Here is a 72,089-nt window from a genome sequence, read left to right as displayed (position 1 = left end):
CGTTCTAACACCACAAAGGTCTGAGTGTACATAATTGAAGGGAAAGAAGGAACACTGGGAGGGCCCTTGAGTTGTTAGCACCGCTAGGGGGGGGGGGAGGGGGGGGGCAAACATACTTTTACTACGTGTAGAGAATATATTTTACCCAGGAAGAAACTCTTCCCCCTACACCATCTGCAGCATTGCCCATGCACCTACCAGTTTACATCCAGCTATGGTTATATATTTTTGCCCTTGACATGAGTGTATCTGCAACCATATGCAGATGGCAAGATCCCTACCACGTTTTTTGGGTCACATGTTTATCGTGTTTGATCTAATTAGGCAGTCAAAGATATCCTGAACCGACCACAACATCCATAGGTAAATTTATAGCATGCCAATGCAAATTTACTTATGTGTACATCAATTCTCAATTGTAAACTGATGTTATTTTACAATTGTAAAATAAGGTGTTCGCACACTTGATAAATATATCTGTGTAAATACCTTTGAGCATCGAGCCCACTGTGTGACACTAGATGGAACTAATCACATTCTGTATCTAAAGACAATCTAATATTCTTTTTAACCCCTTCGCCGCGGGGCTAATTCCCCTGCGGTGTGGGGGGCCGCGCGCAGTGCCACGGTGCTCGTGACGAGCTCTGCTCGTCACGCTGCACGGTGGCGCTGTGCTCATGACGAGCTGAGCTTGTCATGACCACGCCCGTTTGTATAGAAGGCTCAGCACAGCGGGGGAATTACCTCCGCGTGGGAGCGCTGCTGCGGTCATGACGATCTCAGCTTGTCATGAGCACAGCGCCACTGTGCCTCATGACGAGCTGAGCTCATCATGAGCACGCAAGGTGTTAAATGTATATAGATTGTGTTTTATGTGCACATTGTCATCCTTATTTTTCAATAACTTTCTACAATTTTTGGAAAGTTTCAATCATCAAACATTGGCAAATCACGTCCACAAACTCATATGAAAAAACGTGAAAAATTACAATGGCGGCGTTTTTGCAGGATGATAAATACCTAAGTGGGTAATTTAAAGGTTGGTGAAAATTGAACACCTCCCATAATTTGTCAGAGGTCCTGCTGCACTCTCCTCAAAGTATCCCTACCACATTTAGAGGATGTAACAACTTGGTCTTTGACAGCGGAGTATCAGGTGGGTTTGACATCTAAAATTCTTTGCTAATGGCTCCTTTCTCACCCAGCCACTGGCTGTTGTGTGTTGGAAGGCCTGCTCTATATAGAGATGAGCTTACAATGCTGATTTTTCTTGCCAGGGTCTACGATTTGAGGCATGGTGGCCGAGGTCAGACAATTCTTAAGATATCCCTCATAGGAAATGAGAAAAACCCCTAAGGGTTAAGGCATTATTTCTGTTTTTCAAAAGTAAACCTCCACTTTGGGTAGGTATTTCTGAAAAACAAAAAAATGGCAGCTGGTCATCATGATGTGGCTGCCTACCTAGCACTACATTTCCTCCAAAAGCGTTCCCACTGTGTGAGAGCGGGAGTACTTTCAGCGAACTCTGAGCTTGGCAGGTAGTCAATTACATGGCCGGCAGAGGCGGGACCACTACCACCCTAGTACTTTGATGGCCCATATGTCTAAGGGTAAATGAGGTCTCAACGTAATATACTGCAGAATACTTTAATTTATACTTGTAAGAGCAAACTTTAATTAAAAAAATCTTAGACCTGCAACTGTTGTGCTAAACATATTAACAAAGTAAACTGGTGATATTTTTTATGAAGCCCAAATGCCAGGGACATTTTGCATCTGTGCTCTACGAAAAACAAGCACTTTGTTGAATGACATGATTATGCAACAATTCCACAGAACGTGTTATTTTGCAGTTTGATTTGCTGTATGAATTAATATATTGCTTTTCTGGATCTATTAAATGCATGAAATTGTAATATAATAAGTATACTGCATTACAAGTCACACATACCCATCTTGAACAGATGGCGCATCCTATTATTTTTTTACAAGCATATTTCAGAGATGAATTTGTACTCAGCAATGTGGAATGCTATGTGGCATTTGGACATTTCTCAATTTTAAGTTGACAAGCATTGGCAAGGTCAATAGGTCTGCCTCTGCCATGCTGGAACATTTGTTCAAGGTTTTAAGAAATGTTACTGCAAGGAAATGCCATGAAAGTAACATAAACCAGACTACCACTTAAATTTGACCACCAAGTGCTTGGAATAAAAATTTTAAATTTGAAAAAGCATTCCCTGATGTGGCTGTTTTACAAGTGAAGTATTCTTTGAAAAAAGTCTTTCAGTTGTTTCATGCATTTTACCATTACGTTTTTATTACTGTGAGTAGAAGAAATCACCACCCAATCAAGCCTTGAAGTTGCAGACATCTACAATGTCATAACGTCTTTTAAACACTTTATAAATGCAACTTAAAAAGCAGACTGGAAATACGTTGCTGTGCATCTGCACACCCGAAATACAAGCCAAAATAAATAGCCAGAGGCAGATTTACGAGAAAGTGCTTCAGCGCGGCAACGCAAGCCCCTTGGCTGCACCACGATGCAGCACTTTCAGAGTACAGGGATGCAACATATTTACAACAATATGCCACATCCCTGTGCTTCCCCCTGCGCTGGCTCTCAAACTGCAGCCATGCACCAGAGCAGGCACCCTTGCACAATGGTGCAAGGATACCTGCGTCACGAGGAGATTGGTTTATGAGGGAAGGGGCACCTTTCCCCACAAAAACAATCACCACAGGCATTTTCCTCTTTCAATGCGTGCTGTAGAATGCAGCACGCATTGAAAGAGGAAAAAAAGAGGAGAAATGAAAACATTTCTCCTCGTTACACCTCGCTACGCCTCCCCTGGGGAGGTGTAGCATCGACACACATTTCCAGATTTACGATTCCTCGTAAATCTGGAAATGTGTCTGGTTCCATGGGTGTTGCGTGGGAACACCCACAGCAACACCCATGGAATGCCCCTTTCACGCAAAGTGCTGCGTGTAAAGGGGCCATATTTACAAGGACAGGAAAAGCTACGCAGGTTGGCTTTTCCTGTCTTTGTAACTATGGAGCAGTAAAATGCGCCACCAGTGCATCACAAAAAGTGATGTACTGGTGGCGCAGGGGGCTTGTAAATCTGCCCCAGCCTTTTTTTAGGATAATATGCAAAAATACAATATTAAAAGCGCATGTTGAAACAGCTTCGTCATTGTAGTGAAAGGAACTATTCTTAAGCGGATGTGAACAATGTGCACAAGCTCTGTGTATTCACAAAAACTTAAGATCCAATGGGTGTAGTGGGCTGACGAATTGCCTCAAGCTGAATGTTGTAGTGGGAGGAACCAAAATGTAAATGACAATTCATCAGCCTAATGGGTGAAGCCTACTAACTAAAAGCTCCTTTATCTGAGAGGCTAACACTTTTTATATGATTTTGTCAAATAATAAAAATGGAAAGATTACAGGGGAACAATCTCTAACAAGATGCTCTTAATACTTGCAGAAGAAAACATGGGTCCCAGCTGTATAGTACAGTGGGGTGACAACCATTACAACTCGGGCTTTACACCGTGCTACCATTACGACGCAGCCATCACAACGCAAATCGTTACAGTAGTCACAAGTAGGAGAGGCTGCAGTAATAGTCCCCACTGATACGCTCATTCGCGTGTTCCCCCTCTTGAGGCCAAGCTGCAGCCCTGGTTGATGTTAACAGTCACGTGTAATTAGTGTAGTGATCCGCCGCCTGAGCCCGGCTACAGCCCTGGCTGATGTTAGCAGGCGCGTGTTATTTGGTTTAATGTGATAGTTCAGTAACAGCGGGCATGAGAGGCTGCAATAATTGTCCCCGCAGACATGCTCATTCGCGTTTGCCCCTGCTTGAGGGCCAGCGGCGACCGTCTAACAATTAGAATTGTGTGAGTCTTGAAAGATTGTTTCCTGCTGTTCTTATTTTTTTATGACCCACACGGACGCTCTTCGGCCCGAGTGCTTTTCATACGCACCCAGGCCAAGCCACACACTGCGTTCGGCCCTTTCAGACGCACCCAGACCAAGGCACACACTGCATTTGGCACCCCCAGAATGTGTGAGACAATGGGCAGTCCCCCAAGGGAGTCAAGCGAATGGTTACTTACCACGCTGGTGAATGCCTTTGTCATGCCCCCGGCACACGGCCACAGCAGACGATTTGATTAATGTATGACCCAGATGGCATGAAGGGGCGGAACGTACCACACGCCCCCAGCTTTTGTCACACCCCCAGCACACGCCCACAGCAGTTTGTCACGCCCCCCAGCACACGCCCACAGCAGAACCCCGACACGCCCACAAGGGACTACTTTGCTGGCACGGTTCTTTTACCTTTTAAATGTATATGGTGGCCGTCTGCATAACCTATGTCCTTCTGCTGCAACTGCCCTTTCCAACGCTGTATTGGGTGTTGTGATTGGTGCTGTGGTTACTGAGATTACCCGCCTCAAAGGTTTGGACTCTCTCTTTATAATATTAGTATGGATGGATTAATCATTTGTCGGAAGCTAGACGTTATATGGCACTCATTTGAATCTCCTGAAATTATAGTTTGCCCTGAAGAAGGGCATACTTGCCCAAAATGCATTGGTAGTACTCTTGAAATATTGTATCAATGGGAACAAGAACCTGCAGCGTCTCGGAGTAAAGCCTATTGGCACTGGTTGAACTGTGGAGATAACAAGGTATGGTTTAAAACAGGATTACCAGTAAAAACATCAGATTAAAATATATGGGTTTAACTTCACTTTACTTCTGTAACTCTTGCATTCATTTCCATCTTTCTCCCAGCAGAATGTTTCATTGCACTCTGCTCTTCTCGACCACACCAGTCACATTCCATCTGCTGTAATCCGTAACTTTAAATTAGGCAAGGAGGGCATCCTCTCTACCTGCATTTTTTCTGAAAGCTGGGTTTTCTGAAGCATATCTCCCATTAAGGGCATCACTCTAGATTTCATAATCTTTACTTTCAACTTTTTCCATTTGCAAATACTTTGGAAGTGCTCAAAAGGCAACAGGATCAATCTCAGACAGCATAAGGAGGACCGTGCTGTCAAAGAGCAGTAATGGAAGCCCAGTGCCATTCTAAAGTCCATGACATCCTGTGGTTGAAGGTCAAGGGCTTCAAATATTGGTTGGATGGCATTGGGCCATCCCAACCACCCTTCATTCACTATCATAGAAAGGTATGTTGTGTTTTCCAAAGTTCTACAATAGCAGGGTCACCCAATTCTCAGTAGGTTTGATGTTATGATATTGTTAGTAAAAATATAATCTGACATATATATTGCGTAGTAATTGGGTGTAGTTTGTTATTAACACGAAGGGATTAATATTTTTGTAAAGGATATTTTGGACACAATATTTATGTCACTCGATATTTTGTTTATGGTATTCTGGTACCACACCTCGCAGTGCTTGCCTATGTGGTGTTCATAAAAGAGCAGCAGTGTGCTAAAAAGCTTTTCACAATAGGGGTGAGGATGTGGTTTGAGTCTTGATGCATGCTGGGACTTCAGAATGTCTGCCTCGGATGGTCTCCTTCACTCTCGGAAGATCTGGCTGTCTGTGGCACCTATGGAAGGGGGAGCGGTATTACTGGGTGCAACGCAGGCACATGGCAGTAAACTACGGGATATCAGGTAACAAGTGAGGCTCATTCTATATACACTCATACTGCATTCAATACATTGATTTGCAGAATTAATGTAGATTTCTGAAGTGCACCATACAGTAGCTGAGTGCAAGGGGACCCCTTTCCTTATAGGGGCCCATAACCTGTCAGAGGAGCCTCATTTAGCCAAAGACAAATGACTGACTATCTGTGCGATATAAGGCTCTCAGGAGCCCCTCTTTACATTCTGCAAGGGATGCCTTTAATTTGTGTTACACTAATGGCCCTATATTCCTCTTCAGCTGCAATCAAGTTTAAAAACCCCTTTATTCTGTTCAGTAGTTGCTCCATATTCAGTATCCTATATAAATCAATCCAACACTGTGCACTTTCTCATTAATGCTGACCGACCTATTCCCAATACCAGCTTCTCTGGTTATCCGAGCATCAGTGTGCACTTCCCATGTTATGTCCACTGTTTTACTTTGGTATTAGCACCTCTAGCCTACAATACCATCCAGGCCCCAATCTACCTTAGCCTATCACCTCTGCATCATGCTTGTAGGCCGGCACGTCAATAAAGAGGGCATGGGATGAGTTGTTTCGATGGGAGGACTGAAGATGGATTTTGTGTACTTTCCCTGCTGTTGGTGAACAACTTGCTGGTGTCTCTTCTGTGATTGCAGCTGTAATCCTGCTGCTGTCCCTGCCTTTGTACTGCTGTTTAGGTCGAGCCTAGCAGCAGCACACCTGTGCTGCTCACTCTGCGAGGCATGCTGTATTAGAGTATGCACTGGAAGCCGCTCCCACTCTCTGCCCGCATTTGTCATTGGCTTGTGGCATTGTTTATCATCAATGCTGGCTTCTAATTTGTGAATAGGCTTGTTAGTCCCTCCTTGGTACCACCTTGTTTGTATTTGTTTCCGCCCAAAACGAATGAACTTTTTACTTGGCTTCTTACATGGTTTGCATTATAAGTGGTTGAGCACTATTTTGTTTAATGACACTTCTGATTCCTTTGAACTTTAATACTGAGTGCGGCGCCCCCTTCAGGGACACCACACTCAGTTTAATTTCTTTTTTAAACTATAATAATGAGCGCAGTGCCCACTTCAGGGACACTGCGCTCAGTTTTGTTTTTTTACTTTAATAGTGAGAACGGCGCTTGCTTCACAATACACCGTGCTCTGCAACACAATAGGCATTGCTTTTGCAAAACTTTGAACTATTGGTATTGTAAATGACAATGCCTTTTAATATTATAAAAGGCATTGCAATTTACAATGCCAATAGTTCAAAAGCTCGCAATTGTGAGACCTATTGCATTGTAAATGCTTATTTTACTTTTGTTGCAGCTGCATGGTGACATCTGTGTCAGTGCTGTGGCTCCTGCTGTGCTTGCAGCTCTTGTTGCTGCGTTGTGTAAGTTGTTGCTAGTGTATTGTGAAGTCTGTTGATGCAATTATTGTGGTTCTGCTGATGGAAACTGTTGTTGCTGTTCTGGCTCTAGGCAATAGCTGGAAATGAACTAGAAAGAATATATACAATGGCTAATTTGGATAAAATCCAGAAAGGAATAAAGATAGAAAGAAGGACAGGTAGAAAACAAGAAGGATGATCACACTAAACAAAAAAGGAAAAGAATCCAAATGATTTTTATTTGGAAGCATGAAGTCAAATCAATGTTGGCTCGCTGTTCTCTTGTAGGCCTTACAAGACGAAGCACTGAAAAGCCAATAGGTATGGCTTGCATTTTGAAGTCTGTGAAAAAGCCTACTGCAGTAAAAAAAAATAGAAACGTTAGACCCGAGGACTCTTTGTATTGTAGTTACTTCTGGGGAATTTGTCCTTGCTGGTCTCAAACCTCCCTTGGACCCCCTGTTCCCATTTTTTGTCTTATGATTCATTGGAATATGTCACTTGCACCGAGTGCTTCATTTGAGCAAGTTGTTGCCGGTGGGTCGCAACACACTCTTTTGTCCCTATGGCACGGTTAAATGTTCTGCAGGACGTAGTCCCACCATAAAACATGCACCCAAATTCTGTTTACCTGTCCTCGGCGAAGCTTCCGTTTGCAGCCATGGTTGTGCTGAACACCGGCAGATGTGTATGATAGAGCATGTTATCTTTCATCCATCTCTATGAATTCATCCTGGAAAAATGATTTGTGACATTAATTTACAAACATGACAAATGTGTGTTAAGTTACCACGTTTAAGAAAAAATAATAAATGAAGTTTGATTTAGAAACTGCATTGTAAAAGCATGCAGTATGTTTGACGTAGGTTTGTGATTACATTTAACTGCAAATAAGCTAATGTAAAGTTCAATAAATATCTTGATATATGTCTTCTTAATGCACAAATGAACATAATAACCATAAAAGAGAAAACTCTATAAAAGAATAAAAATGTTATGTGTTAAGAAAATGATCATTAACATTAGAATGTGTAATGTGAGCACTGACATTGATGAGAAAACAGTTTCCAAAATACTTTGTATTATGTAAAGGTTTATTTTAAATGTACTTTCTAATCCTGAATGATGTATAGCGTATAACGTGAAAAGAGACTTGCAAGTTAACATGCAAAATAATAATGAAGTGTTAAAGGGTTTTTGTAGTAAGGGTACTTCATACTTATATGTAGATGCAAATCATTCATCTGCCTAATTGGAGAACTAATGCATTGTATTCAATAATGTAAGATTCATATTTTAGCACAAATTCCTCGTCCACAGGCTGTGTGTCATGAAGGCCTCAAAACTTCCATTACTTTCCTATCATGAACTCATGAACTGAATAGTCTGAAGCCTTATGGAACGTTTTGTAAAGTTTCTACTTATGTTCTAACACTCTATAATTCATTTCACGTTTGTAGTTTACATGACTAGACTTGCAAACTTCCTAGAGCACATGCTTTGGAAAGAACTGACAAAGGGAGAAAACATGAACTCACCTATTTCCTAAATGAAACAACCAATCACACAACAAAGTACAGTGGTCCTAAGGAAAATGCGAAATATTGGATTACTTAATTCTTCCGGATTTGTATATTTTTATCTCCTGCATCTTCTCATCCTACTGAAACTCACCAATGGGACAGAGTGGTCCGACAAATTTGATGATGTCAAGGGGTGTAAACCAGAAATCAATTAAGTATAATTGCCCAAACTCTGGTCAGGGGCAGTTTCTATTCTTATCCACCTCTCCTCTGTCCATCTTGCTGTACAGAGACTGACAATTTGAACTTCCAGAAACAACGCAAACTGTGAAGAAATACTACTTTTGCTGCCAGCTGTTATGCTTGATTAATAGAATCCTTCCTGCTGCAAGGTTTAGGACAACAGCTGTGGCATTGATGCTGCAGGTCAAACAGTAACCGATAATCCTGTCCATGAACTGGAACTGGTAATTTGGTGATTTAATGAACTTTCATCCATAGGGTTTGTATGAGAGATAATTGCTTTCTATACACTCACTTTCTTAGGATATAATCTCCTTCGGCTGAGGAAGATGGCTCCCTTCAGATTGAATCTCACAGGTTGTGAATGCTTATTAAATCTTTCAAATTCTTAAAATTAGATTTGCATGCTAATCATTTTAAATTTTATAAAGATACAATTTGACATAAACTACTCTGCTGATTCTGTTTCATTATTTGTTGTGGCCAATTTATCTGCTTCAAAAATGAATGAATGTTAACAATTATCTTATTCCAGGTCCCATACGATAATTGTTCATCCCCTAATTATTATGGTCCCTTTCAGCACAGAACAAGATCCATCGGAGGACCTAATTAGATGCGTGTGGTATCTGAGGTTCTTCTGAGCTAAATATTAGACAATTAAAATATTTTATGAGGCCCAACACATTTACGCTACAACATATGTGTAAGTATCACTAGGGTACACTTCCTGTAGCTGCCGAGTGCTGGGTGTATCTGCCTATTCTGTGCCCCCATCTGATGATGTTGTCTGAGTCCATCCCAGAGACAGTGGTCAGTGAGATGAGAGGTGATACTGCTACTACGTCTCCTAATAAAATAGCATTTTAGATATTGTGCATCACAGCCTGAATTGCCTGAAGGGGCGCTAAATGCCAAGCTATGGGGAAGCAACTAAAATGTATCCACCTCAGCAGGATGAAATCCTAAGTCTGAGGGGTTGAAACTGAGGACCTGTTCAGCTATTTTACTACCTGATCATCACCTGCTTTCAAACAGAGTGAAACGGTAATCATAAAAATGTTGCTATTAATATGAAATTGTCTGATTAGTGGAATGTTGATAAAAGTGGCCAAATCTAGTAGGAGTTCAGTATTGAACCAAAGATAGACATTGGGTTTCCTGGGTATATCCAGCTAGGCAAGTGAATATCTAAGACTAGACGGAAGATAATAGTAGTCAGTTTGAATCAGTCTTTTAACAAATAATTCATTCATATCTGCCTGAAGCATCTCCAATAACTGAGATCATGTTACTAATGTGAACCCTCTGTTCATTTGTTAATTTTGGAACCTTTCATGAAATTCAATATGCTCAGACAGTGTTAAGTTTGTGCCGGTGGTTGCAGGCGAAGGACACTGGTAATTAATTTGAGCGTCTGAGGCTTTTGCTTCATCATAAGACTTTGATCTACAGCAAGAGAGAGAGGCAGAAAAACAGTGAAAGAAGAAGAAAGAGAGATATAGGAACACAGTGATAAACAGAGAGAGGGGGTTTAAAAAACAAGCATTTGCAATGCAATCAGTCTCACATTTGGGACCTATATGTATTTAGCTATGCAGCACATTAGCTTGGGTGGTGAAACATCTACTGTTCTTTAACATGGAGAAAAGTGAGAACCAAACTGCATGGCACACCAGGTATGGAATAATAATAATAATACAGAATTTTATAAAGCGCGAACAGCTACCTCGCGAGGAGGTGTCCCGGCGCTACAAGAACAAGATATTTTGACCAGGAGGGCTGGGGTGTTGGCGTCTAGCGTGGTTGAGCGAAAAGCCAGGTTTTCAGCATACGCTTGAAGCATACCTCGGAGGGAGCCTGTTGAAGAGCAGGGGGCAGGGTGTTCCAAAGTGTCGCCACATTGGCCGAAAAAGTCCGTCCTCCCAGCCGAGCTCTTTTTGCTCTAGGAACTGCAATCTGAACACGTTGTTGGATCGGAGGGAGCGAGCTTAGGTGTATCTTGGCAGTCGGGCTTTCAGATAGTTTGGGCAGGTGCCATACAGAGATCTGAAGGCCAGTGTAAGTGCCTTAAATTTTATTCTGCTTGCTACTGGTAACCAATGTAGTGAGAGAAGATGCGGAGAGACCGAGTGCTTGAAAGGGATCCGTATTAATAGTCTCGCAGCCGCATTTTGGACCAGTTGTAGTCGCTGTATAAGGTACTTTGGTAAGCCCAGATACAGGCTGGTAGCGTAATCCAGCCTAGATGTCACTGTCAACACACGGATAGAAATATTGTCTTTCAGTGGGAAATGGTATAGTCCAAAGCTCTGCTTTTTATATAAAATCAGGGCCTTCCATGGTCATATCACTGAAAATAAAAGGTTTGAAAAAAATATTATTGTCTTAGGGGGCTTGTGGAAGCCAATTTCTATGGACTGGAATCTAGAGAATGCTAAAGTGATTCTGGTATTTTACTGACTTCTGTTGGTCGTTTTCTATCAAGAAAGTTAAATAGAGGCAGTTGCCAGAAAAATAGAAAAAAGAAAGTCCCTCAGCAGAAAGCAATTCTGTTATTTTACTAACCTCTGCTAGTCATTTTCTATCAAGACAGTTAAACAGAGGCAGTTGAACAGCAAAAGAAAGTCCCTAAATGGAAGCACTGCATATAGCCAAGGATCACAAGATCACAAGGACTCTAGTGCGCATCAACTAAAGAATAAGTATTTCAAATTTTTCATTTGTCTTGTATTTTAATTCAACCATATATTATAACTTATTTCATTTTAAATTCAAATGAATATAGTGTAATTCATTACAACATATACATGTAAACGACATACAGTTAATGCCATTGACAATACATTTTTTGCTCAATAGTTTAAACACAACACAGTTTTAGTTCACAACCCAATGCATTTCGGGGTTTGAACCCCTTCGTCAGGGGCCTATAAAAGAAAAGAAGGAAAAGGAAAAGAGAAGCCTAATTAGTTTCGATGCTAAAGAAAATGTAAATAGCTATTCAACTGGTGGATATTTTATTCTTACCGAACTGACTGGTTGGTATATGAGTCATAGGTGGTTAAAAAATTTCTTTGTCGATTCTGAAAAACATTTTTAATTCTACCATGAAATTTATAGACTTAACAGCTTATAGGAAGCAATGTGAGGTAATATATGTCACCATGTTACCTTTATTTCTGGATAACGAAAGCTACAGCCTGCGGAAAATTATGTGGAAAATTAGGACGCTGTCCATTTATAACTGTCAACAACAAACCAACAAGGTTTGACATGAGTTGAAATGACGCTCACCTGTTAGCCATGAGCGTTAAGGTTGTGACGCTGAAATAATCTAGTAAGAAAAAAATAATACAAAACAGAAGGTCAAGGCCATATAAGCCCACTATCTCTAAGCGTGCGATTTAGTGGTTGCAGTATACAAGTTATCGTAAAGGTTAAAATTTACCTGCGAGCCTTGTGTTATTTTCAATAGGATCTCGCTAAAAGTCCGCGTTTTTCAGCTCTGCATAAGATAATAGGGAAATACAATGTCCGTTTTAGTGCTCGATAATAGCGAAACAGCTATCCTCGTGAAGCAATCTCCTTAATAGATGTGCTTACCGGAAACCTGGAGCGAAGTCGCATTGTACCGGCGTCTGCCTTCGCGTTGTGTGTAAACTGACTCTAGTGCGTTATTTATGTTGGTGCGCTGAACCCGATGCGGCCACAAAGGACAGACTAAAGATCATATGTAAAACCCGAATGCCAAAAATAAAAGTCGGACTATATCACATGTTTGTAAGACACCATATTGCAAGACCTAAAGGACGGACTTGGATTTGTATATAGAACCCGATTACGGGAAAGGGAATATCGGCCGAATAAGGATTCCTGCTCATTGGCGCCATGTTGGATGTATGATCTTTAGTCCGTCCTTTGTGGCCGCATCGGGTTCAGCGCACCAACATAAATAACGCACTAAAAACTAGAGTCAGTTTACACACAACGCGAAGGCAGACGCCGGTACAATGCGACTTCGCTCCAGGTTTCCGGTAAGCACATCTATTAAGGAGATTGCTTCACGAGGATAGCTGTTTCGCTATTATCGAGCACTAAAACGGACATTGTATTTCCCTATTATCTTATGCAGAGCTGAAAAACGCGGACTTTTAGCGAGATCCTATTGAAAATAACACAAGGCTCGCAGGTAAATTTTAACCTTTACGATAACTTGTATACTGCAACCACTAAATCGCACGCTTAGAGATAGTGGGCTTATATGGCCTTGACCTTCTGTTTTGTATTATTTTTTTCTTACTAGATTATTTCAGCGTCACAACCTTAACGCTCATGGCTAACAGGTGAGCGTCATTTCAACTCATGTCAAACCTTGTTGGTTTGTTGTTGACAGTTATAAATGGACAGCGTCCTAATTTTCCACATAATTTTCCGCAGGCTGTAGCTTTCGTTATCCAGAAATAAAGGTAACATGGTGACATATATTACCTCACATTGCTTCCTATAAGCTGTTAAGTCTATAAATTTCATGGTAGAATTAAAAATGTTTTTCAGAATCGACAAAGAAATTTTTTAACCACCTATGACTCATATACCAACCAGTCAGTTCGGTAAGAATAAAATATCCACCAGTTGAATAGCTATTTACATTTTCTTTAGCATCGAAACTAATTAGGCTTCTCTTTTCCTTTTCCTTCTTTTCTTTTATAGGCCCCTGACGAAGGGGTTCAAACCCCGAAATGCATTGGGTTGTGAACTAAAACTGTGTTGTGTTTAAACTATTGAGCAAAAAATGTATTGTCAATGGCATTAACTGTATGTCGTTTACATGTATATGTTGTAATGAATTACACTATATTCATTTGAATTTAAAATGAAATAAGTTATAATATATGGTTGAATTAAAATACAAGACAAATGAAAAATTTGAAATACTTATTCTTTAGTTGATGCGCACTAGAGTCCTTGTGATCTTGTGATCCTTGGCTATATGCAGTGTTCTTGGGTGTAGGCAGGCACCAATTTAGTGCAGCACACATACCGGAAAAAGTGATTACCTAATTGGATTATTAGAGTGCAATACCACCAACCATTCAATTATTGCCTAAATGGAAGCAGACAAGTCCTAATGCTGATCTCCAGAGCCCACAAAGTACATACACATATAAGTATATACTAAACCATATAAGTATATACTAAAGTATATACAAGAGGTCTCGAAAGCTCAACATAAATAACCTGCAAAAGTGAGGTAATAGAAAACACAAGAAGTAATCAAGAAGAGACAGCTTTGGGATTCAGCAACCCCCTGTGACGTCCTGCACCTGTGGTGGTCTCCTTGGTAAGCGGTTGTAACCCCACATTTGCTATTATTATCATTATTTTTTGTTAACAACCTACGCACTGCTAATGTCATTGATGGAAGTGGGATGGATAAGTGGTGGAGGTGGCAGCAGACCCCTAAGACACATTTTGTACAATTGCACTTATTCTGTTTACAAATTAAGCCCTGTCTGCCTCATCAGTCCTATTGCACCCTAGACCTCTAGAAGGACCAGCAATGTAAGGGAAAGATCATTTGTACCACAGTCAGAACAACAACCTGCCTTTACAACACAGTCCCTACCCCGACTGCAATGTTGCCATGTGTTCCTTTAACCTACAAGTTGTTCCAACAACTTGCTTTAGGCGCCATGTTGTTGGACTGGTGTTGGATTTTAAGTCCAACGCCTTCCCTACTGTTGTGTAGACTGGAGTTGGAATAGTAAGAGGCTATTTCACGTTTCAGAATGCATGAGACTGTTTGGTTTTCCTCATTGTTAAGGCAATTCTAGACAGCCTTGTAGTGTGCCTTCAACAGGGTACACTAGATTGCCAGATAGGGCAAGGGGGGGACACAAAGTTATTTTTACCCTTGCAGTGTAAATCCTTGCACTGACACCGCTACAAAGGGTTACCCCATGGTCATCTACGCCTATGTAACCCCCGCAGACACCAACGCCTGCCTCCCTTACTGATACATTTCATGACTATTGAAGTGATGTAAATATATAATTTACCGTCTTAATTTCTATGCAGGTAAGTACTTAATCAATAATAACTCAAATCGGAAAGAAAAAACAGAGTCCGTGGTGTTAGAGTTCTTAGGGGTTTTATTCCTTAAAAAGGAATGGTCAAGACCTGGTAATGCTTTAGTTTTCTCCCCAAGGCCTACCCCTGGGACACGTTTGTTCTCTTCATCTTCTATTTCTGCCCATGCAATCTTTTTGTCTCCCACCTCCCATTCTTTTTCCTTTAGTTTCTCGTAGATGCCCGTGGGCAGCAGTACCTTTAACATTTTCATGATATCTTCATATGTGTAATCCCCCATCAGTAACATGTCTTTAAGTTCTCTGTGAAAACCTGCAGGGTCTTTATCATGGCAGGGTACTAGTTTCTTCATTTCTAACAGTTCTAACTTAGTCAGTGGCGTGTGTACATACACGCGTTTCAAGGTACGATCTTCACCCATAACTGGATGTACCTCTCGTAAGGGGTTCTGACTTTCAAGACCATGCAGACGCTCTATATGATACATTTTTCTTTCTGGGGGCGGGGCGGGAACATATTCGGAGCTTACAAAAGTGTTATATCTATGTCGTTGTTCTAGAATTATTTGTATTAACTTGGTACTTAAACCTCTCCATCTATCCATGAGTAGTGCTTCTAATGTTTCGTGTAAGGGACCTGGATCAGAATGTTGGTTTCTGTATTTCGTGAGGAGGTGCTGAATCATGTATACACCTGCTAATTTCTGCTCGTCTGGGGAAAGGTTCAGAAATGTCTGTGCTACCGTGTCATCATTGTATATGTCTGGATTTTCAGTCCATAATATGGCTGACCGGGCTAGTTCTTGTTCATCCATAGAATTGAGTACGTGGTACCCCATTCTCTCTCGGAGTCTTTTATCAGTCTCCTGGAACTGATGTTCAGAGGAATTCGGGTTTGTTAAGGCAGAGAGGAAAACTCTCTTGCTTTCTGGACGGATACCTTTCCTAAGGTAAGTTCCCTTACCTACATACGCTATGGTATCTGTAGTCTTTTCTGGTTCTTCAAGTTCTTCTTCCTCCTCGGAGGAAGCCTTTTCTTTCTCTTCTTTGTGTATATCTATCACTGCCTTTCTAATTTTCTTGTACATACTGGCTATGCAAGTTCCCTTGTCGTGTTTTCCTTCAGATATATTTTGACCCCACTTGTTTAGTGCATCTAATTCACTCTGATCTGTCCCAGGCCTGTCTCGTTCTCTTATCAGGCAATTTATGAAAAAACGTAGTATCTGTGCTTGAACGTCAACTTTCTGACGCTCCATGGCATCCTGAATACTGTCAGGGTCTTTCCCAGTCTGAACAAACTCATATATTCTATCTAGGCGCTCCTTCATTCCTGCATAGCACAGCAGGAAATCAGTAGCAGATCTTAACCGTAGTGATGCCATCATCATTATATTGTCTTTACCGGGTACTGGATCATATCTGCAAACTGAAAGGTTTTCTTTGAATATGTCAAGGCGGGGTGACTTGAACGTAAAAGGATTCCGCAAATCCCCGAGCTGTAACCTGCGTGTTAATGGCGGGGTTTGAAGACCCCCGGCCGCACCCCCTGAGGCGGAAGCTTGGGCATTATCTCTCTGTGGAGTCTGTACCTGAACCTGAATTTGTCTTTTAGTAGGATCAGGTAGAAGTGGTTTCGGTAGATCAACTTTAGGTACGGGAAGTGGTGGAGGTGGTGGAACAGGAGGATTCTGTTGTGGTACTGGCGGAATATGATCTTGGGGCGGGTTACCACCCCCGTCCCTGTCGTTAGGCAGGGCGCGGACAGGCAGATTGGTGTAAGCGGGTGCTACATCCTCTAGATAGGAATTCAGGAATATGTCTTTAGTGGTCCTATGAGTTACTTTAGTTGGAACCAATGGTGGCGGCAGATTTTTCGGTATTTCTGAAATGGCCTCAGGCGAACCCTCGGCCGCGAGATACATGCCGTTTACGAGGTTATTTCGTGCGCGGTCTACTTGCTCTGATTTTACTCGGATCCCCTCGGTAACTAACTCGTTTTCTTGGGCCTTGTCTGATTCTTTAAGTCTGTCTTCTCTACGTAGTGCTTTTTCAGCACGCTTATGTGATTCCTTACGCCAAAACTCTATGGCGTCTTTCTGAGATTGTCTGGCTTTCTTTTTCCATAGTGCTTCTTCTACCTTCATAATGCACTCGGCATCCCATGTTCCGGTAACAGGCCATCTGTGTCTTTCGTCTAGATGCTTAGTATAGTCGGCCCATAAATCTAGATACAATATGGCATCTAAGCCATGCTTATGGTACATAAAATTTCCAGGAGTGTCCCTAGGGGGGATAGGAATTGCTTCCTCTAGTATCCCTTTCCTAGTTCCTATTTGCTTTAATTTATCGAAAAACGGCATCTTGTTTACTTAATACTGAATGCTCAACCCTAACTACTTAATACTGAATACAGCTAGTTATACAAGAACACAATAATGCACATTAAAGAAACGGTCACATTCATAGCACGACATTAATCACATGAAAAGACATTTTGAAACATATATGACTACCCCCTATACTGGATGTACTGCTAAACAGTACAGATACACTGTCTAAAACAGTGCAGAACTTCAGAATACTAGATATACTGCTAAACAGTACAGATACACTGTCTAAAACAGTGCAGACCGCGTTTGTGTACCCAAACCCGTCTTGATACGTCCCAGCAATGGTACTCACCGGGAAGCACGGAAAACAGAAGGCCTCGGAAAACTTGACTGGACTGGACTCGACTCGGCTCGACTCGGCACGTGGATACTTCGGAAAACTTCGGAAAACTGGTGGGCCTCTTGACACCTCGGACCTTGCTTCTTTCGGCTAGGCTCTGGTCGGGATCCTCCGCACTCCTCACCGCCTCGTCTGGGTACTGATCGCAGTCTTCGTCACCTCCGTGGGCCAGAGGGAGATGCAGGAAATCCTGCCGGTACGCGTAGTTTTCCTTCTAACTGATGGCAGGGGACAGAGCTTGCAACGCACCAACCGGCGCGTGAGGTGGGGGAGGGGTCCCTATTCGGGCGCCAAAATGATGTAAATATATAATTTACCGTCTTAATTTCTATGCAGGTAAGTACTTAATCAATAATAACTCAAATCGGAAAGAAAGAAACAGAGTCCGTGGTGTTAGAGTTCTTAGGGGTTTTATTCCTTAAAAAGGAATGGTCAAGACCTGGATATCATGTTCTTCCCACCGCAGGGGTGGAAGAAGGGATAGAGCGCTATTTTATTGACAATACATAGCTTATATACTTAATTTACACCATAGAAAGCAATATAGTAGGCGTAACAGCTGAGATAAGACAAGATAACAGTATCCACGTGTTACTAGTACGTAATCAGAAGGCGTGGACTAGGCGTGAACTAGAGGTGTGTGCTAGAAACGTCACAGGTAGGTGTCACAAAGGGGGTGGCACTAAACAGAAATGTTGCAATGTCAGCAGAAATCGGAAGCTTGGATGCGCGCGCAGCTGCATGACGTGTGATTGACGTGAAACTGGAGGGTGCAGGGGACTTGACATTTACACTGACGGAAAGAGACAGAAGTCTGGCATGTCAGATCAACTCGTACTTCTATCATATCTGATATCTGATGTTTGGGAACCATATTATCTGGACGGAAAAGGTCTCTGGGGCAGAAGCTATTCTATACTGACTATGAATGCGTGTATAAGCGCCTAAGTGTCTGCATGAGAAGCGTGGGGGCTAGGGCCTTTCATGGGAGCATGGTAACGGAGGCTATGAATTACTTGCACGGAGACAGGTCGGCCCTTTGCTCTGCAGCTGAGGGGGATGTTTACTGAAACCAGTAGGCAGGAATGTATTTTCGAGGAGCGGAACAGATAATTCGAAGGTTGTAGTCAGTCTTGGCAGGCAGCAGGCTGAGCTGAGCGCGGTGGGCCGCGCTGGGAGTAAGTCAGAGTTCACGGGTACAGAGGCAGCCTGGGCTGAGGCTTTCAGAGTCAGAAGCCAGAAAAAAGGCTCGATGGCAGAAATTCAGGGCCTACTTTGCCAGAGCTGAAAAACGTGTAAAGTACACTACAAAAAGACGTTGGCATAGCATACTTAGGAACGGACTATTTAACCCATTCAGGGTGGATCTGAAAGAGGACATGTTAACGTTGGACGCAAATGTATTTGCGTCTTCATAGCTGGCACAGGAGGGAAGTTACATGCACTTTAAGCTGGTACATGGAGACGGTGGGGTACTAGCTAGGGAACACAACTTGACCATAGAATTTATATTTCCTCCTGCTGCCTGCCAAGACTGACTACAACCTTCGAATTATCTGTTCCGCTCCTCGAAAATACATTCCTGCCTACTGGTTTCAGTAAACATCCCCCTCAGCTGCAGAGCAAAGGGCCGACCTGTCTCCGTGCAAGTAATTCATAGCCTCCGTTACCATGCTCCCATGAAAGGCCCATGCCCCCACGCTTCTCATGCAGACACTTAGGCGCTTATACACGCATTCATAGTCAGTATAGAATAGCTTCTGCCCCAGAGACCTTTTCCGTCCAGATAATATGGTTCCCAAACATCAGATATCAGATATGATAGAAGTACGAGTTGATCTGACATGCCAGACTTCTGTCTCTTTCCGTCAGTGTAAATGTCAAGTCCCCTGCACCCTCCAGTTTCACGTCAATCACACGTCATGCAGCTGCGCGCGCATCCAAGCTTCCGATTTCTGCTGACATTGCAACATTTCTGTTTAGTGCCACCCCTTTGTGACACCTACCTGTGACGTTTCTAGCACACACCTCTAGTTCACGCCTAGTCCACGCCTTCTGATTACGTACTAGTAACACGTGGATACTGTTATCTTGTCTTCTCTCAGCTGTTACGCCTACTATATTGCTTTCTATGGTGTAAATTAAGTATATAAGCTATGTATTGTCAATAAAATAGCGCTCTATCCCTTCTTCCACCCCTGCGGTGGGAAGAACATGATATCCAGGTCTTGACCATTCCTTTTTAAGGAATAAAACCCCTAAGAACTCTAACACCACGGACTCTGTTTCTTTCTTTCCGATTTGAGTTATTATTGATTAAGTACCTACCTGCATAGAAATTAAGACGGTAAATTATATATTTACATCATTTTGGCGCCCGAACAGGCTTGATAGTACAGGTTCTGCCAAGATTATTGACAACTAGAAAAGAAGACTGGGATGCAATCTCAGCATGTAAACAGAAACCCGACGAAGATACTAGTGACTTTTATTCAAGATTCGAGAAATGTTTTATTATTAATAGTGGTCTTAAACCCGGTAGCGAGTCGTATCCGCATCTTTTTGTATCCAAGTTAGTTGAGAATTCCCTGTTAGCAGTCAAGAATCATGTATACAAGGTTGAGAGTACATGGCAAGCAAATACGCCATCCCAGATGTTACAAATGTTACAATACCATCAGAATAGAATTAGAGAAGAACAAGATCAGGAACAGAAACGTATGAAAGACACGAAAATGAAAATGTTAGTAGCTCAGTCGGTCCATACCGACGGAAACAGAAAGGGTACGACCCAGACAAATCATTCTGCAGCTCCCGTTAAAGGGACATAAATAACCTGCAAAAGTGAGGTAATAGAAAACACAAGAAGTAATCAAGAAGAGACAGCTTTGGGATTCAGCAACCCCCTGTGACGTCCTGCACCTGTGGTGGTCTCCTTGGTAAGCGGTTGTAACCCCACATTTGCTATTATTATCATTATTTTTTGTTAACAACCTACGCACTGCTAATGTCATTGATGGAAGTGGGATGGATAAGTGGTGGAGGTGGCAGCAGACCCCTAAGACACATTTTGTACAATTGCACTTATTCTGTTTACAAATTAAGCCCTGTCTGCCTCATCAGTCCTATTGCACCCTAGAACTCTAGAAGGCCCAGCAATGTAAGGGAAAGATCATTTGTACCACAGTCAGAACAACAACCTGCCTTTACAACACAGTCCCTACCCCGACTGCAATGTTGCCATGTGTTCCTTTAACCCACAAGTTGTTCCAACAACTTGCTTTAGGCGCCATGTTGTTGGACTGGTGTTGGATTTTAAGTCCAACGCCTTCCCTACTGTTGTGTAGACTGGAGTTGGAATAGTAAGAGGCTATTTCACGTTTCAGAATGCATGAGACTGTTTGGTTTTCCTCATTGTTAAGGCAATTATAGACAGCCTTGTAGTGTGCCTTCAACAGGGTACACTAGATTGCCAGATAGGGCAAGGGGGGACACAAAGTTATTTTTACCCTTGCAGTGTAAATCCTTGCACTGACACCGCTACAAAGGGTTACCCCATGGTCATCTACGCCTATGTAACCCCCGCAGACACCAACACCTGCCTCCCTTACTGATACATTTCATGACTATTGAAGTGTTAGTGGAGAGTGAAGACAACTGCCTTACTCTATCTAGAGGCTAGTTCATCGTCCTTTCTGATTCAAAATATACATTTTCGATGGGGCCAGAAACTCCATACCCTCTTAAGTTTAAATTCTGATTGTTTAACTTTTCGTGACTATATCCTGCTTCGTTGTGTAAGATTTCTTAAAAAGTTGTGGTGTTATGTTTTTATTTTTATTTTTTATTGTATTATGTATTGATTTCTTGAATATTAAACCTTGTGGAAAGGGCCCCACAAACTCTATCCGGTCACACATTAGCACTGCCTTCATTGCAATTTGCTTTAAGATTTCTGGTGTTCTAGAGTACATTTCACACCTCTAAAGATTTCAAGTACAAAATCCTGTCTTAAAATCTTGACCTTTCCACATGCCATGAATGTGACCTCCTGTCAGCAGCACACCCCATGGTGGGACATGTAGGCTTGGAACAGTAATGATAAAAGCATAACTACAAGTCCTAAGTGAGGGTCCTTTATGATGTCAGGGAACTGCTCCTCTGCAGAGCAACAAAAATGTGTTCTACATGTATGTGCTAGATATGTGTACATAGGGAGTTTTCATGATCCTTGAGAGATACAAAATCATTACTACAACAGCTTTCACTGAGGCCCACACTAATTACGAGTCTGGAGGTTCAAGGACCGCTAGACTTGAGGAGGCGAGGTTGTGGCGGACCCAGCCACTGCCGCACATGCGGTCCAACTGTCCGATTATGACTTGGGCAGTTGGACCACCCTGGAACTACCCGCTCCGCAGTGCAACCGCCTTTCCTTTGCATAGGAGCACCAGTCAGAGGCTGCAATATGCTTGGCGGGACCACCACTTTCCCGCCAAGCACATCACGAGATTCCTCTCAGCCAGCCTTTTCATGGAGGTTCCACTACCAGGAAAAATCCTGGCAGAGAGGAGCCCTCCTGTGATTCAAACATATATGGAGGCACACAGGAGGTCAAATGCATGCACATAGGTTCCTGCAGGGCATGAACTTGTGATTCAATGCCATGCAGGAACCTTGTAGTCTGGTCCCATTGCGGTGCCTTTTTTATTGGCACTGCCCCCTTTAAAAGAGGCACAGTCATGCTGCCCTTCTGCCAGACTATGAAAAAGTTATAATCTAGCGGGTGGACGGGCATCGCAAGCTTTGGCAGAGCGGTGGCGTGGTGGCTTGCACAGTCGTGCCACCATTACGTCACAAAATCGTAATTAGGCCCTAAGAGTGGCCTGTTAAAACCCCTGTAACTCCCTACTCCTGAGGAATTATTGTTACTAGGGTCTGGAAATTCTGATGGCGAGAAATAATAAGGGGGATTTCAAGATTTCGGTGAACAACATGCAGAAATTGCGTTTTACTTGGAGAATGGTATCTCCATGTAAAACACGGCTCCTTACAATGCCAATGGGCCCAGTGACTCTTGTTACTGGGCCCATTGGAAAGGAAGTACCACTTGTAAGAAGTCATTGATTGTAAGTTACTATTACTTAGCTACTGTGCACAATTCTCAAATTAGTTGTGTGTGAACTAGATCTCCACAGTGCCTTTTTCAATGCTGTTTTGCTGGAAGAGGGAAGACACAGCCTTGTCAGAACCCAGCTTGCTTTGAAAAGGTGTTGAGATTCATCACACATTTGAAAGCGCTCATTAATATACAAAGGCTGTGATGTCTTTCATTATCTTTAAATGTGCTCTATTTTGAGAAAGTGGCATCCTTATAGTGCACCTCTTAAAAAAAGAAATACTCTTGCACTGTTGAGCAGACTGCACATTCGCAGCTGAGCTAGTTCGGATCCTGGTAAGGCTGACTCATCCTTTCTTCCTTCTCACTACACTATGTACTAATAGATTGTACAATAACAACATCCTTTATTTCCAGCGCATAGAAACATCATCAATGCGGTTTGAAGTGCTATATGAAAAACACGCAATTCTTATGTGTTGATGCTGCCTCTCTCCCGACAAGAGGCTGTCAATTGTGCTATCTTTTCTACCAATATTTCTGACATAAATTGATCAGATAACTGATCAAACCTTGTTAAGAGACACCGAGAATACTACAGAGCCGATTCCTAAGTTTCAGGAGTAAGACAGAGCTAAACCTATGTGAATTGGGCCCACCATTTTCAAGTTTGTAATGCACACACTGCCAACTGAGCTGCCTGTTTTCAGGACTTGTTGCCCAAGGAACTGTTCTAAGAGATCCCTGAGGGCATCATTAGCAGGAAAACATATTCGACGACGTGCCTGAAGGAAATACGCGTGGCAACTGATTTAAAAACCTTTGGCGGCAGCTTTGATTGAATAATGTCTGATTGCACATTCTATAAATCTGGTGGTTAGGGGGCGAGAAAGGGGCAGGCGGCAACGGGGCAGACTCCTGCTGCGGATGAAGCTGGGTTTGTCACTCTGCATTGACAGTAGTCTAATATCATTGGGCCCAATTAAAAAATGTCCCGAGTAAAAAGAAAAAAAAATCTATGTTGGGTTTTCGTTCCCGTAAATGTATGATTTTGAGGGGTTTATGCAAAAATTCCAGGTGTACTCCAAAGAGCCATAGTTTTTTAAAAGCACCTATGAGCATAGGTTTTAACATGTGTGCAAACGTAGCAGGTGCCTGTTTGTATATGTGTAATACCAACAAAAAAAAATGTTGGTCTTTTTGTAGCATCTGTTTTTTTCTTGGGCAAAATGTTTCCCGTTGAAGAAACTCCTTCCCCCACACCTCACCAATTTTAGAAGTGTTCTTTCCTTGCCCACTATGTAGAAGGACTTACTCCTGACCTTGCCAGGAGTAAATCTCTTACCGTAATATCCACGATTATAATGTGCCTTACCAATGTGTGTGGATGCATACAAACTCACAAGCTTATGTGTGTTTTCCTATATTACAATGCCTCCTTGCTTTGGAAAACCCATTTAATACCCCTGTTAAAAAGAAGATTTTGCCACACACAAACTGAGATAAGTGCAATATTGCATAACGTATGTATTTGTAAAGAGCTTGTTCAATTCACTCTATGGGTATCTTGTCGCTGATTACCAACTGTTCATTGTTATGCAATTAAACAGTACTTAGTTTGTCAACCTCAGAAGGATGAAATGCTGTATAGACACATCAAGACCTGGACTTGGGATGATGAAGTCACACACAGATCCGTGGTGTGTATACATTAGTTAACAGAGCCAACACACCCATCTGCACGTGAGTCAATTCATATTTTATGAGTACTAAGGGGCAGATTTACCAATCCCTTACAGCACATTTGCGCCGCCGTTGCATCCCTTTTGTTATGCAGCGGCGGCGCAAAGTCAGCGCCATGCTGTGGGGTATTTACAACGTGACGCATCTAGGGAGATGCGTCACGTTGTAAAGCCCGGCGCCACATGTGGGCGTTCAAGCACAGGGGGGGGGGGGCGTTCCGGCGCAGGAACGCCTCCGAAAAGTGGCTGAGTGAAATCTATAAGATTTCACTCAGTCACTTTTACGGCCATGCTGCGTCAAAACCCTGCGCCTGCTTGAAGCAGGCGTAAGGATTGATGCAACATGGGGCACCCGAGCCTTGCTGGAGATGCGTGGCGCTTGCGATGCGGCTCCAGCAATGCGCCGCCTTTTCGCCAGGGGACGCGACACGCATCTGCCCATCCGTGCGCCACGGTGCGCCGCATTGTAAATGCGGCGCATCAGTGGTGGCGCATGGGTGGGCAGATGCGTCGCAACTCTTCTGGCGCATCCCTGCTGATTAGCAGAGATGCGCCAGAAGTAGTAAATCTGCCCCCTAAGTCTTTGGATCTCTCGGTGAAGCAATGCATCCTGTATATCAAGTTATTTATAATTATAATAAGAAAAATACTATGCTTAGCGTGCTGGTGTAATTGGTTTATATACACATGCTACTCGACAAATTAGCATTGGTAACATCCACAGCCTATTTATTAGTGGCGACTGTTGCTTCTAAGAGGAACAATTTACATTTCTAAACCTGGGAAACTGAACTCCCTTTGTCTCCTGTTGTCTAGCAGAAACGTAAAAGGATTTGCAAATTAAAAATCTCAATTTTTCGTTCACTGTGGTCATGTAAAATGTATTCATTGACTGCAGTATTGATATTAAGATACACAATTAATGTTATGTTGTGTTATGCTATAAGATTTTATTATGCGCACATATCACCCGAGGGTCTCAAAGAGCTAGCCTAAACCCAAAAACATAGTAGAGAAAGAACGTAGGAAGCAGACAGAGAGAAGAGAGATCAGAACAGACAGGTTTTTAGAGTCTTACAAAATGTTCTGTGGTTGGTCTTTGTCCGCAGTTGCAAAGTGAGTGAATTCCACTAGGTAGGGGCAAGATACAAAAAAGATCTCCCGCCATTCCTGGCGGTGCGAATCTTAAAAGAGATAGGAAAATGTTTGTTGGCGGACCTGAGGGTTCTGGCGGGGTTATATCTGATGTCAATCCACACCCCGAGATTACGAACCACCGACTTGGAAGATAGACAGGGGCCAAGACGGGAAGGCCACCAGTTACTTGACCACAGGGTTTGAGCTTTGTCAAAGAGGATGATTTCCGTCTTAAGTTGCAGAGGATTAGTTTGCATTCAGATGTGTATGTCGGATATACACTTCATGAATCGGAGTTTAGCATCTGTTGGATCTGGGCCTAGCGAGATTAGTAGTTGTGTATCGTCGACATATGACACAGTGTTGAAGCCATGCAATTTGATCACTCTAGCTAGGGGTGTCACGTATAGATTGAAGAGCGTGGGGCTTAGGATAGAACCCTGTGGGACACCCTTGTCTATCAATTGGCTATAGGAGACAAAAGTACCAACATGTACTTTCAAAGATCGATCATTTAGTTAGCTCCTGAGCCAATTCAATGCATTGCCCCTGACACCAATCTCCCACAGTCGATTCACAAGCATACTATGGGAGATGGTGTCAAAGGCAGCCGATAGATCAAGTAGAACCAGAATGGCTGACTGACCAGGGAGTCAGATGTTGTCGACTACCTCCAACAGAGCGGTTCTATGCTATGTTGAGCCCGAAACCCAAATTGGGAAGTGTCCAGTAGATTATTACTCTCTAGAAAGGTGGTAAGGTTGTTGATTAGTGACTCCAGGACTTTCCCCAAAAAAGGGAGTAGGGAGATGGGCCGATAGTTGTTGGGTTCCTTGGGGTCTAGGGTAGACTTCTTTAAAATAGGCTTGACCATAGTCGCTTTCCATTTAGTGGGAACCATTGAGTGGAATAAGGATAGATTAAAAAGCTTTGTGAGGCCCGTGAGAAGGGCTGGCCCAATTATGGACAGAAGAGACTGGGTTGGCAGGGGAGCCTGATTTGACCTTACAAAGGGCAATACTAACTTCTTTTGTGTGAATTCAGTGAATTCGTTCAGGGAAGTTAGAGTGGAAGTGTAATCACAGGCGCACCAATGGTACAGATTTTCTGACATGAGATGGGGTTGGTGAGTTCTTTTAATATTTTGTGGAGTTCTTTATGGGAGTTGGAGGCCTTACTTATTCTGTCACCTAGATAGATTTTTTAGGCCGTTGCAATATTTTCAAGATACCGTCTATGTATAGATTAGGGGACATTTTATGTTTATGTTTGACTTTAATTACGGCAGCAATGATGTCAATGGCATGAATAATTGCTGCCGCAAAAATTTCAACTGCAGAATTTGGTTTCTCTATGTTGAGCAGCTAGTGGTGAAATGATGGGAAAAAGTTGCTAAGCTGGCTTAATTCCATGGCCTACTCCATTTCGGTTCTTTACAGGGAATGCTGTGAGTAGAAGCTTTCTGTAGAGATAATTTTAATAGGTGATGGTCTGAACAAAGAACTGGGATGGGAGACTCCACTTTGATGTGGGAAGAGTTGGTAAACAGGAGATCAAGGGTGTGACCAACTGAATGGGAAGGCCTGATTACCAGCTGATTAAGGCCCAGAGTATTTAGGCTGGAGATGAGTGTGCTGGTGTGGATGTCGGATAAAAGTTCAGCATGATAATTAAAGTCTCTGAGTAGGAGAAAATTATCAGCTGCTAATACATGAGGCACTATGGTCTCTATCAGATGAATAGTGAAATTGAGTTTAGCGCCAGGGGGGCGATAGAGTAAGTCCCCTCTCCAGGACCCCTTGGTTGAGCTATCAATTTTAAAGATACAGTGTTCTTCCCATTCCAGGAGAAAAGTTTACTGTATGCTATATTTGGAACAGCTCTGAAATTTGCTAGGCCGCCACCTCTCTTGTTGATCCTATCAAGTCTGATCAATTGGTAGTCCAGAGGGAAGGCAGTCGCAATGTCAGGAAGGGCGGACTTGTGGAGCCACATTTCGGTGACAAACAATAAGTCTAGTTTCTTGAGCTCTAACAAACTCCATGTTTTGAGAGTTTGTTTAGGGATCGAACGGGCATTACAATATAACCCTATTAGTTGATTTGGATAAGGTCAATTGAGCCTGGTTTAAAAAGAGGAGGCGGAGAGTTAGAGAGGTTTCCTGCCTTACCCTCAGTGGTGTATACTGGCGGAAGGAGGGTTATGGACCTCTCAAGAAGGTTGGCTCTGTTTAGCGCACAAAGTTCTTGGCTCAAATACTGTGTGATGGCCATGAGTAAAAACAAAGACAAGTATGGAAGGGAGTGTGCAGAAGGGGGGTGAATAGCGACAGGAGAGACGATCAGGATTTCCGGCGTCCGGTGGCGACCAGGCGCGGACGTGCGCAGACGGGCTTGCCTTTGGCATGCCGCTGTGCGCATCGGCGTGAAGTGCTTTCTTCAAAAAGGGTAGGAGGTGGGAGAGGGAAGAAAGGCGGGTGCGTCTGGGGCGCTGACCGTGGAGTGAAAGTGACTTCCAGTGGAAGTAAAAGAAAAATTTTGTGGTGCGAGTCCCTCCGCTCAAACATATAGTTAAAAAGTTATACAACAGCCACATTTGTCGGACACGTAACTTGTTTATTAATCTGAAGGTGTAAAACATGTTATTCATTAGGTGAGAGATATTAATTAGTTACTTGATAAATCGAACAGTGGCAGAAAAGTCTACATCCAGAGGAACTGTATCGTAGTTAGTAGACAATAACCCTAATTTGTTTAACGCAGCACTTGCTGCTACATTCTTAAGGCTTTGCAGCACTATAAATACATAGAACTACTATTATCCAATTGAATGACAATAGTTTATTGACCTCAGAAGGTTGTCAAGCTGAGTCAGTCCCGAAAGATGATGTGACAGTTAGGATGTACAAAGATTTTCGCAGTAGATACATTATCCTTCTGAGCTATGTTACTTGATCTGGATGATACAGGTGACCGAATTTCCCAATGCAGATCAAGCAGTGGAAGTACATATAGCAGCAGGCATTTCAACTTGGACTGATCTTTTACATGCTTCCAGGAGGGCTGTCATGTTGCATTAATACACAAGGTGGCAGCCATTTTGGAAGCAGAGAAAATGACTAGGCCTAGGTGAAATGTAACTTCACCTCTGTAATTCACTTAATTTCGGGGCTTTCTCTCTGTGATTGTTACTCAAAATCCCAGAAATGTTTCTGTAGTCTACTCTACATAATTACAAGACACCCACAATAAAAATTTACCATGAATGTGCAATTTGCGGAAAATAATGTCCACAAACTCACAGGAAAAGAATGTGAGTGGCTGTTACTTGCGAGTTTTTGCATTTGCACCGTTTTAATGCAAAATGAATTCTCATGGAAAAAACTCCAAGATGGCCACCACATTGTGCCGTCATGGAAAATGGTGGTCATCTTGGGAGCCTAGAAAACACCTTTCCAAAAAGACTGCTCACTACTATTGGATTTGCTAAAGCAGAAACAGTTGTAGACGATCTGGCAAAGCTAATTTCAGCCACATGTGGAATGGAGAGTGAGGGAGGGTAGGGGAAAAAGATATACACCCAGATGAAGCAGTGCGAGTTGTCAGAGAAGTAGAGGTGAGGTTAGAAGTTCATCTTTATCTGAGGGAGCCAGTGTTCGTGAATACTTCAGAAAAATCAACTGAGTGAAAGAGGTAAAGGAATAACAGACACTTCCCCTGAGTTCGAAACTTAAAAAGGCACACAAAAGTGCCAAAAGCAAAATAGTTGCCTGAAGTCAGCAGTTCAAGTAGACACTCAACAATCAAAAATTAGGATGAATCATAAATGCTCCACCGCTGGGACAAATACAGGAACAGGGAGAAAAGGAATTGAATGAAGAGCAGGGCATTGAAATAGACAAGAAAGCCATCCAAATCATGATCAAGGTGCAGAACCAACCAAAGCCCAACGTAAGTATATTTTAAAATATTTGTTGCAATGTGGCTGCAACAGAGAGCTAAAGCTGTTTGTAGCAAGACCGCATTGTGTTACACCTTGATTGGGCAAATAGCCTCCTTTCTTGATCGTGAGTCTGTGGGATGAAACACTGTTGCATTTGGTCCTGTTCTCATAAAGTGCCACCAATGTTTCATCACATGACTCGTCATTCTTAGTCTAGGGTTGCGATTTTCCTAACACAGTCTTCAACTAATGGAATCTTTAGTAAATCAGCTGTGAACTAAAGCCAAATTAAACCTTTTTTGCACAAGGAAATTCATGTCTAATGACCTTCCACAGGCTAGAGCACCTCAGTTGCTTGAACATAAGTAAAAGGGTACACAGATGAGCATATTGTATTGTATTGTATGTTGGATTTATATAGCACTTATCACCCAGGGGTCTCTAAGCGCTTGCCTTGGGAACCCGTCCTGGCTTTTCCCTGTGAGATAGCCCCTACAGGGCATCCTCAAGGTGAAAGCCAGGCATCCCGCCGCGGTGGGCCGTTGTGGAGATTAAGCAAGCTTAATGCCCAGAGTTGCAGAGTGTGAACCCATGATTAGGCCAGGCACCGAAGCGAGAATTATCGAGTCCGTGGACATTTGAGCTCAAGACCCTGCCGCGTCGGGAATTGAACCCTGGTCCCGGGTCTGACCTCTGCTTCAGGGTCTGCCTGCTCTAACCAGTGAGCCACACTTCTCCACATATATGTATTGCATTTGCCCAAATATGGCAGTTGTTATGCATGTAATCTGTGAAGCTATTCACTCAGCGGCGTAGCAAAGACCAGGGGCGTAACGCAGGCCCCTTCAGCCCTTGACGGTGCAGAGGGGCCCCTAACCCTTTAAGTGTCCCTCAACCGTTCTGGGGGCCCCCATTTAGCCCAAGACCAATGCAGAGGAGCCCCATCATTTGGCGTTACCCTACTGACAAAGACGTCATGGTCCTGAATTCAAGACAGGACATTGCATGATCATGGTTGGCAACTAAAACACATTGATTTATGGGGTGCAGTGGGCCATGACATCACTGCAGTGCAGTGTCACTGTGTTGATGGTCTCTGTTCCCCAACAAAAGAACAATTTCTCAGGTGGAATAAAGGGCTTGTTTTTTGGTGCATGAGTCAATTTTAGCAAAATTCTGCTTCACATATATTTATTAGGCAAACCTTCACCCAAGGGTCTCTTGGCACTGAATAAAAGATGTTTGTTGTTATCCAACCAAATGGTACTCATTTTATTAACCTCAGAGGATGAAAGGCTGATTGGACACACTGGGATTTGAACTTGTTGCAATGAGGTCGAACACAGGCCCTATAGTGGACACATTAGTCCACTAAGACACCAGACGGCTGCTACAGAAACGGCAGGAGACCTACAAAGCTCCCAGTGATTTAGCTCAAAACATCAGTAGACAAAACTGTATTTTACCTGTTAGTCAACTCTGCCATCTATTTACACACATTTTGAGACTTCCCTCTCCCAGGCAGCAGGCATGTATCTCCCCTCAATGAACTTTAATCAACTCCTCTACAATACTGAATTTTCCAAGCACTTTTTGTCCCTGCTTACCCTGAATCCATGTTAAAGGATTTAATGAGAGTGCTTGTAAAATGTACAAACAGCCATCTGGTGAGTTTGCAGTACAGGGTGCATCTATGCAGGCTTTCTCATTACAACTAATCATATCTGAAGAAAGGCCCAGTGTAGCTTCAAGCTCCAATTAACATGTTATTGGCCAAATGAAATAGACCATAAACTACAATATACATACTTTTCTGACGTAAAAAGTAAACCAATCTATAGCGGTGTTAAGATAATATGTTGTTGCATACATTTGGAAACGGGTGCACGGTCCTGGTCTGTGTCTTTGCATGCCCTTAAGGAGTGCACACAGCACAAATGGCTGTTGTGCAACGACTATGCATAAGAAAGGCCCTGTCTCCAGAGCATGTACTAACTCTTGGAGTAAATCCATGGGGCCTCATTTATGAGAAACAACGCATCGCTGCGTGAAAGCAGTGATGCGTCTCTTCTCAGTGCGCACTCCTTGCGACATTCCTGATGCGTCATATTTAATGTATGACGCATCATGTCTCAAGGAGTTACAGATACGTCAGTATTTCTGACGTATCTGTAAGCGCAAAAGTGACGCATTGCTGGAGTGTGTCACAAAAGTGACGCAACTCCAGCACTGCGTCCTTTCACATGGGGCAAGCCCCATGTGAAAGGGCCTGTGTCAGTCTTACGCCTGCTGTGAGGCAGGCGTAAGATTTTGACGCAACGGCGTCCTAAAAGTGATAGATTTCACTGCGTCACTTCTACGACCCTTCCTTGCGTCAATACGCCCCCCTTGCATACATTATACCTGGCGCAGGTATAATGTGGTGCAGGGGTTTACAAAGTGACGCATCTACCTAGATGCGTCACTTTGTAAATATGGCGCAACAAGGCACATTTTTTACGCCAATGGTGCGTCACAAAAAGTGACGCACCGGCGGCGTAAAAGTGACGCACAGCCTCATAAATGAGGCCCATGGGGTATACAGAGTACAGCAGGGAAATATGGAGTGCAACTTCAACCGCCCAATCCGTGCCTCTCCACCAGAGGCTGCCCACCCTCTCACCCGTGTGATATAGGCCCATGGTTTCTATATTCCTCCTATTGGCCGACTTTCAGCTAAAGGTTTAGCACCGAGATACCTGTTGGTGATAGTTGCACTTTAGAAATTCATATAAATACAAAATTAAGAGTGGGTACTATCATTTGCGTCGGGGTCCCTGTGAGGGTCCGAATTATAGGGTGTGTCTTCAGTTTCAGTCACATCACCACTTCTCTTGCTGATATTGCAGTGTGATAATTCTCCCTGTCCTCTGTAGGAAGTGAGTCAAGGTAGTTATGGGTGCGGTATGAGACCCTCCATGTCCCCTCTGCAAGGGTTTCATAGAGCATACACTAACTGTGCACCGCCTCTTGTGTGACACACATTTAGCACTAGCCTCAACAAAGTGGTGTCCATGTTCCAGAATTTGTAATATGGGATAGATGCATGGGGAATGGTGTTTCCTCATCTCTTGATGTAAATGAGAAAAGGCCAACTACAACAAGCAAGGATATTAATATTGAGAAATTAAATGCACATAACAGAAGTGTTCAGACAAGCATCTGAGCCCCCTTCTTTTACACTTAAAGTGTAGCAACATAGCACAAAAGAATTGTACAAATGCTGATTGCACTTCGAGCCCCTTTTCTTAGGGTTCATCGGCCTGCATTATTAAAAAAGTGCACCTCCCATTTTGAACTGTTGCGCACAGTCATTGGGTGCCCTCAAAGCAGACAAGGGCGAAGAGCCTGACTACCACAAAATGAACCAGTCCAGCCCATGTGCTCTCAGTCCATGGAAGAGAGTGCCTTCAGGATCCTTCTATGGGGCCAGGATGGAGGGTGTCTCTGAGAAAGAATGTGGCATAGTAGCTCATGCTCCACTGTCAGTATCTCCACAGAGGCATCCACAGACTCACTCACAGGAGAATTTCCTGGAAGATCACTGGGGACCCTTCAAGACCATTCCCAAAAGGATCCATGTGGAAGGAGCAGCAAGGGTGCACCATGTCCTGGAAGCCAAAATGTTCACCATCAAGGACCTCTGCACTAAATTTGGCCCTGGTCAGCAGATTAGAGGGATAGAGGGAACTAGAGGGAAAGAGCTGGGGAGAAATAAACTGAGAAAATACCCTAGAATTCCCAAAAATTGTAAGGCAAGCTCTCACTCACCAACCTAGGTGTCATGCTTCATCACAGGGCTGCCACATTCTTCAGAAGTGATTATGGTGATGAGTGGGCACCCTTATTACAGGGAAAGCGTGGTGAGAAGGTAGTGCAGGATGAAGTTTGACAGTCTAAAAATCTCAGGCTCCTTTCAAAAGATAATACTTTATTACTGGAGGGCTAAAGATATGATTAAAATGAAATGGGGATGCATATGAGCATTATTTCTGCAGCATTGTGTTGGCCAACATGTTTCAGCTGTAGTGTATCTCCAGAGTCCCCGGCTTTCATCAGGACCAGGATAAGTGACTCTATTCCATTCTCATTCATACAGCTCACAGCAGTCTCTCAATTTTATTCACGCAATAGGTGCTGGATATATTTGTGTTGTTGTGCCTTTGCCATAAGGGGTTCTGCAGAATGTAAAAAAACAAAAAACATTAAAAAAAATGTGGCAAAACGCTGACAGACATTTCTGCAAACTGTGGGAGCAGCATAACCATTGGCGACCCTTGCTTAAAAAACAGAGAGCACAAAAAATGGGCACCAATGCCCAGTGTGCTCCCAGGCCCTTTTTAGATTTTGGCACCAATCAGTGTTTTAAATAGGCAGGTACTGTCTGGTTTTTAGTATGTGCACTTGTTTAATTTAAAAGAGAGAGTACCTACACTTCTTTCATTTGAAATGAAGAGTACTGTCACTTCTCAACAAGGCCAGTGAGATGGTGGACACCTGCACTTTAAGGTATCCATTTCATGGACAGCGCCAGTTGATTTATTATTCTACGTATGATTCGGAAAGAGGGGTAAGAGTTTTCCGTCATTGGAATGGACGGAGCACAATGGATCAGTAAAAAGAAAGTCAATCAAAAATCTGGACCCAATAGAGGGATGGTGAGGAGGTGAAGGGCTGCCTCTCATCATCATGTAGTCTCCTGTGGTAATATTAGTCATTTGTGTAAGGGGAGCAGGATTTGCAGAAACAGCGCCCAGATCCAGATTTCCCTCAGTAATTGAAAGCCGGGGTGGAATGCTAGCAGACTGCCTACCTCCTGTTTGTGGCGCTAATTGATTCCCCAGACTCCCCGAATAGGAGGAATTTACTGTGCTGGCTGTTTCATATTTATGTCCATGAACTTTCAGAACGAAAATGTACATTCTTAGATAGTTGGGGCCAAAAATAACAACAGAGAGAAGGCATCAGGTGACCCTGGAGAACGGGCTTGGGGGAATTTCCTTCCATATGATTGGTGGAGGAACAATTTTTGCTGGAATTTTTTCATGTATGAAACAGATTTAAAGACAAGGGACATTGTCACCAGAGATGCATTTCCCACGAGCTGCCAGGAGTATAGCTGAGTACGAACCTCGACTCTAGTTTTTAATGAATTGTGTTCCAGTCACCCGTGGTGCTGTGAAAATGGGGATACACCTTTACCACACAACAGCCCTTGTCTTTTCTTATTAATCTTTGTGTGAGTAATGCTATCTCCCCTCCATCAACATCAACAATACTCTCTGCTGATCTGAATGTATGGTTTATGCCATGCTTATTATAGCCTTAGAGCGCAACATAATGGGCTCTACTGGCCATTAAAGGCCTGCTCCGGGATTAAAGGTCTGAGCAGAAGGCGAGGGCCTTTAACAAGGAAGCTGGCCTTTAACGGCCATTATGCCTAATATGGAGGGCTCTAAGGCTATTAGAACATTATGTTGCTAGAGGGTAGAATATTTTCATTTGTCAAAAAACAAAGGCCTGACGTTACCCCACCAAGCAGCCTTATAGATTAATATCCAATGCTGCGTAACCCACAGCACCAATTTGGAAGCATTTCTAATTCATGTTAATGGGACTTTAGCTTTTCAAGTGTGTCTTACTTTAATGTGTCCATTTAAGATATTGTATGGTATTGTAGCATTTGTTTAGCGCTTACTACTCATATGTGAGGTGCTGAAGAACTTACCAACATAGATAGCAAGCTACCAACTAGTTGAAGTGTGTGGTTGGAAGGGTGTTGTGCTGTTTTGAGCATATGTGTAATGTTTAATATGTCATGCGTGATGGGCAACAAGGTACAGCTTACGTTATGGAAAGCAGCACCAGGGGATGAGATGGGTGAGGGTATGTGAGAGGGAGACTCACAAACTGTAATTATAATAACGAATTCCCAGCTTAGAAACAGTGATAGTGGAATGATGTGGGCCTGTACCCCAAAAAGGGTGATAATCACAGAAGGCCCAGTAATCCACATGGCAACATGTGCCTGGCAGCAAAGGCTTTCAATGAGTAAAAAGATGCCAACATCCCTAGAATGGTAATTGGTGACATAAGCTGTACCCATGCACTATTTTATTTATTTATTTAGAGGCAGAGATATGGCCTAATGCTAAAAACAAAGTACACCTGATGAAGGAGGAAGGAAGCCGAAGAGAAATCAAGGCTCACAACCTCAGCAGAAACAACACAAACTTTAAGACATCCAAATTCCACCTACTTCTATGGGCCAGAAGGAAGCCAACATTTTTAGCAGGATTTCACACAAGCCTCTCTCAAGCTGCATACGGCTCTCAAAAGCAGGCAATCACCAGTCGGACGGGTCTTATTCGGATTGTGGTTTAGACCCCAGCCTCACTGGTACCTTGCACATGGAAAGGTGAGTGACAAAGCTTTTGATAGATTTTTGCCCTGAGAGCACAAGAGTAAATTGTGCTGCCTAGTGTTGCCTTGCTGGCATCACCCCTCCATGAAAGCCCACTATTTTACTTGGAGTCCCAGGTACCCTTGTTCATTCTAGCTAACATGACAGTACATCCTCATGACCTTTAGGAATTTCCTCCCAGAAATGTTCACCTTCATTATTAGTAGTGAATGACATATCAGGGTAAGAAAGACTCACTTGCAGAAATAAGACTTACCCTGCTCCCATTTTGTCTAGGAGAGCCTCATGGCACAGATTGGTATTTCTCAATGTTTTCAATCTTGGCACTGCTCTTTTCTGATCCAACAGGAGTATGCAGTTCCTTTTAAAGAGAGTGGAATAAGAGTGTAGAAATACCATTTATCAGAGGGCAAACATGCTACAATAGGAGAAAGTGCCCTCACACACCTGTACACAGGTCATGCTTCTTCATCGGGCAAGCTCCTTGCCAGCACTGCAATGCCCAACGGGCACCCACAAGGGGGCACTTTACCGGATATCTTTTCATAGAACTGTTGGACCATTATATGTAGTAAAGAGCTTATATGCTGGACCTAACGACTCCTGGTCCCCCCAATTTGATATAACTGCTCTTCTCTAACCTGAGAGCCTTGTGAAAAACACTTTTTGTGTGTCTGCACAAGTTAACTTTACTTCTGATCTCCAATGTCTTGAGTAATATTCTGATCAGCCCAGGGGATCGTTGCCACTTAATAATTGAAGAAGAAGGTAAGTATAACACGAATTTTGTTGCCTTGTATTATTTCCCTGTTAGTTATGAATGAGCTTTTTAAAACCTGTTATATGTATATGTTTTTACTAGGATGTAGGCGAAACAGGGCACATTCTACCAATAACTTCCAGATGTGTACAGGACATAATATGAAGATGGCAATTTATTTTTTTTCACTGTAGCGTTATCCTAATCGAGGGTACGTCCCCAAACGCACACACTGAAGAAAATTGTCAGGCGATTGTAGTTTAGTTTACACGAATAAAGTTTTATTCAAAAAATCCTTGTTTCTTTTCATTTGTTGGTATTTTCATTTTTTTGTTTTTTCATTTGTTTATAATGTTGTAGTCACATCCAAACATTAATATAGATTTTATAATCGTTTGCCCAATGCATTTCGGGCACTTGGCCCTCTTCAGGGGCTCAAAACTCTGTTCAAACAAAAAGGGTTTACATCACTATTTATAAATACCCACATATCTTCAATTAAACTGATTTACAATATTAGTGCATCATCGCTAATACTTTACACCAGTTATGAAACCTTATAACCCTCAAGGTGCCTGGTAAGATGTTTTGTTTAGTGATTTCAAAAACGTGTATGCTAGAAAAGCACTTAAAATTTGCATAAAGTGTACAAGCCTGAAAATCAGGGATGAAAGGTCTGAGCATAAAAAAACCATGCAGGATATAAGACGAGGTTCGGAAAATGTAAATGAAATAAATGTCGGACTGAGTTTAAACAGATACCTTCAAACAAGGCGTAAATCAATCTCGTGAGCAACGTTGTGATGTTCATTCCAAATACGTATCTAAAACAACAGTGGATACCAATAAGGAAACGTGTATTGCAGAATTTTTACGCCGCTATCTGGCTTGACAAGCTTGTTATAAAAAATACCTTAAAGTGTCCGTATGATAGTTGCGTCGAGAAGTAAAGGTAAATGAACCCGGCTGGATTCTGTGAGGGTAGATATGAAAAAAATCGTCTCAGTCACCATATCAAATATAACGTAAAAGAAAACCAATAATAGAAAGATACGGGGGCTCTGTGTCTTACCGAGCTTAAGCGTCTCGCGCCGCCATAGCGTCAGGGTGAGCGTGACCCGGAAGTACACGCTGATTGGAGGTGTAGAGTCTAAATACGTCCGCTCAGAAAAGATATAGACGGCAGACTCCACGAGTGGAGTGCCGGCACCGAAAGATAGACTGAAACGTGAATGAGTGGTAAACGCGTGGGGACAATGTAATAAAAGTGAATGATTACAAGGCACAAGGTTACTGTGTGTATAATGGGTAGAATGTTATAATTATCCATTCAGGGAAATATAAATTCTATTTACAAAAAATTAGTCAGTAATTTCAGCATCATCAAAAAACAGTTATGTACAAATCAAATATATTACGGTGCATGGTAACATGTGTATCATTCAAAATGTTCACAAAATACTCATAAGGGTCACAGTACGAATGGTTACTTTGGTAAGGAACATTTTATAAGAAGCATTTCAAATCACACCGATCATTTAATCCTTTCGGTTGAGTTGTGTTAAGTAGGGTCATCCAAAATATCTCCCGTCGCAATAAATGTTGACTATTGTCTCTGCCTGGTAAAATTGCTGGTTGTTCCAAAATACAAAATCTAACTTGACTGGCTGTATGATTGTGAGTATTGAAATATGCTGCCAATGGAGATTTAACACTTTTTGTTCGTATATTACTCTTGTGCTCAATCAATCTGGTCTTAATTTTTCTTTCAGTTTTGCCTACATATGCCAAGCCACATGGGCACTTAATCGTATATATCACATTTCGACTGTTACAGGTAGCCTTAACTTTCAATTTGATTGGTGTTCCTTGGCTGGGGTGTCGAAACTCCTTTCCTTTGATGATAGCGTTGCAGTTGCCACAGTTGTGGCAAGGTAACGTCCCTTTGTATGCTTGTGTTTGGGAATTTTGTTGTTGGTTTAACAATTCTTTAATGTTTTTTGTGCGTTGATAAGCAAATCTCGGTGGTAAGGAGAATATACAATTGAAATCTTCTTCCAAAGACAGTAAAGGCCAATGTTTCAACAACTTTTATTTGTCTTTTCAATTGCTTCTTGAAGGATGCCCTGAGGATATCCTCGCTCTCGGAATTTATCTATGGTGATTGTCATGTCTTTTTGGAAAGTATTTTCGGTCGATGAGATTCGTTTGATACGGAGTAGTTGTGAATAAGGTAGATGTTTTTTTTAGGGAATGTTGATGGAAACTTTGAAAGTGGAGTAAGTTATTTCTATCAGTTGTTTTGGTGAATACAATTGTATTCAGTTTTCCTTGATTATTGGTGATCATTACATCCAAAAATGATATTTGGTTGGTTTGTATCGAATGGGTGAATTGAATCCTGTCATTAATTTGGTTCAATCGTGATATGGCCTGTAGTAGTGACTGTTCAGATCCCTTCCATAGAATAAAGATAAAAAAGCTCAGGGGATCGTTGCCACCTAATAATTGAAGAAGAAGGTAAGTATAACACTAATTTTGTTGCCTTGTATTATTTCCCTGTTAGTTATGAATTAGCTTTTTAAAACCTGTTATATGTATATGTTTTTACTAGGATGTAGGCGAAACAGGGCACATTCTACCAATAACTTCCAGATGTGTACAGGACATAATACGAAGATGGCAATTTATTTTTTTTCACATTCCTGCCCAACCTCATAATTTTCTAAAGTTCGACGGCCACATAAAGTTGTGAATATATAGAAGAATAGGAAAATCTTTTTGGTGCGATTGAGGGATTTTCATCAGAATAATGCCATTCTGCCACTACCACTTTCAACTGGTCCGTCACCAAATGAAAAACCTTGGTATGAAAAACCCTTAAACCTGCATCATACATTTACTTTAAACACACAGATACCAAACTTTACATTTACTGTAGTCCTCCGAGCACTCAACGTTATCAAAAAGAGTCTTGATGTATTTTTCACTATTTTATTGTCCAATCTTCATTCAAATCAAAATCCAAATTTCCATCAAACGATTGCTTGCAGCCAACGCGCGTTTCGTCAAGTCAAAAATAATCTGTATAAAAGGAATCAGATTTATTTCTAAGATACCACGACTGGATGGGCCAAGGGTAGACACTTACCACTAGTTAGGTGAGTTATTTACATGTGACCTGTTAACTATTGGTGTTATCGGGAACCACAGTCTTAAACCTATTACTTTGTACACATGACTCGTATGGAATTTGATGTTTTGAAATATGTTTTTTCTGATTAACGTTGAGATCATGTTTTTGGTAAATATATTCCTTCTTGTGAGATTATTGTGTTAATACAGTAATTATATACTGGACCTAAACTTAGGTTAGAATAGTACTTATTTTGAATGATTTACTGCAATATGCGGACAATGTATGAATTGTTTTGCTTTGTGCTTTCAACTTGGGGGAATGAGACTGATTGTAAATATTTGGGTTGCAGCCCTGAAGAAGTCAAATTGTCCTACACGGACTTGACGAAACGCGCGTTGGCTGCAAGCAATCGTTTGATGGAAATTTGGATTTTGATTTGAATGAAGATTGGACAATAAAATAGTGAAAAATACATCAAGACTCTTTTTGATAACGTTGAGTGCTCGGAGGACTACAGTAATTGTTTGGACCTTTGGTTTGTCTTGGAGACTGTGGTAACCAGTCCCCCACCTCTTCCTGAGCACCAGTCTGATATATTGTTTTGTTACATTTACCTTGACTTTGTGCTGTGCGCTCCTGTTAGCCGTTACCATTTCTTTCTACCAAACTTTACATAATTAATCAATACCAGGTAGCCACCCAATGAGATATAACCTAGAGCTTTAAAGTTACTCTATTTATGTTTCACTGGAATTGTCTTTATATGTACCTATAAATTTACTTATCTTCTCACTGTCAGATTGTAATGTTTCCTTTTATTTGCTTTTTATAAGAAATGTATATATTCCTTACATTGCTTACATCCCCTGTGAAGAGAATATAATCTTTCTGAATCCTTTAGCTCACTGCACCATCCCAGTTCAGAACCTGGCTATATGCAAATTAGTCTGTTCCTGTCCCAGTGCATGATGGGAACGGGGCAAACCAAACTACCAAGCCAATTCTAACACTGGGAAGGAAACAAGCTTCCGGGGACCGGTTTCTGGCATTTCAGCCGTCGTCGGCCCGGCTTGCTTGCATCCTGATGGTGCAATGAGCAAGGGACTCACATATGAGTATACCCTTCCACGCTTAGGGTGGACAAAATATTTAACAACAAGTGGTGGTGATGGACAGAGTTTCTGAATTAAGCAGAATACTCTCACCCAGTCAAGAGATCAGGGCTAGATCCAACACCGTTTTTTAGCTCACTGCACCATCCCAGTTCAGAACCTGGCTATATGCAAATTAGTCTGTTCCTGTCCCAGTGCATGATGGGAACAGGGCAAACCAAACTACCAAGCCAATTCTTACACTGGGAAGGAAACAAGCTTCCGGGGACCGGTTTCTGGCATTTCAGCCGTCGTCGGCCCGGCTTGCTTGAATCCTGATGGTGCAATGAGCAAGGGACTCACATCTGAGTATACCCTTCCACGCTTAGGGTCGACAAAATATTTCACAACAAGGGGTGGTGATGGACAGAGTTTCTGAATTAAGCAGAATACTCTCACCCAGTCAAGAGATCAGGGCTAGATCCAACACCGTTTTTTAGCTCACTGCACCATCCCAGTTCAGAACCTGGCTATATGCAAATTAGTCTGCTCCTGTCCCAGTGCATGATGGGAACAGGGCAAACCAAGCTACCAAGCCAATTCTTACACTGGGAAGGAAACAAGCTTCCGGGGACCGGTTTCTGGCATTTCAGCCGTCGTCGGCCCGGCTTGCTTGAATCCTGATGGTGCAATGAGCAAGGGACTCACATATGAGTATACCCTTCCACGCTTAGGGTGGACAAAATATTTAACAACAAGGGGTGGTGATGGACAGAGTTTCTGAATTAAGCAGAATACTCTCACCCAGTCATGAGATCAGGGCTAGATCCAACACCGTTTTTTAGCTCACTGCACCATCCCAGTTCAGAACCTGGCTATATGCAAATAGTCTGTTCCTGTCCCAATGAATGATGGGAACAGGGCAAACCAAACTACTAAGCCAATTCTTACACTGGGAAGGAAACAAGCTTCCGGGGACCGGTTTCTGGCATTTCAGCCGTCGTCGGCCCGGCTTGCTTGAATCCTGATGGTGCAATGAGCAAAGAGACTCACATCTGAGTATACCCTTCCACGCTTAGGGTGGACAAAATATTTAACAACAAGGGGTGGCGATGGACAGAGTTTCTGAATTAAGCAGAATACTCTCACCCAGTCAAGAGATCGGGGCTAGATCCAACACCGTTTTTTAGCTCACTGCACCATCTCAGTCCAGAACCTGGCTATATGCAAATTAGTCTTTTCCTGTCCCAGTGCATGATGGGAACAGGGCAAACCAAACCACCAAGCCAATTCCTACACTGGGAAGGAAAACAAGCTTCCGGGGACCGGTTTCTGTCATTTAAGCCGTCGTCGGCCCGGCTTGCTTGAATCCTGATGGTGCAATGAGCAAGGGACTCACATCTGAGTATACAATTCCACGCTTAGGGTGGAAAAATATTTAACAACAAGGGGTAGACAGAGTTTCTGAATTAAGCAGAATACTCTCACCCAGTCAAGAGATCAGGGCTAGATCCAACACCGTTTTTTAGCTCACTGCACCATCCCAGTTCAGAACCTGGCTATATGCAAATTAGTCTGTTCCTGTCCCAGTGCATGATGGGAACAGGGCAAATGAAACTACCAAGCCAATTGTTACACTGGGAAGGAAACAAGCTTCCGGGGACCGGTTTCTGGCATTTCAGCCGTCGTCGGCCCGGCTTGCTTGAATCCTGATGGTGCAATGAGCAAGGAACTCACATCTGAGTATACCCTTCCATGCTTAGGGTGGACAAATTATTTAACAACAAGGGGTGGTGATGGACAGCGTTTCTGAATTAAGCAGAATACTCTCACCCAGTCAAGAGATCAGGGCTAAATCCAACACCATTTTTTGCTCACTGCACCATCCCAGTTCAGAACCTGGCTATATGCAAATTAGTCTGTTCCTGTCCAAGTGCATGATGGGAACAGGGCAAACCAAACTACCAAGCCAATTCTTACACTGGGAAGGAAACAAGCTTCCGGGGACCGGTTTCTGGCATTTCAGCCGTCGTCGGCCCGGCTTGCTTGAATCCTGATGGTGCAATGAGCAAGGGGCTCACATCTGAGTATACCCTTCCACGCTTAGGGTGGACAAAATATTTAACAACAAGGGGTGGTGATGGACAGAGTTTCTGAATTAAGCAGAATACTCTCACCCAGTCAAGAGATCAGGGCTAGATCCAACACCGTTTTTTAGCTCACTGCACCATCCCAGTTCAGAACCTGGCTATGTGCAAATTAGTCTGTTCCTGTCCCAATGCATGATGGGAACAGGGCAAACCAAACTACCAAGCCAATTCTTACACTGGGAAGGAAACAAGCTTCCGGGGACCGGTTTCTGGCCTTTCAGCCGTCGTCAGCCCGGCTTGCTTGAATCCTGATGGTGCAATGAGCAAGGGACTCACATCTGCGTATACCCTTCCACGCTTAGAGTGGACAAAATATTTAACAACAAGGGGTGGTGATGGACAGAGTTTCTGAATTAAGCAGAATACTCTCACCCAGTCAAGAGATCAGAGCTAGATCCAACACCGATTTTTAGCTCACTGCACCATCCCAGTTCAGAACCTGGCTATATGCAAATTAGTCTGTTCCTGTCCCAGTGCATGATGGGAACAGGGCAAACCAAACTACCAAGCCAATGCTTACACTGGGAAGGAAACAAGCTTCCAGGGACCGGTTTCTGGCATTTCAGCCGTCGTCGGCCCGGCTTGCTTGAATCCTGATGGTGCAATGAGCAAGGGACTCACATCTGAGTATACCCTTCCATGCTAAGGGTGGACAAAATATTTAACAACAAGGGGTGGTGATGGACAGAGTTTCTGAATTAAGCAGAATACTCTCACCCAGTCAAGAGATCAGGGCTTGAGCCAACACCGTTTTTTGCTCACTGCTCCATCCCAGTTCAGAACCTGGCTATATGCAAATTAGTCTGTTCCTGTCCCAGTGCATGATGGGAACAGGACAAACCAAACTACCAAGCCAATTCTTACACTAGGAAGGAAACAAGCTTCCGGGGACCGGTTTCTGGCATTTCAGCCGTCGTCGACCCGGCTTGCTTGAATCCTGATGGTGCAATGAGCAAGGGACTCACATCTGAGTATACCCTTCCACGCTTAGGGTGGACAAAATATTTAACAACAAAGGGTGGTGATGGACAGAGTTTCTGAATTAAGCAGAATACTCTCACCCAGTCAAGAGATCAGGGCTAGATCCAACACCGTTTTTTAGCTCACTGCACCATCCCAGTTCAGAACCTGGCTATATGCAAATTAGTCTGTTTCTGTCCCAGTGCATGATGGGAACGGGGCAAACCAAACTACCAAGCCAATTCTTACACTGGGAAGGAAATAAGCTTCCGGGGACCGGTTTCTGGCATTTCAGCCGTCGTCGGCCCGGCGTGCTTGAATCCTAATGGTGCAATGAGCAAGGGACTCACATCTGAGTATACCCTTCCAAGCTTAGGGTGGACAAAATATTTAACAACAAGGGGTGGTGATGGACAGAGTTTCTGAATTAAGCAGAATACTCTCACCCAGTCAAGAGATCAGGGCTAGATCCAACACCGTTTTTTAGCTCACTGCACCATACCAGTTCAGAACCTGGCTATATGCAAATTAGTCTGTTCCTGTCCCTGTGCATGATGGGAACAGGGCAAACCAAACTACCAAGCCAATTCTTACACTGGGAAGGAAACAAGCTGCCAGAAACCGGTCCCCGGAAGCTTGTCTCCTTTCCGGTGAAGAATTGCCTTGGTAGTTTGGTCTGCCCTGTTCCCATGATGCACTGGGCCAGGGACAGACTAATTTGCATATAGCCAGGTTCTGAGCTGGGATGGTGCAGTGAGCTAAATAAAGGTGATGGATCAAGCCCTGATCTTTGGACTGGGTAAGAGTGGTCTGCTTAATTCAGACACTCTGTTCATCACCACCCCCTTTTCTGAATCGTTTTTGGCCACTATAGGTGTGGCAGGGTATACTCAGACATGAGTCCCTTGCTCACTGCACCATCAGGATTCAAGCAAGCCGGGCCGACGACGGCTGAAATGCCAGAAACTGGTCCCCGGAAGCTTGTCTCCTTTCCGGTGAAGAATTGGCTTAGTAGTTTGGTCTGCCCTGTTACCATGATGCACTGGGCCAGGGACAGACTAATTTGCATATAGCCAGGTTCTGAGCTGGGATGGTGCAGTGAGCTAAATAACGGTGATGGATCAAGCCCTGATCTTTGGACTGGGTAAGAGTGGTCTGCTTAATTCAGACACTCTGTTCATCACCACCCCCTATTCTGAATCTTTTTTGGCCACTATAGGTGTGGCAGGGTATACTCAGACATGAGTCCCTTGCTCACTGCACCATCAGGATTCAAGGAAGCCAGGCCGACGACGGCTGAAATGCCAGAAACCGGTCCCCGGAAGCTTGTCTCCTTTACGGTGAAGAATTGGCTTGGTAGTTTGGTCTGCCCTGTTCCCATGACGCACTGGGCCAGGGACAAACTAATTTGCATATAGCCAGGTTCTGAGCTGGGATGGTGCAGTGAGCTAAATAACGGTGATGGATCAAGCCCTGATCTTTGGACTGGGTAAGAATGGTCTGCTTAATTCAGACACTCTGTTCATCATCACCCCCTTTTCTGAATCCTCTAATTATTACTATGCACTAATTTGGTAACACACAGTTAACTAGGAGTTAGACTAGCCATATTTGTGAGACCTGCGTCTAGCTTTCCCATCCACTTAATACAGTTTCAAAATAGATAATGTATTTCATTTGGATATTTATCTTTTAATTCATGTTACTGATATCAACACTATGTTTCTTCCGCAATGACAAAGATCAACAGTCATATGATGTCGCTTTTCTATGATGTCACTTCTTGTGATGTCACATGCAAATTAGAGGGGACTCACATCTTCCATTTCGCCCAGGACCCCACAAGTCCTAGGACCGGCCCTGCAATGAACATTCTAACTTCCCTCTGTGTGGTAGGCACAGCCATACTCATAATTGCCTCAATCCGATCAGGTGACACCTTTCTTTTGACTTTCTCTATTCAGTGACCCAAATATTTCACCTCATTCAGACAGTACTGTAACTTGTTTGGGGACCCCTTGTGTCCATTCTCTGCCAAATGATTCAGTAAAGCAATGGTGTCAATCCTGCATGCATGCTCTGTCTCAGACACAACCAGGAGATCATCTATGTACTGCATGATAACTGAGTTCTGCAGCAACACAAAACTCCCAAGGTTTTTCTTCAAGATCTGAATAAAGATCAATGGACTCTCTGTATACCCTTGAGGAATATGACACCATGTTAACACACAATTTTTCAGCTTAAATGCAAAAAGAAATTGTCTCTCCCCATGGAGTGGTATAGACAAGAATTCTTCACACAGATTATTCACTGTGAACCACCCTGCTTTACATGGAATCTGAAACAATGTCACTGATGGATTCGGTACAACTGGACAACATGGAACAACTTTGTTGTCGACCTTTCGTAGGTCCTGCACAATCCTGAATTTCCCACTCGGTTTCTGCTATCCCATAATGGGTGAGTTACATGGACTGCCCATTGTTTCTTTCAGTATTCCCTGCTTAATCGTAGAGTCAATTACAGGCTTTCTTTCCGCAAGCGTTTCTGGCGACAGATTATACCGGGGTGTTCTCAGAAACTCAACGTTCTGTTCAACCTGAATCTTAACTGGCTCAACTCCTTTGATCAGTCCAATATCCTTCCTGTGAAGTCCAGGGCCGTTTCTGCCATTAGGCAGGACTAGGCGGCCGCCTAGGGCGGCAAAATGATGGGGGCGGCATTTTAGTCTGGACTCAGTGCACTGTCTGTGCAAGTGATTGAAGCGCACACGCACCTGACCTGGGCTGGCCTGCCTGTGGCCTGCTGATGTTTGTAATTGAATTGCATTTGCTGATGCTTGTTGTGTTGCCGAGGCCGAGCGGTGGGCGTGCGTGCACTGTGCACACCCTAGATTATTATGCCGTGATGGCGTCACGTTTGTGTCTGTGTAGAAGAGCGGGGTGCGGGTCTGACTGTGGAAACACACTAGTGGGTCCCCAGGGCCGTCAATCTTGTAGCGCTGGGATAGCGCTACCAATGATGGCCCTGGGGAACATTCAGGACCAATCCACGACCAGGGCTTCTGCCAGGGAGGGCAGGCCAGTGACGGCGGTGACGCACGGCGCACCAGTGCCACCATCTCTCTCGACGCGTGCAGCGCGGGGGACGGTCTGTGTGTGTCGTGTCGGCACTGGCTGGGCCTGGCCTTGCGCCCCTTTGCCCATAATTTAATTAGTAACTGCACTGGTCTGCAGCTTCCACCTGCCAGCCAGTGCCACCACACAGGGGGTCTTTTCTGAATCCTGGGTCTCCGTCTCCCGCTGGCCGCCGGCCCTCTCCCTACCCGACCCACCCCAGCACCACGACTCACACGAGGGGCAACGGGCAAAACAGCATAGCCGCCCGAACCGTGGTCCATCTGGTCAGGCCTGGCCGTGTGGTGGTCGACTGGTCGTGTCCTACGACGGTACGCAACGCAGGCAGCAAGGAAAGCAGCAGGTCGCGAGTGACTGTCGCACTACACTAGCAGTCAATCAGTGCACGCACCGCCCGCCGGTGAGTCAGTCAGAAGGCCGCTGGGCCTGGCTGCCTGCGAAAATAAATATAAAAATATATATTTCGGATCCATCCAATTCGGATGCATTTGCATGCTGCAAAATCAAATATTTTTTAAATGAATCATTCATCTTAATATGTATTGTAATTGTCACTGTGTAAATGTTCATCATCACTGACACGGAGCATGTTGTGTAAATGAGGCGGAGGCGGAGGCGGGCGGGTGACGGCCGGTGAGGACGGTGAATCATTCATAATTATTTATCTGTTGTTATCTTATCTCCGCTCCGCTGCGGCCTGACTCCGGACTCCGCTGCAGCCTGACTGCGGCCTGACTCCGGACCAAGCTGGTTTCACAGGCAGTGCTTAATTGATAAAAGAATGAGCGCTGGTGCCCAAAGCTCTGCGCCAGTGGTATTATTAAAAACTGACGCACCAAATGACGAGGCTGCATAGCCTTAAACTCATCTTGGGCTTCTTTAACCCACTACCAGTCACTGATGCCCTTTATCTCACTTTGCTGGTCTCTGCTTTCTCCATTTGCGCTGGTATTTCCATCGTTGTCATCACCCTTCTTTCCTGATTGGGTGTTTTTATCTGTCTTGCTCTCAGTCAATATCTGCGAGGAAAACAAAATGTTGCTCTCCAAAATTAGTGCAGCTGGGCCCCACTTTCAACCATTTGCTAAAATTAAGCACTTAGTGCAGCTGGGCCCCACTTTCAACCATTTGCTAAAATTAAGCACTTGTCACAGCAAGGAGACATGCAATTGAGAACTGCTTGCTCCGTCCTCAGTCCTCAGTAACCCTGGGTCGGCTGGAGAGTGGCGCGCGAAAAAACACTGTCACTGTAGTCTGCCTGCCCTGCTGAATCTGGTCTACGGGCAATGGACAGGTATACTGCACTTCTGAGAGAGAGGGAGGCTTGCTTTACTAGTACAGTCTGACAGGCACATCATCGATCTTTGCTCGTCCTAGGCAGCAACAGTGCCAAGGTGGGAAGAGAGGCTGTGGGAAGTTGAGGGGGGGACATGCCATCAACTATACGATATTGTATGGGACTATACTATATTATCAGGAAATACCATATAATATTGTATATTTCTTTCATGATCTAGATGCATGCATCATAAAATTGTGTGCACAGTGCAGAACGTAAGAGCAGAGGACCCCTTACCTTGTTATTTATGCGTTTTTAATATAGGGCGGACTTTACCCGAAGGTGTCAGAGCGCTTCACAATAGGAACAGAACTGATACATGAGAACATTACAAGTGAACAAATTACAAAAGCAAACGTTACATTAAATGAGGCAAAAGTGACAATCGTGAGCCAACAAAATACAATAGGTAGCAAACGGTGCATTACAGGAGGAAAAGTGACATGTGTGCAGGTTACAAAAGAGTACAAAGTACAAGTAGAGGTATAATACTGCAATATATGGAGGACACTCAAACACCAAACGTTACATAGGCAATGGTGGCACTTGTGCAAGTATCGAAAACAAACAAAATGTAAGAGGTAGAAAACAGTGTGTTAGAAGAGAAAAGTGACGTGTGCATGTTACAAACGAGTACCAAACACAGTTAGAAGGATAATACTGCAATAAATGGCAGACTCTCAAACCACAAGAACACACTGGGAAGGCACTTCCATAGTCATGTAAAGTAGATTTTTCTATAATGGGAAGGACTTCGGATAATAGAGAGGGCATAAATTACATTTGGAAGAGTCTTTGAAGGAGGAGAACTTTGAGGTCAGTTTTGAAGGCCTGGGAGGAGGTGGTGGTCCGGAGCTGAGGCAGAAGTGAGTTCCAGAATCTCACTGCGCAGCGCTGCCTGAAAAGGATTGGAAACAAAACAGGTGATGGACCGAATGTGGATCAATGTCACACATTCATCCCAGTCCAAAGATCTGGGCCCAAATCCATCGTTTTTTTGCACTCCACACCACCCTGGGTTAGACAATGGCGATATGCAAATCAGCTCTGACCCTGTGCCCATGGGAACAGTCCAGTCCGAACTACAAAAGCCATGTCCTTCCCAGAACGGAATCAAGCATCCGAGGACCGGACCGGTTTCGAGGTAACACCTCTCATCAGCCCGGCTAGCTTGACTCCAGTGGTGTGGAGTGCCTGGGACTCACGTCTGGGCATCCCCAGCGCACTTAGGGCGGCAATTGCAAACAAAACAGGTGATGGACCGAATGTGGATCAATGTCACACATTCATCCCAGTCCAAAGATCTGGGCCCAAATCCATCGTTTTTTTGCACTCCACACCACCCTGGGTTAGACAATGGCGATATGCAAATCAGCTCTGACCCTGTGCCCATGGGAACAGTCCAGTCCGAACTACAAAAGCCATGTCCTTCCCAGAACGGAATCAAGCATCCGAGGACCGGACCGGTTTCGAGGTAACACCTCTCATCAGCCCGGCTAGCTTGACTCCAGTGGTGTGGAGTGCCTGGGACCCACGTCTGGGCATCCCCAGCGCACTTAGGGCGGCAATTGCAAACAAAACAGGTGATGGACCGAATGTGGATCAATGTCACACATTCATCCCAGTCCAAAGATCTGGGCCCAAATCCATCGTTTTTTTGCACTCCACACCACCCTGGGTTAGACAATGGCGATATGCAAATCAGCTCTGACCCTGTGCCCATGGGAACAGTCCAGTCCGAACTACAAAAGCCATGTCCTTCCCAGAACGGAATCAAGCATCCGAGGACCGGACCGGTTTCGAGGTAACACCTCTCATCAGCCCGGCTAGCTTGACTCCAGTGGTGTGGAGTCCCTGGGACCCACGTCTGGGCATCCCCAGCGCACTTAGGGCGGCAATTGCAAACAAAACAGGTGATGGACCGAATGTGGATCAATGTCACACATTCATCCCAGTCCAAAGATCTGGGCCCAAATCCATCGTTTTTTTGCACTCCACACCACCCTGGGTTTGACAATGGCGATATGCAAATCAGCTCTGACCCTGTGCCCATGGGAACAGTCCAGTCCGAACTACAAAAGCCATGTCCTTCCCAGAACGGAATCAAGCATCCGAGGACCGGACCGGTTTCGAGGTAACACCTCTCATCAGCCCGGCTAGCTTGACTCCAGTGGTGTGGAGTGCCTGGGACCCACGTCTTGGCATCCCCAGCGCACTTAGGGCGGCAATTGCAAACAAAACTGGTGATGGACCGAATGTGGATCAATGTCACACATTCATCCCAGTCCAAAGATCTGGGCCCAAATCCATCGTTTTTTTGCACTCTACACCACCCTGGGTTAGACAATGGCGATATGCAAATCAGCTCTGACCCTGTGCCCATGGGAACAGTCCAGTCCGAACTACAAAAGCCATGTCCTTCCCAGAACGGAATCAAGCATCCGAGGACCGGACCGGTTTCGAGGTAACACCTCTCATCAGCCCGGCTAGCTTGACTCCAGTGGTGTGGAGTGCCTGGGACCCACGTCTGGGCATCCCCAGCGCACTTAGGGCGGCAATTGCAAACAAAACAGGTGATGGACCGAATGTGGATCAATGTCACACATTCATCCCAGTCCAAAGATCTGGGCCCAAATCCATCGTTTTTTTGCACTCCACACCACCCTGGGTTAGACAATGGCGATATGCAAATCAGCTCTGACCCTGTGCCCATGGGAACAGTCCAGTCCGAACTACAAAAGCCATGTCCTTCCCAGAACGGAATCAAGCATCCGAGGACCGGACCGGTTTCGAGGTAACACCTCTCATCAGCCCGGCTAGCTTGACTCCAGTGGTGTGGAGTGCCTGGGACCCACGTCTGGGCATCCCCAGCGCACTTAGGGCGGCAATTGCAAACAAAACAGGTGATGGACCGAATGTGGATCAATGTCACACATTCATCCCAGTCCAAAGATCTGGGCCCAAATCCATCGTTTTTTTGCACTCCACACCACCCTGGGTTAGACAATGGCGATATGCAAATCAGCTCTGACCCTGTGCCCATGGGAACAGTCCAGTCCGAACTACAAAAGCCATGTCCTTCCCAGAACGGAATCAAGCATCCGAGGACCGGACCGGTTTCGAGGTAACACCTCTCATCAGCCCGGCTAGCTTGGCTCCAGTGGTGTGGAGTGCCTGGGACCCACGTCTGGGCATCCCCAGCGCACTTAGGGCGGCAATTGCAAACAAAACAGGATTGGGCCATCGATCTTTCCTTCTTGAAAGTGGGAGGTTCAAGCAGTAGATTTTCCACATTTCGTGATGGCCTAGAGCCTCCAGTGCGTGGACAGTGGAACTGGGCCTGGTGTCATTTCACCACAGCTAGCCCTTGTACCTTGAGAAGAAGAGGCCCCCGCCCCCTAGGCCCTTTCCTTCCCCAAGCAGGCAGGGAAAGCATAAGTCTGCACTGCCCCAGGCATGTTAAGGGGAAGAGATGTGAAGGTGGGTGATTCGCAGTGGCGTTGCTGGAGCTAGAAAGTGACCAAATGTGGCCTGTGCCAGTGCCCCAGCCGACTTTGTGTTGGCCACCCCTGAATGCCACCTGCTGTCTGTGTGCCATTATACGTTTGCGTCCATAACATAGGGCGCGTGCAGTGCTTTACTTTTCTGGTTCCAGTAAAAAGCTTTTGAGGCCCAGCCATTTTGCAGCAGGCAGGCATCATTTTTGCTTTTTAGTGATGGGGTTTTCTGGCTGTCCTTCAGTTTAGCGCGAAGAAACACAAACACTCTGGTTAAGTTGCCCTTCTCATTAAAAGAAATGGAACATAGCGTGTTGTAATACTCATCATGTATGTTAAAGTATTTGTTGGAGAGATCTGAATTTTGTGTAGTCCCAGATCTGAGTAGTAGAAGGTAACTTAGTGTGTCTCCTTCAAAGCACATCATGTAATGTGCAGATGACAGAATCTTTTTTTTAATGTAGCCCAGGTAAGTGGGTTACTGCTTTCAACACCATTACTTGCTGTTCATAATTAGTAAGCCTTTTAATATACCAAAGTGAGCTATGTAGGTTATGTGACATGCTACATCTTTTAACCCTCACTGAACACATCTTGTACATTGATTTACACACTTGCACAATTTATTTTAAATGTGCATGTTATGTAAAGCACTCCGACACCCTGCATTGGGTTGAGTAGTGCTATAAAAGATATACACTAGTGCTAATTAAAGTGTGCGTAAATACTGTGACAGAGAAACACATCTGACATTTTTACAGTTCATGCACTTGCATAAAAGGACTGAAAAAAAGTGAAAAGCATGCCTCTCTTAAGTACCTGTGAAAAGCTAACATGCTGTGCACTTTTGTTTACCTCGGTTTCATTTACATTTAAGTGTGAGGTTCCAGGCCACTTGATCAAAAGGAGGCCTGATGGACCCTTAACTTGGCCATTATCTATAAATGAAAAACTGGGACTAGACACAACATGGATCCCTCCAGCAAATACATTATACTCCAGAGTTTTATTTCCAAGGGCATATGTACAAGGAAAAAGAGCATTCTGGATATTAAATGAGGTATTGTTTTTTTACAAGTATAATATGCATTTTGAATCTATACAATATTCCGACTTATTATTGCCCTATATTTTTTCAGGTAGAATTTAGAAAGGATCAAAAATGGCAGACAGGAAAAAACTCTCAGGTGCTCAGTACAGAAAAAGAAAAGCGAATAGAGAAATAGAACTATCCAAATTGGAAGGGTCTATTGAAAAATTTCTACGTTTTCCAAAGAGTTCTCTTGAAATTGTTGAGGCATCAACTTCAACCTCAGAAAAAGATGACGATATAGGCCTACCAGACAAGGCCATAGAAGTTAACAGCCAAGAACAAGAAGAAGTTATAGTGGATACTGCAAAGGATAACCTTGACACTGAAGATGGTGATCAAAGTAAACGCCAGACAGTAACGGAAGAAAGCATTAAAATAGATTATTCAGATCCTGCTTCCTGGGAACACTTACCAATAAGTGGAGACAAATTAAGAACTCTTTTGGTTGAAAATGGGCCAAAACAAGTGAGCAAAAAATTTCCTTTAGATGAGAAAAAAAGGAAATTTTCAGCTGTACATTATAAAAGAAAACTTCCAAATGGAGAAGTTGTTTACCATGAATACCTCCAGTATTCTGTATCAACCGATAAAGTTTTCTGTTTTTGCTGTACTGTATTTGGCGGAAATTCAAGTACAAGTCTCACTCAGAATGGATGCAACGATTGGCATAATATATCAGCAATTCTGTCTTCACACGAAAAGAGTGTTGAACATATAACCAACTTCCATAACTGGAAGGGCCTGTATACAAGTCTAAAACAAGATGCAACTATAGATAGTGTCAGTACAAAAAAGCTTAAAGCAGAAGAAAAATACTGGCATCAGATCTTAGAGCGTGTAATATGCCTTGTACGAGTCTTCGGTGCACAAAATTTGGCTTTCCGTGGCAGCAGTGATAAACTTTATGCTCATGACAATGGCAATTTTCTTTAAATTGTGGAATTGCTCGCCATGTTTGATCCTATTATGAATGAACATCTCAGGAGAATACAAAATAAGGGTAGAAGACATGCTCACTATTTAGGCAACATTATTCAAAACGAACTGATCCAGGTGCTATCAAACGGTATCAAAGACAAAATCATTTCATTGGTTAAGAAGGCAAAGTATTTTTCTATCATTCTTGATTGCACCCCAGATATCAGCCGTACGGAACAAATGACCATGATCATTAGATTTGTGGACATCGTGCAATCTTCAGGAACAGAGCCATGTCAGTCTTCTGATGAAGATTTCCAAGAAAGCAGCCTTGTGCAAATAAAAGAACACTTTTTGGGATTTGTACCACTAACCGAAACCACAGGTGAATCAATGAGTCATGTTCTGAGCGATCAGCTCAAAAGCTTCTCATTGGCAATTGAAGACCTACGAGGTCAGGGTTATGATAACGGGAGCAATATGAAAGGCAAGGAAATAGGTCTGCAGAAGAAAATTCTGGATATTAACCCGTGTGCCTTCTATGTCCCCTGCAGTTCCCACACACTGAACCTTGTGGTAAATGACGCTGCTTCGTGTTGCACTGAAGCAACAGCCTTTTTTGATGTTATACAACGATTGTATGTATTCTTTGCTGCGTCAACACGTCGATGCGATATACTGAAACGTCATATACCATCTTTGACTATAAAACCTCTGAGTGATACTCGGTGGTCAAGCAGGATCGATGCCTTAACTCCCATTAGGTACCAGTTACCGCATGTATATGATGCGTTGTTTGAAATTACTGAAGATTCAACTTTCAAAGGCTCTTCTGGTACCATGACTAAGGTTGAAGCTGAAGGTCTTCTAAACAGTATCTCTTCATTTAAGTTTGTTGTTGCAGTTGTAACATGGCACCGTATATTATTTCAAATCAATTTCACCAGTAAACTGATGCAGGAGTAGCACTTTACTCTTGAGAAAACAGTAAATGAGCTTAAAAGTACAGAGGAGTTTTTAAAAAACATGAGGAGTGACATGGAATTTGAGAGAGTTTTGGTTGATGCTCGAGAGGTAGCTGAAGAAATCAATGTTGAGCCAATTTTTCAGCCAGAGAAAAGAAGGAGGAAAAGGAAATTGTTCGCTTACGAATCAGAAGATGAACCCATTGCTGACCCCAAAGAGAAATTCAGAGTAAATTACTATTTTGCAATATTGGACACTGCAATTAGTTCTTTAAAAGAGCGATTCACACAGTTAAATGAAATTGCAAGATTATTTGGTTTTCTATACAATATGAGTGACCTCAAGATGAAAACTTCCAAAGAACTCATGGATTTGTGTATCCAATTGGAAACCGCTCTAACACAGCCTAGACCTTGAGAAACCCCATCTTTTCAAAAGGACATTGATGCAGCAGCTCTCTGCTCTGAACTTTCAGGATTAAGTCATCAAATACAAACAAATGTGAATCCCGAAAATGTGCTGAACTATCTGTGCCAAAACAAATTAGAAAATGGTTTCCCTAATTTGTTCGTAGCTCTTCGTATCCTTTTGACTTTACCAATATCAGTGGCAAGGGCGGAGAGGAGTTTCTCAAAACTCAAATTAATAAAAACGTATCTGCGCAGTTCCATGAGCCAAGAGAGACTTGTGGGACTAGCCACAATTTCAGTAGAAAAAGACATGGCTTTCCAGCTTGACATTAGAGATCTTCTTAAAGACTTTGCTAAATTAAAGGCAAGGAAGGTATCGTTGGATTAAGAGAAAGAACCCAAAACACCATTGAAGCTAGAAGAGAGAAATGTAAAAACGAAATACAATCAGGGATGTGGAGTTCCTTTAGCCAGACAGCCAGGTCATATTGTTTGGGGTCAAGGGCAACAAGTTTTCATGTGTGTTTTGTCCTTGGGACAAGGAGGCCCAACCCCCTGCTGTACAAACCCTTTTGCTGCCAGTTTGCAGTACCACATTATGGATCAGGGAAGGGCACTGCCTCTGCCTGCAGTTAAGGTAATTTGTTGTCCATATGTTCATATTGTTCAAACTTGTATTTATGGTTCCTTAATTGAAAGCCTTTATTTTTAGGGTGAGTGCTCTAAGTAAATGTTGTAAGCTCTGACTGCACTTCTTACAGTGGTTACAGTATAAAAATGTGTACACATGTTTGCAAAGTTAATACAAGTTATTTTATATCTAATGCATTTATTCTTCTAGCCTGGATGACGGGGGAGAGAGTGATGGTAGAAAAAGGGAGGGGGGGGGGCGGCATTTTTCAATTCTCGCCTAGGGCGGCACAGCACCTAGAAACGGGCCTGGTGAAGTCCCACACCTTTTGCAAGACTGAATCTCTTAGATCAAGTGGAAGCTCTCCCACTGTCACCACGGGGTACATTTCCACACACAAATGCTGATTGGCAACCTTAAAGGTGGCATCATCATCATTAGTCTGCAATTCCACTCCCTTGGGGGTGCAGTAGATAGTGCAGTTAAGCTTACACAAAATATTTCTACCTAGCAGACACACTGGGATTGAATCGCATACCACAAATTGATGTCTATCTCAGTCAGTCAGTCAGTCAAAGGTTATGTTTATTAAGATCATAATCTTTAAACAAATGTAAAAAACAATGCTATGAGTTTAAAATATCCACATAAATATTGATAAAATCATTAAACAAATGCTCCAGTATTGATTAAAGACTCTTACCCACCCTCATACATTTCATAACATCCATATAAATTTAAAAAGATAAAATAAATTATCTCCTTTAAAATAGTCTCATTTCTTTACATCAAGTATATATTTCATTATTTGAGAAACATAACATCCTACTGATTACTCCTGTCCTCTTACTAGGCTCTGTACCTCCTTTATGTATTTACCTATGGCAATTGCAACATCGATTGTGGGCATTTCAGTTAAGAGGATAGCCGCCTGCGCCCTTGTTCTTATATTGTGTTTTAAAAATATTGGGCGCAGCCATAGTTTCCGCTGTTCTAATAAGATTAGGCAGTCAAGAAGAATATGTACAAGGTTGCCTTTGGAGCCCAGGTTACACCTGCAGCATCCTTTATGGTCTAACATTGTTGATTTTAAGTTTTTGTTTATTAACCAGGGATTGGTCCCAATCCGCAACCTTAATATCTCCTGCCTATAGCAGCGGTTTGGTAAGATGTCAAGGTAGGGAAACCCATTCTCATTTGGCCAAGCGTTCAGCATGAATTCTACTGATTTTTTCTTTACCAGGTAGGCCATGTCAGTCTTCCTCGAGACTTCCTTACCATTCAATTTCAGCTCACTCTTTGAACAGACTAGTTGGTACGTATCCTGGTTTACCTCCACCTTTAACCTTTTGCAGATCTGTGTCATTTTTTCTCTACACATTTTTGCCCATTTTAGGTCGCTGTTTTGGATTTCCTTCCTGCACCATTGTGCTATTTTTTGACCTTCTGTCTCTTCCAGACGTTTCCAGAGTCTAATTAACGCAGATTGTATTTGTACCTCCCAAGAGATTGTGCCTATCTCTATTCTTATGGCTTGGACCATGGCTGATTGTGGTAAAGATAAGAGATTTTTGAGGCATTTCCCTTCTGTCAGGTCCCAGGCTCCCTTACCGCTCAAATAAAGGATTTCTGCTCCGTATAAGACCTGTGCGGGTAACATTGCGTTATAGACTTTCAAAAGTGGGCGGTGCGACATATCACCGTAGTCCCGGTTAAACATTTTTAGACCACAAATTGATGTATGAGCTTTTGCTCTTTGTGCTTCCAAATGAGTTCGCCAATTTAATAATTTATCGAACCATATACCTAGGTAACGATATTCTTTTACCGTCTCCAGTTTAAGATCCCCTAGGTACCAGGTGAACTTACTTGTCTTTTTCCCAAAGCATAAGGTTTTTGTTTTCTCTAAGTTTACTGTCAGGAATTTTCTCACACAGTATGCCTTAAATGCGTTCAGCTTTCTTTGGAGGCCTATCTCGGTCTGGTCTACTATTACCAGGTCATCTGCATAAAGTAGGCAGGGCACCTTTTTTCCGTCCATTCTTGGGCTTGCACTACCTTCTACCTCTAGGTGGGCCGGTAGATCTGACAGAAATATGGAGAACAACTGTGGTGCCAGAACGCAACCCTGTCTTAGGCCATTATCGATGGGTATTTTTTGTGTCAATGTTCCCACGGTATCCCTAATTACTTGAGCCCAGTTTCCTTGATGTAATTCCTTTATTATAGTTAGGAGATCTTTGGGAATTTTTACCTTCGTTAGTGTTTCCCATAGGCAGTCCCGATCTACTGAGTCGAAGGCGGCTCGGAAGTCAACGAAACAACAGCATAATTTGCCGTTTTGTTCCGTTGACTTCTTTGCCATTGCCCACAGTGCGACTCCATGGTCTATTGTCGAGTGCCCCTCCCTGAATCCACCTTGTTCTATTGGTATGATTTGGAACTCCTTGGCCCATGCGTTAAGTTTATTTAGCACAATTTTTGAGAAAACCTTCTCTCCTATATCTAGGAGGTTAATCAGTCTGTAGTTTTGTGGTGCCTCCATGCTCCCTTTCTTGTGGATTGGTCGAATTACTGCGCCTTTCCAGTTGGGTGGCATTTTACCCTCTGTTAATATTATATGGAACATCTGGGCAAAGAATTTTGCCCACCACTTTACTTCTGACTTTATTATTATTGCGGGCAGGTTGTCTGGACCTGCCGCTCGAGTTAACTTAAGCTCTCTTATTACCTGTTCTACTTGCTTCTCGTTAAACTCGGATTTGAGGTCTTCAGATATTTCATGCCATTTTTGGGGCTCTACATGGTTTTGGGGAGTTCGTACCCCATACAATTCCTTTATGTACTCCTCCCAGGCTGCCTCACTGACCACACATTTCATTTCTCCGTCTATCGGACCAGAGGCTGCCTTTACAATTTTCCAGAATTTCCTTAAGTTTTTTTCCTCAGTTGCTTCTAGCAAGTTTAGCCAGCATTTTTCTTTATATGACCTCTTTGCATCACTTACTATTTTTCTAAATACTGCTTTCAGCTTGTTTATACGTTTCTGTCTCTCCAAGGTGAAGTTCTTTTTTTGTCTTCTTTGTGCTGCTCGTATCTCCCTTTTTTTAGATTGACACTCAGCCGAGAACCATTTCACTCGGCTGACCGGGGGTTTTGGGTTGTTCTTTTTGTCCTTTTTTAATTCTATTTTTAGACACTGGACTACTTGATCTAACTTCTCTATATACCATTCCAGGTTTTTACCTTCCAAATGTCCTAGTTTCACCTTTGCTTGCATTGCCTTCAGTTTTTCTTGGTATTCCTCAGTAAGTCGTGTCGTTACCCGTTTAGGGTACTCGACCTCCTGTGGGATCACTTTGCTTCTAGACATCTTATTTCCCCCAGATATCCTTAGGAGCAAGGCATAATGGTCACTCAGTTCTTTTTGTTCTATTTTAAAATCCCGTACTAGATGGAAATTCCAGGCTGGCATAAACATATAATCAATTGGGCAGTTCTGTAGGCCTATTTTAAAGGTCTTCCCTGCTGGACAGTCTGTCTTCATTCTGCCATTCAGACATTGGAGACCCCTACCGCCTAGGAGATGTATTAGTTCTGATTCCTTTTTCGTGGGTTCACCTGCAGGGAAACTGGCGTGGTTTATTCCATACTCTTCTAACAGTTCTCTATTCCAAAGATCAACCTTCTTTGGATTTAGCTTATGATTAAAGTCTCCCATAATTATCAATGTATCTGAAGCATATATTTCTAAAAATAGATCCATATCCTCCTTAAAATATCCCATCTCCCTCTCATACTCTACTGTGTTATCCCACTGCATATATACATTCATCACAGTCAACATTTTGTAATTCATTTCCAAGGTCAACAGTTCTAGTCTACAAGCTAGGATCCATTTACATTTCGTTTTAAGTGAAGTTACTTCTCTCAATACATTTGTTGAGACTAGTATCATTAGACCCCCAGACGGACGACCAAATCTTTTTCTCGTGGCTGGGCAATTTAATTGTAGATAACCCTCGATGATTGGGGTTTCGTCGCATGTCCAAGTCTCTTGTAGGCAGGCAATTTCCACTTTATTTACTACTTCTTTGATGTTTTCGCACTTTAGTTCATTGCCTAAGCCATTTATATTCCATGTTAGGAGACTTAGACATTGCGGCACCCCCCCATCCTATTCTACCTCACTTAGGCCTCCATCTTCTACCCCTTCCTCCGTATAATACTCGTTTAGATCTCCCACATTACTACTACTTAAAGACCAGTTGTCCCATGTGGTATCATTTCCTTCATTGTTTATCACTATATTCATACGGCTCCGATTTTCTGGATTTTCTCTACATAACTTTACTTGTCTCCTCCCCAGACCTGCGTGGTATTTTAGAAAGGTACTGCCCGGAGGGCCTTTCACTTCCCTCTCTGGTATTACCCTTATACCCATTTGGTTTATCTCACTGGTGGCTTTTAAGATTGCCGTTTTTACCAGGTCTGAGTGCAGTGACACTTTAGTTATTTCTTTGCCGTTTCTATTTTCTTCGAAGCCAACTTGGCTTAGATCCCTTGTACTGATCTCCCTCAGGCTGCTGCACTTGGCGAAAGCGGTCAGAATCTGTGCCCTATTTAAGGGATTCGTATTTCTAACCGCATTTCCCTTTTTCACAGCTTGTAGTTCTTCCAAGTATACCCACTTGTTCTTGTCCTCCTCTAATATTTTCCTGGGCGTTTCATAATTTAACTGTCTACACTTTATTCTCCCTGGTGGTGGCCCATGGCTTTCCACTTCTAATAATTCTCGTGAGTGTGGGCTAACTACTCTTTGGCCACTTTTGGGTTGTCCTGGAGCTATCCTTACTTTCTGTTTTTTAGTATAAGTTGTTGGAGGTTTATCCTTCAGTCCCTTACTTCTCCCATTTTTCCTATATACTAGCGGGGTCGTTGTTATTTTAGATACTGATTGCGGGGGTTTAATCGGTACATAAATTGGTGCTAATGCATTTAAGCCTGGCTGTGATTCCCCCTCTGGACTCTTCCCTTGTCTTTTTGTCGAATGGGGCAGGGCCCGCTTCCTACCATCCCTCTTTCTAGTGGGCGCTACTGCATACATTCCTCGCCTTTTTATCAGCATTGGGTGTCTAGAGATGTATACATTATTTGATGCCTCTGCCACTTCATTTGCTATACTTTGTTCTATTGGTTGGGGTATGACTACTGAATTTGCCACAACTGCATCTGCGGGGTCACTCTCTATATTTTCTTCTATAGGCTGTGGAGTGACTGTCATATTTGGCAGTCGGCTCTTAATCCCCACCAATTCTTCGCCAATCTTTTTTAGGAACAGTTTCTGTGCTTTCAACACTCCATTATTTGATAATGATACTTCTAGAATTCCTTGGAGTGTCTTCTGTAGCATCAGTATTAGTTCCAACAGGGAAGATGTGGGGGTTACAGAAAGGAACGAGTCCTGTGGATTGTTTATTTCTGGATTTGCTTGACTTTCCGTTCTTCCAATGTCCTGCTCTGAGTGGTTTTTTTGGGGATTCACTTCCTGCCGTTGTTGATCTCTTGCGTCTCTCCAGACCAAACTCGGACTCTGAGTTTCATTTCCCTTTTGAATTTCTATTTCAGTAGGTTGCAGCGAGAACATTCTTGGAGATGAAGAGAGCCGAGGCGCTGCTATTTGAAGGTTTTGGCTCAGAAGGGTAAGGTTTATTAATATTGCGTCCTCCCCTCCTTCCTCTATATCTATAGATTGTTCATCGGGAAGTTCTCCCACTTCTTTCCTTCTTTGGTTCACCTCTTCTGCCCCGTCTCTTCTCTGTCCTTCACGCCATTTAGTTCCTCGTCTTCTGCTTGTTCCAAGTTTATTGGCTCTATAGATTTGTAGTGTTTCCCAACAAAGTCTTTTATGGAGCTGGAGGCTGCCAGATTATCTTTCTGTTTAGTGATTATTTTAGTGCAGTCCCTCTTGGCTCCCGGTACATTTTTGGTTGCCCTTTTTACTTTCCTTTTCTTACGTCGCCCCTTGCTGTTGTCCATAGCAGAGGTCTGGCTTTCCTGGGTCTCTTCCAGTGAAATTGAGTCCTCCATTACTTTACTTTTCCCTAAGCTATCATCTTTGCGCACTTTTTGCCCTTTTTTCGGTGCCATCTTATGGGGCTGTAATGTCTTTTACTGTGATGCTGCTAAAAAATGATTTCGCAGTTCTGTTCAAGTATGACTCTTAGGTATACACAATTCTAACACTTACCTCTGTTGTGCCTTATGTCTGCCAGCCTGCCTTGCCGCTCTTGTTTTCCTCTCCGGGGTATTTCTCCTGCTGTTGCACCTTTTCTCCTAGGCTCCTTGCACCTCAGGTGCCCTGGGTACTAACTGGGTGCAGTCCTGCTATCAGAGGTTCAATTTATACCATCCGGGGTCTGGGCAGGGCCCCCCCCTCCGCCGCTGCTGAACCACTGACCGGCGTGCCTCTGGTATATCTTTAATAGTCCTGCCAGTGACTTTGTAGCGCTCACGCTGCTTTTTTCACGTGGCTGATGGTTGCAGCGTGGGGGAAGGCTGAAAAATGGTTCCGGGGGTATTTTGGACGCCCAGCGTCCGCGTCTCTGATATTATTTCCCCCTTTGACCGGCACGCTTCCTTGCAGTATTTGGGCTCCCGGCGGCCGGTAACCTGCCGAACGGCTTGCAGTGACTCTACTCCGTGCCGCTCTGTGTGTTCGTACTTTCGCGTTATTCCGCGGCTCCTACGATCCTACTCGATTCTACAGGCTGCGTCTCCTGCGTCTCCTGTCTGCTCCTCCGGGAAGGCAAGGCTGGGCGTGGCTAGGCGCAACAGAGTCTATCTCAGAATGTTCCTATTCTCACAGGAATCGACTCTGTCAATGGATTTGTCATGTTGTGGTAAATAAAATTATTACCCTGTCGGAATTTCTATACTTAAACAAAAGGTCATGCATATAATGAGAGGCAGAGTCCGTGGTGTCCGATTCAGAAGGGCTTTATTTCAGTAACTCGAGTTAAGGGAGAATCGGGTTCCATCACCACTAAGGTTCAGGAAGGATCGTCATCTGAACTTTATTCACAGAGTACATTATTTATACGTTAAACATACATTAACTTGCATAGAGAAGGCGGAGCGCTCCAGGCAGAGCAAGAGAAAGAGAGATAACAGCACATGGGTGTGTTAAAGGGCGTGTAAGAAGGCGTACACGTGGGCGTTCACTTGAGGAGTCATAGGTGTGTCATAGGTGGGTGGATACATGGAGGGGGTCTGCATGGTCAGCTGGAACCTTTACCCTACTTGTGTGCGCCACTTGGTCATGACGTGGAATTGACGTGTAACTGGGGGAAGCTGGGGGGAGCTGACTTTCGTTCTAGTAGAGAAGCCTTGAGTGTCAGGACGACCTGCACGTCTGGTATTATCTGATATCTTGAGTTTGGAGGATGTATTATCTGAAATAAAGGTCGCTCGAGCAAAGGTTGCTCATCACTAAATGCCAGTGTTTGCATATATTTCTTCGTGCATTGCGAGGGGCCATGGGCCTTCTATGGATGCAAGCTCTGTAAATCACTTAAATGGAGACAGAAAGGCTAGGCCCTATCTTCTGCTGGTTATGTTTACCTTCTTCACTAATCAGGAATGTGTTTCTGTGGAGCAGAGCAGATAACTGTTAGCAAAATACTGTCTTGGCAGGCCGGACTGGGCCCCTCTCGGCTGAGCAGGATGTATGCGAGAGGTCAGGGATACATAGCTAAACTAAACTGCAGCTTTCAGAGTGTCTTGGAGGCTTGGAGCCTGAATTCAGGTCCTGGCTCGGCTGAGCCACAAAACGGGTTCATCTCGACTTTTTAAACGTGCACCATGCAAATACATTGGCAACATAGGCCTCAGTGCAGAATTAACGTTTCTTTCATGGAAGGCTTGGTAACTGACATACTAATGTTGGACGGAAATGCAGAGGCATTATTATTACAGGCCTGAGAGGGAAAGTGCATGGGTGAACGTGGGTACATGCAGGGGACACATTGGCCACGTAAAATTTCTATTTCCTCAATGTTCTTGTTCGCTACGTCTACGACTTGGATTGATTGTCCCGAGAGGGGTAGGTTGGGAACTACTGCAGATCTTACGTTAGAATGGGTAGCACCAGTGTCAACCAGAAAGGTGGTAGGGTGACCGTCAACATCAGCTTCTACAATTGGTCCCCTCTAGTCTACCTCCAAGACTGCCCCAAGAGTGCAGTCTTCCTCCCACCTAAGGCACAGTCATGCCAACGGGTCTGAGTTGTACTCATCACCCCTATCAAAAAGAGGCATCTGCTGGTATGTCCGAGTCCCATGCAGGATTCTCGGTGGCTGGGGAACTTGTACTTGTGGATCCACCGTCCCCCTTTCATCGATTGTGGTCTCAACACAGTACTAACAGCTTCAGGCACCTATACTACTTCTATATCCTGCTGCAGCTGATTCGCTGTGTTCAAGGGACACTTGCACTTCTACCGTCCAACCTGGTGACAAAAATGACACGCAGTGGTCCTTTTCAATGTCGTCACATCCACTCTTACTTTTGGGTCCCCGGAATTTCCCTTTCCCTGATTGTGACCATTCTGTTTTCCTCCCTGACTGTTTCCCTGTCTTCTTTCTAGTGTCCCTCCAATCGGCTGCATCTGAATACCCTTGTCAGCCGCTTGCATCTGGACTAGCATCAGCCACGTAAAATTTCTATTTCCTCATTACCTCCTCATTACCGCTCTGCTGACCCCTCCGCTGCCATTTTGTTTGTTGTGATCGCCCTCTGGAGACCGCCCCGCCTCCCAGCTGAGCCGACCTTGCCCCTCCCCCTCCACCATCCATATATGACAGTTCTCCCCGCGCGCAGCGTTCACGCGCAGCGACCGCGCCCAACCCGCGCCGAAGGTGCGCCAAAGGTAAGCCCGTCTACGCCCGTCCGCGCCTGGATCGCGCCCAGCGCCATACCCCCTGCCCCTCGCGCTGCCCTGCCCTCCCGCATTACCTACGATGCCGCCACCCTCCTAGCTCTAAACCCCGGTCGCGCCCCCAACTGCGTCCAAGCCGCTCCTGGACACACCCATGGACCTTTCTCTTGCTACTCCTGCAGATTCATCGGCACCGACAACATTTCCGCTACAACCACACCACAGATTCCCGACCCCAACCACCTACAATGCATCCTGCTCAACACCCGCTCGGTCCACAGGCATGCCATTGACCTCTGGAATTTACTAGACACCATCTCTCCAGACATCGCCTTCCTTACAGAAACATGGATGAACGCTTCCTCCGCCCCAGACATCACCATTGCCATCCCGGAAGACTATAAGATCACACGCAAGGACCGTACCGGCCACACAGGAGGAGGAATCGCTATCGTCCATAAAAAATCAATCCACATCTCAACCAGCTCTGACGTCAACCTCGCCAACTCCGAACACCTTCCCTTCCAGATCCACATCGACCCCAAGACCACACTCAGAGGCACCCTCCTTTACAGACCACCAGGACCCCGTGCAAAATTCAGTGAAGACATCACGGACTTCATCACTCCACACGCGCTCCCTTCCAAAGATTACATCCTTCTGGGAGACCTCAACTTTCACATTGAAAAGAACAACGACCGCAACACCACCACCCTCGTGGACAACCTCGCCAACCTTGGACTTAAACAACTGGTCACTTCCCCCACCCACATCGCAGGTCACACACTCGACCCCATCTTCACCTCCAGCAATCATGTCTCCTTCAGCCACACTACAGATCTCCTCTGGACTGACCACAGCTGCGTTCACTTCACCTACAACAAGCCGAAACCCACCAACCACCTCCAACAAACTCTGCAAAGAAACTGGAACAAAATCACTATCGACCAGATCTCCTCATCGCTCCTTCTAAACACCCCAGCCCACTCTTCTAACCCAGACCAAGCCGCCGCCAACTTCACCCTATGGTTATCCAACACCGCCGACATCCTAGCACCACTGAAAAAACGTCAACGCAAACCTGGCAGCAAGAAGGCCTCATGGTTCAACGATGATCTTAAGAAGTCCAAGAAACTCTGCCGCTCCCTTGAAAAGGCCTGGAAAAAAGACCCAACCACTAGCACCAAGGACGCCTTCAAAAACGCCACCCGCACACACCACCAACTAATCCGAAAGGCCAAGAAAACAGCATTCAAGGATCGACTAGACAACAACGCCCACAACAGCAAGGAACTTTTCAACATCGTCAAGGAATTCACCAACCCCTCGGCCAACTCCAACGACATCACCCCTTCTCAAGCCCTCTGCGACTCCCTGGCTTTATTCTTCCACAACAAAATTGCGGACATCCACAACAGCTTCGGCAACCAACCCGGAGACCAACCCACCCAACCATATGCTGAACATTCTCCCCCCTCGAACACTCTTAACGACTGGAACCCAATCTCCACTGAGGACACCATCCGCCTGATGAACTCTATCCACTCAGGATCCCCCACAGACCCATGTCCTCACCACATCTTCAACAAAGCAGACTCCGTCATAGCACCGCACCTCCGAGACGTCATCAACTGCTCCTTCAACTCCGCCACCTTCCCGGAAAGCTGGAAACACGCTGAACTCACCGCCCTTCTGAAAAAACCCACAGCGGACCCCACCGAACTCAAAAATTACCGCCCCATATCGCTCCTTCCTTTCCCAGCCAAAGTCATCGAGAAAGCTGTCAACAACCAACTCGCCGCTTTCCTCGAAGCCAACAAATCCCTCGACTCCTCACAATCTGGCTTCCGAGCAAAACACAGCACTGAGACCGCCCTCATCGCAGCAACAGACGACATTCGAACTCTACTGGACAATGGAGACACAGTCGCCCTCATCCTCCTCGACCTCTCTGCAGCCTTCGACACAGTCTGCCACAGCACCCTTTTACAACGCCTCAGAAACATCGGAATACAAGGAAAAGCACTTGAATGGATCACCTCGTTCCTCACCGGAAGAACCCAGAGAGTCCGCCTTCCACCATTCAAGTCCGAGGCCACTGAAGTCATCTGTGGCGTACCACAAGTATCCTCACTCAGTCCCACCCTCTTCAACGTATACATGAGCCCCCTTGCGGCCATCGCTCGCCAACACAACCTCAACATCATCTCCTACGCGGATGACACTCAACTGATCCTTTCTCTCACCAATGACCCCAGCACCGCCAAAACAAACCTACACGAAGGAATGAAAGAAGTTGCCGAATGGATGAAACAAAGCCGTCTGAAACTGAACTCAGATAAAACAGAAGTCCTCATCTTAGGTACATCCCCCTCTGCATGGGACGACTCTTGGTGGCCGGAAGCCCTTGGAAAAGCACCCATCCCGACAGACCACGCACGGAACCTAGGCGTTATCCTGGACTCTTCACTCTCAATGAACAGACAAGTCAACGCCGTATCCTCATCCTGCTTCAACATTCTTCGCATGCTCAAAAAAACATTTCGCTGGATCCCCACCGAAACCAGAAAAACAGTCACCCATGCTCTGGTCACGAGCCGACTGGACTACGGAAACACCCTCTACGCAGGTACTACCGCTAAACTCCAGAAGAAACTCCAACGAATCCAAAACGCCTCAGCCAGGATCATATTAGACATCCCGCGTAACGAACACATCTCTGGCCACCTGAAAGACCTCCACTGGCTACCCGTCAATAAGAGGATCACTTTCCGACTGCTAACCCACGCACACAAATCACTCTACGACATCGGACCAGAATGCCTCAACTCACGACTGTCCTTCTACACCCCCTCCCGCCAACTACGTTCTTCCAGCCAAGCCCTCGCCACTGTACCCCGCATCAACAAGACCACCATGGGAGGCAGATCCTTCTCATACCTGGCAGCTAAAACATGGAACTCACTCCCCACCTACCTTCGTCTTACCCAGAACCACCTAGCATTTAGAAAGCAACTTAAAACGTGGATATTTGACAAGTAATCCTCCTCCCCTCCCTAAGCGCCTTGGAACCCTCTGGGTATGTAGTGCGCTATATAAATTCTCTGACTTGACTTGACTTGACTTGTCCCCTACTGTGCCCCTCAGGACACATCTATATTCATGAGACCGCATATCTGATCATACAGCATCATTTGTTCATCTTTCTTCTTTTGTATACGTGGATGGGGAATACAGGCAGTGGCACACAAGCCGCAAATCGCCGGGCCACATTGCAGACAGAGACAGCAACTGAATATCATAAGCAGTATCATTCCTAGGAACGACAACACTTTCCATCCCCATGCTGATATTACACTCCAGAGCCAACCGGACCAAGTCCATGTGCCTGGGTTCTGATGTATCTCGTGAGCTATCTTGTGGAGCCTTGTTATTGCTGCATACACGGAGGGCGCGTTATTAGGAATAAACACGCAACAACTGGGGCCGATCACTCTACAAGCCCCGCCCCTATCTGCCAGGATGACGTCAAGAACAAGGCGGTTCTGAAGAACAACAAGTCTCATGGCAGACTGCTCCTCTGTCAAGTTCGCCAGAGCAGATGCAGTCTCATTCACTACTGCTTCTAGAGTTCTTGTTAACCTGCGTATTAGTTTGCTATTTTGGACGGGACCTATGAAGAAAAAGAATCCTTTATTGAAATCTGTATATTGCTCCCAAGTTGTCTCAGTCTGATAAATCACTGGGGAATCGGTCTCCCTCCTGTGTCTGACATGTACTAGTCGTGAATCTCGATGATAATGGGATGGGGCTAGAAAGACGGGTGGCAGCAGGAACGCTATATAACATGTCCCACCCCAGTCTAAGGGCAGACGTGCATAGGCTGTCTGACCGCAAATGAAATAGGAATGGCGGGAAGCTTTGAAAGTAGACTTTCCTTTATCATTGAACTCGACTACAGTATTACAATCACTGTGTCCTAAATGTACTGATCCTTTCTTTCTAACGCACAATTCACCTTTTACTGGTAGGACTGATATGAACGGTGGACCTGTATTTTTCTCGGACTGGACATTCAGAATCATAAAGTTAAGGGAAGCATTTCCTTGTTCGTACACTTCATTTTCTAGATCGGTCCCTTTCCTTTGGGGAAGACCGTCTTCGTCTGGAAAACATGCCTCATTCATTACTTTATTCAAATCTCCCCATATCCAATCGCCCTGGGAAACTGCGGACTTTCTGTCTAGTGATGACATTAAAGCAAACCATGCTCCGCATGAACCATTGTGTGAGAACGGAAAAGGAAAAAGGGGCAGAACTCCCTTCGTTTTCTGATAAGGTGGGAGTCGGCCACATACCCAGCAATTTGTTACATTGCTGGTCTGATGAGAATGGTGCAACATTCGAATAAAAGTATTGTTGCGCAGGGCTAGTCGATAGGACAGTTCATGGGGTGGCAGATCACTGAATGTGTGCTCTACAGTGTCATTAAAGGAAGAGTGTATATGTGAGGCAATAATGAGGAAAGAAAACATGTAGTGCCAAGCTGATACATATTATAGTGATGCTCAGAAGAAACATAAAAATCAGAGTTACTATACATCTACTGCGTAATATCTTGCAGTATTTTTCTTTCATTTCTCTCTTTCTACTCTTATGGTCTACGATCTTATACATGTCAGGAACCTGTCTAACCGATTCACCACCTAGTGGACTTAAACAATTAAACGCTGTCTGACTTACTAGACCGTAATTTGGACCTATATTCCTGTTGAGGAGTCTTTTCTAGCAAAGGGGGCTTTGAGTCAGTATTATCGGGACAGTCTTTAGGCTTGATCAAAGTTCCGGAATCTCCGAAGAATTTCTTACAATGCTGGGCGTGAATCCAGCCTTTGCGTCCCTCGACCTTGACGGCAGTCCTCATGGTAAGCAGAACTAACTTCGGTATTTTCCAGCGCGGCTCAAGGGGGCTTGATCGATCAAAGTTCCGAATGTAGACTAGGTCGCCAGGGACGATGGTATGCTCTTTGACTTGGGTGTTGTCGGGGAAGGCGGCGGCAACCTGTGAACGACAAGAGAGTAGTGCAGACATCAAGGAAGCCAGGTAATCTGTCAGCATGTTACTGTCAACATCAGTAATTTTCTTAGGGATAGGCGTACCCCACATATTCGGTGGTCTACCAAAAATCACTTCGTAAGGAGATAGGCCTGTTCTGGAATGAGCTACCATACGCATGTAAAAGAGGGCAACTGGCCAGGCTACCATCCAATCCACGCCTTTTTCTGCACAGACTTTCGCTAATTTTGTCTTAAGTGTCTGATTATGGCGCTCGACGAGTCCAGCAGCTTCTGGGTGTCGCACACAATGAAATTTCCATTGATATCCTAACAGAAGGGACACTTGTTTCATCAATTCAGAGGAAAATGGCTGACTGTTGTCTGAGTACACGACACGGGGTAATCCATACCGTGGGAAAAACTCTCGTACCAATTGCCTGGCGGTGGTCACAGCAGTATAATCTGGGACTGGGTACGCTTCTGTCCATCTAGATAGTGCACATACAACTACTAGGACATACTTGTAACCTCTACATCTGTCCATCTGGATATAATCCATCTGGAGGACTTCAAAAGGATGGTCAGGAGGATGAAATCCACCTTGTTCCACCTGAATGCCTTTGCCTGGATTGAACTGGCAACAAATCATACAGGTACGTACTTTCTGTTTCGCTGCTGCACGCAGGTGCTTGTTAAACCAGATATTCTGTAAGCTGTCTAGCATTGCCTTTTCTCCTAAGTGTGCTGGACTATGTGCTGTGTTTATGATGACTTGTACCATAGAGTCTGGGAGAAACCATGTAGCTTTGCCCTTAGTCATCCAACCTTGGTTAGTCTGGACCCCTCCTTGTTCAGTCCATTTCTTTATTTCGTCTGGAGTGGCATGTGTCTGTATGTCAAGTACATCTTGTGAAGGATCCCTGACTTTCATGCTGTTTGTCAGTAATGGTACCTCTGTCTTTGTCGTGTCTGTTGGTGTCTGGGCTGTAAGTTTAGCTGTTCGGTCTGCCAGGTCGTTACCCTGGGAAATGGTGTCTGTAACTTTCATGTGTGCTTTGCATTTCAGGATGGCTATGGCTGTAGGCAAATGTATTGCTTCTAACAGAGCCTGAATAAGGGGACCATGCTGAATTTTAGCCCCATGAGAGGTCAGGAAACCTCTCTCCCTACATAATACTCCGAAGTCATGAACAACCCCGAAGGCATACTGTGAATCTGTATATATGTTCACTTTCAAGTTCTTGGCTCTTATGCAGGCTTGTGTCAGAGCGATGAGCTCTGCTGCTTGTGCTAACAGCGTGTCTATTCTTTGTGTCTCTATGACTTCAGTATCAGTGGTCACGGCATATGCGGCCACCAACTCTCCTGTGCTTGTTCTCATACATGAACCATCTACATAAAGTGTCAGGCCAGGGTCTGGCAGTGCAATGTCTGTCAGGTCTTGTCTTGGTTTCGTCACTGTATTAATTACTTCCACACAGTCATGTGGTGCAGTGTCTACTGTGCTGGAGGGCAAAAGTGTAGCAGGGTTGAGAATATTGCATCGTCTGATCTCTATGTGTGGCTGAAATAACGTCAGTTCATATCCTGTCAATCTCGCTACAGTCAAGTGCTGTGTCTGTGTCCTGTTCAAGAGAACTTCTACTGCATGTGGAACCTGTACTGTCAGGGGGTGTCCTATGGAGTCACTCTGTCGTATAGCTAGGGCTGTTGCTGCAACTGATTTCAGGCACGCAGGCAGAGCCTGGGCCACTGGATCCAGTGTACTAGAAAAATAAGCACAAGGCTTGTGTTTTCCTGCTTGATCTTGTGTGAGGACAGATAATGCTGTTCCATCTCGTTCAGTGACAAAAAGCGTAAAAGGCCATCCCTGGACACGTGTATCGAGGTTGTTGCCTCTCGTCAGCAGGGAGTAGGAATGCATGAAGGGGTGCTGCATAGGCT

The 72,089-nt window shown here is 44.1% G+C and overlaps 1 pseudogene; it reads left to right on the top strand.

Moving 5' to 3' along the window:
* The first annotated feature begins 54,163 nt into the window (after positions 1-54,163).
* On the top strand, positions 54,164-55,525 carry LOC147677958 (zinc finger MYM-type protein 1-like; annotated as a pseudogene).
* Positions 55,526-72,089: the final 16,564 nt, after the last annotated feature.

This window comes from Lissotriton vulgaris, chromosome 12, assembly GCF_964263255.1.
Source record: "Lissotriton vulgaris chromosome 12, aLisVul1.2, whole genome shotgun sequence".
In the NCBI taxonomy this organism is placed as follows: Eukaryota; Metazoa; Chordata; class Amphibia; order Caudata; family Salamandridae; genus Lissotriton; species Lissotriton vulgaris.
This window is presented reverse-complemented; position numbering and strand designations above follow the sequence as displayed.